Below are 72,089 nucleotides of genomic sequence, written 5' to 3'. Positions count from 1 at the left end.
CACCCTTCACCGGACACTCTTCCTGTAAATGGCCATAAGAAAAACACTGTCTACAAAATTTAAGTTGCCCTTGGTAAAAACAAAACCCCCTCTCTCCACCAATTGAAAAAACTGCAGGAACCGAACAGTTTTTCTTAAATCTCACAAAAAATCTCCTCTTGCCATTTAAAAAGCCATGTTTGTTTGTAAGCCTTCTATCAAAAAACACTTTTGTCACATATCATCCAGCTTCGGATTGTACATATGTACGATGATTGCCAGTTTCACCATTTGAAAAGATGGTATTACTCTTACGTGCTCCAAGAAGGCTGGGTTCTTCTCTTCCTTCATCTTCATGACATCCATGTAAATCCTCTGGCATAATTCCTCGGAACAAAGGGTTAGGTCGTAAATTCCCTGTTTAGGGAAATCCTGCAGCGCGAGCACATCTCTCACCTGTAGGTAAGGGAGCTTCCGTAGAATCTCCCCCACGATCTGATCCAATCCAATGCCTAAACGAAATCCTTCGTTCACCTCCAACCGAATGCTGTCCTCGAGTCCTCGAGACATCTTCTCCTCCTCCAAAATTGCGCAGGCTCACACACGAATGCTTGCCCACAGATCGCACTCGATCATACCCAGGGCCCCCCGCAAGGAGGACCCTGATATATTCCCTTCAGCCCAACCAAACACAGTACCTAGGTGATTTTATGAAATGCCTTTATTACAATCAGTCGTCATACATACATACTTTGGTACTGTGACGCAGCACAGCACTCAATAAATTACAAGTATTCGTCTTTGCGAGCATGGCATTGTTATATAAACACAGGCTAACCTACGCTGTACATCGCAATGCATGCTACACTATCATACCTATTCAATCACAATAAACCTTACAACAAAGCATTCAGACAGTGATGTGGGTGGGGGGGTGGGAAGGAGGGGGTAGGGAGAGGGAAATCACATGCCCGAAGCTTTATTGACATAAAAACACACGGAGGGAGAGGGGGGAAGGAGAGGGGTTCAGTCCTCCTCTTCTTCTTCGACGTCCTCGGAGATGTTGTAATCCCGCAGCAGGCTATGGATAAGTCTGCGGCAGTCGAGGACGGACATCTTCTCCCTCCTCAGTATGAGCCGGTTCCTAGCAAGCCATAGAGCGTCCTTAACACAGTTCATAAGGCGCCAGGCCTCCTGGATGGCTCCAACAGTATGAATCCCAGGAAATAGTCCGTACATCACCGAAGTGTATTGCAGGCTGTTCCTGGGTACAGAGTCTTTGAGTTCATGTTCCAGGGCGTCCAACAGGCCCTGAGCAAAGGGGCACTCCAAAACAGGTGGTAAGATGTTTCCTCCTTGAATGGGCACCTGGGGCAGTGCCGGGTTTTGCTCAGGTTGCGGGCGTGCATGAATGACCGAATTGGCAGTCCTCCCTGAATGGCCATCCATGACAAGTCTTTATGCCCGTTGCTTAACCTGTCTGACGACACATTAGTCCAAACTGTCTCTGCGGTGTCATCTGGATCCCTGGAATTGACTCCACCACGTCCTTTGCTCTGATGAGTTTGTGGATAGTTTTTGGCTTCCACAAGTCGGGTTTGAGGCCCTCCAGCTGGTGTTCCCTCACAAACCTGACGACGTCCCCGTAGAACCAGGGAGCGTGCCAGTTGTAAGGGATGGAGCTGTCCCACTTGTCCCAGCCCATTCCCCTCCAGAGAGGCAGGAGGAAGAAGCGAGACATAGCCTTGCCCGCAGAGCCGTTGGCAGTTCTCAGAGTCCGGCGAACGCTGTCACAGACAAAGGCGATCCGCAATAAGGTGGGCAGGTCCGGTATGCCCTTTCCGCCCTTGCGGGGCTCTTTGTACATGATGGCTCGCTTCACTCTGTCCATCTTAGATCCCCAGATGAAGCGAAACACTGTCCTGGTGATGGCCCTGGAAACGGTGGCAAGAGGGGGCCATGCCATGTGCGGTGTACTGTAGCACAGGCAAAACTTCATTACGCAGGACAAGTGCTTTCCTTCGATAGTGAGGAGTCTGAGGCTCCACAGTCCGATTCTTTGATTCACCTTGGCCAAGCGTTCTTCCCAAGACTTGAGGGCTGCGCCTTCCTTCCCGAACCAGACTCCGAGGATTTTGATGAAGTCTTATTTGATGTTGAATGGAAAGGGGGCAGAAGAAGCCAGTTGCCAGTCCCCGAAGAGCATGGCTTCTGACTTGCCACAGTTGACTGTGGCCCCTGAAGCTTGTCCGAACTCCTCGCAGGTCTGGACGAGTGCAGTCACCGAACGCCGGTCACGTCGTCCACATACAGCGAGCACTTGGCCTCGTAGTGTCCTGGTGCAGTAATCCCTCTGATCTCCCCATTCTGCCGGATAGCCTCCGCGAAGGATTCTATAACACAAACAAAAAGGAGAGGTGAAAGAGGGCAGCCTTGCCTGACCCCAGAGAGGACAGAGAAGGGGTCAGTCTCCCAACCGTTCACCAACACCGTGCTGTCAAGGTACATTAGGGTCAACAAAGGAACAGAACCTCCTGCCTAGACCTAGCCTGCGCAGCGCCTTGCCCATAAACTCATGAGTGACCCGGTCGAATGCCTTCTCCTGGTCCAGGCTGATCAGGGCAGCATGAACACGGCGGTCCTGGATGTAGTGCACCGTGTCTCTCACGAGAGCGAGACTGTCTATGATCCTGCGGCCCGGAATGCTGCAGGTCTGATCCGGGTGGATGATTCCGACGATGACGACCTTCAGCCGGTTGGCTAGCACCTTTGCGAAGATCTTGTAGTCCACGTTCAGGAGAGAGATGGGACGCCAGTTTTTTAGGTCACATCTCTCCCCCTACCGCTTATACAGGATCGTGATCATTCCTTCTCTCAAGGATGGGGGCACTGTATCCTCCACCGCCATCTCCTCATAGAGTTCCAACAGGTCCGGACAGATCAGGACCCCCAGCGCTACATAGAGCTCCGCTGGAAGGCCGTCACTGCCCGGGGTCCTGCCGGACCTAAAGGATCTAGTGGCAGAGAGCACCTCCCCCACCATCAGAGGATCATCCATGGCCTCCGCACCTGCCGGATCAAGATAGTGATACCTGACAGGAATTTATCGGTGGCCGTCTAGTCTGTGTTTTTCAGGGAGTAGAGGTCGCTGTAGAAGTCTGTGATGACTGCCATTACTTCCTCCTTCCCCGAACGCATATTGCCGTCTTTGTCTCGAAGTTCGCTCAGGGTCGTGTGGCCGGGGTGGAGTTTCCTGAAAAAGAATGAGTTACACTTCCCACCCTTCTCCAGGTTTTCCACTTTGGAACGGAAGATGATTTGCCTGGATTCCTCCTCAAAGTGCCTTTTCAGGCTCTTTTTGGCCTCCTCCAGCAACTCTCTAACCTTCCATCCTCATCGGTGAAGGTCTTGATGTAAGGGGAGCGTTGCAGTGCTCTGAATGCCCCCTACTTCTCACACGCCTGATGTTGTTGTTTGACCTGAAAGAAACAACGAAACTGGACTTTAACATACTCCCACCAGTCACTAGTCTGTTGAAACAAGCATTTGTCATTCCGCCAGCCCATGTAGAATTCTCTAAGTTCCGCAACCACGCCCTCGCGATTCAGCAGGGCGCAGTTCAGTTTCCAGGACCCACGGCCCAGGGGAAACCCGGTGCCTAGGGTACACTGGACCTGAATGGCCCTGTGATCGGAGAAGAAGCAAGAGTGCCCACACCGCCTGACTGCCCGAGAGGTGAACACAAAGTCGATCCGAGAACGGAGTGAGCCATTGGGTCGGCACCACGTATAATTAATGGATCCCACAACATCATGTAAGGACGCTTCGGTCACCATCACAATGAGCAGCTTGGAAGTGATGTCAAGCCTGCTTGAAGTGCTGGAGCTTCTTCCGTCCTCCTCGATCGGGCAGTTGAAATCCCCAGCCATCACTACGGTCCTGGTGGTATCAAGTCGCAGTCGGAGGGCCTGCAAGAGATCCAGTCGCTCACTCGTGTCAGGGGAGGCGTACACGTTGATGAGCCTAACCGGCTCTCCCGCCCAGGAGCCGTCTACAACAAAAAGTCTGCCGCAGACGAGCTCCTGGATGGAGTCAAGTGTGAACGCGTTTCCCCTGAGGAGGATGGCAACCCCGGCCGACTTACAGTCCCCACCACCGGACCAGTGGGAGGGGCCATGGGACCACTCCCTGGCCAGATGGTTGTATGACCTAGAGAGGGACATAGTACACTCCTGTAACATAAACACGTCAATAACCTGTGCAGTAAGAAAGGTTAGTACCGTCTGACGTCTGAACCTGTCCCTGATGCTCCTAACATTGATGGTAAAAAGGTTAAAATTTGCCATCATGTGAGAGAAAAAAAGAGGTTAGCGGAAACGATGCATCTTAGTTACCGCTCCGGTCGTCCGGCAGGCTTCTCTTTGTCTTGCCCGCTGTCTGTGAGTAACTTCTCCAACAGCCGGCACTGCTATGCGATCTCGTTGAGAGCTTCGGTTTTCTGGGGGGCTTCTTGCGGCTCGGTGGTTTCCCCGCTGGCCACTGTTACCTCCACATTCGTCTCGCCGAAGCTTTCTGTGGTGTGGAGGCTTTGTTGTTCGGCGGCCTCGTTGGTGGCTACTGGGTCTTCCACCTGCTGCTCCATTTCTTCTTTGTCAGACAGGGAGATTTCCACTGCCTCGACCATCTTTTTCTTGGAGTGATCAGCTGCTGGGCTGTCCCTCCCCTTTCTTTTCCCATTTCTTTGGGCGACACCTGGGGATTCAAGAGGGGGAAAGTCCTCCAAAGAGAGGGCTGAAGCAGCTGGAGGAAGGGTTAGTGCTGCTGCAGTGGTGGCCATGGGGCGGGTTGGACTGGGTGCGGTGGAAGGTACCACTGAGGTAATGGGCAGTTGGATTTGAGAATCCTCAGTTGTGGTGACGACGGGGCGGGAGAGGGGGGTGACGGGAGCATGGCCTAGGGCAGGTGTCTGCTTACCCTCCTTCCTGGGTAGTTTCGCCTTTTGGTTTGGTTGCCACCAGAGTCTGGGCTGGGGTGGACTTCCCGCTGGCCGGGGCTCTGGCTGCAACGGCTGCCCAGGTACGTTCCCTCATTGGGCAGTTCTTGTAGACGTGGGAGGCCAGACCGCACAGATTGCATACAGTCTTCTTGGGGCAGTCCTTGAAGTCGTGCCCTGCCACATGACAGATCCTGCAGGCAGTCCTCCTTGCAGTCCTTCATCTGGTGGCCCTTTCTTGCTGCATTTCCTACAGACCTGCGGCATATCAGGGTAAGTAGATGAGGGCCGAAGAGTTGCCCAGGAAAATGACTATGGCAGGATGCTCTACGCCATCCGGGTCTGAAGGGTCCTCATGTTAAGACGGACGATGAAGGACCACTTGCCAGTCCAGAATCCGTTTCCATCCAAGATGTGGGTGGGATCCCTCACCACGGTGCAGAACCGCTTCAGGAAGGTAACGATGTCCTTGCCTGGGACTGTGTGGATTCAGCATAGAGATGGTCACTCTCCTTTCTTCCCTCTGTACGGGGCAGCTGCCCATGAAGCGCCTGAAAGGGGATTCAGGTCTCGCTGCTTTCACCATCTCCCAGTACCTTTTGCAGATGGCCACGGAAGCAAAAGTGATCCAGAAAATCCCTGAGAAGAATGCATGGATGGATACCACTTCTGGCTTTGCAAACCCCTGTTCCTGGACCATCCTCTTGCCAAACACATCCTAGCTCATGTCCGGCACTCTCCCGTCCACTTTCTTCAACTTCAGGACGACCGTCTGCCTCATCCAGGGCTCCAGGGGAGGGGAGCCAGGGCCGGGTTTTTGGCCTTCCTGTTGTTTCGGAGGAACTGGCGCCGCCGAGTCAGTAGCCGATGAAGTGGAGGCTGAAGGGTCCTGGAGGGCTTCTTCCGTGGCCTTTCTTCCTTCTGTGGTCGGCTTCTTGGTCTTGTTCTTGGGAGGCTTGGAGATTGAGGTTGAGGCCATGGCTTCTTCCTTCTTCCTGCCTTCCTCTCCCTGGAAAGTCTTCGCAAAGCGTCCCTTTGCCGCAGGGGGCGGGGTTTTGCTGCTTCCTTACTACTGGGCGGAGCTTCTTCCGGGGAAGGTCTTCGTTGAGCTTGTTTTCCTCGGCGGGGTCCCCCGAGGCTGGAGTCTTCAGACCGTGATCTTCAATCCTCATCGTCGGGGTTCCTCGTCGAGTCTTCACAAAGTCTTCTCCTGGATAGCAGTTGGAGAAAATCTTCCGGTGGTCGTGTTCGGGCTGTCGAGATCCAAGTAGCACTGTATAACGTCGTACACCAAGACTATTAAGCCACAGGCCAAGAGGAGGTCAGGAGACCAGAGCACTCTTGTTCCCTGGGAAATAGCCCTACACCCAATAGCAGCAGTGAGCTGAAGCTGAATTAAATCAACGATGCTCAAAGGCAGAGTGCAGGGGGTACCCACAAGGACCTGGGCCGGCAAGAAAAGGCAGACTGATAAGAACAGATTTTTATATTTTTTTTCCATCAGACTAAGTATATTCCTCAAAACAACTGGCCATTTCACTGTCTCGTGATCAACCATTTTCGAGTTGACTTAGCATCATCTGGACATCTTTACTTAAAAAAGAATAAAATTAACATCAATTACAATATTAATATGAATATCCCCATTTTTTTAGTCGCCACCACTCTTCTGCTTTTTCTTCCCCCCATTTCTCTTGATCATATACCACAATCGAAACCTTATCGAAGGCTTTCTCTAAATCTATGGATTCTAAAACTAAAGAAAACTGTGCATTATTAGCATAGAAAAGCATATCTCTCAAAAGTAGTAGATTATCTGATATTTTCCTCCCAGGAACTGCGCAGGTCTGATGTACACCTATCATGTATTTAATTACTTGGCTTAGTCTTCTAGCTACTATTTTTGCTAATACCTTGTAATCGCTGTTAAGTAATGTGATAGGCCTCCAATTTTTGATCTCTCTTCTATCACCTTTTTTATGGATAAGAGTAACGACCCCTTGCTTCATGGTTTCTGATAACAAGTTAGAATTGTAAGCATATTGGATAACTTTCACCATTTGGTCCTTGATAAAAGGCCAGCAAACCGCATAGAACTCAACTGGGAATCCATCTGTACCAGGGGTTTTGTTCTTAGCCATAGTGTTAATAGTATTTTTTACCTCTTCCTCAGAAATTCCACTAGTTAGATACTTTAATTCTGTTTCAGGAATATTATTTTCCAGTACATTACAATATTCCTCTATTTCCTTATCAGATGCTGCATTGTCTTGACTAAAAAGGGATTCGTAATAATGACTAATTTCATCCAACATTTTTTCTCCAGTCACCTCATCATCTGCAGATAACACAGAATCAAAGTAACCTTTTGCTTTAAAGCACTTTTAAAAAAAGTATCTGGTTCATTGTTCATGTTCATCCAAATGTCACTATCTTTTTCCCACGTTCTAACAATCTTTCAATTCATTTTTTATTCTACCTAATTCTTCCTCCACTTCAAAACCAACACTCTTTAGTTTATACAAAGTCTCCATTCTATTTACCAGAACAGCTTCCTTGCCTTTTTCTTCCCTAGCCTTCCGTACACCAACACCCTTAAGATGTTCTGCCATTTTTTTTGTCCAGTCCCACCATTCCAATAAAGCAGAGAAAATTCCTTGTCTGTCCACACAACGATTAAACAAAGCTTCCAGCTCTTTAAGCACCTCATTATCCTCTAATAGACTAGTTTTCAGCTTCCACAAACCTTTCCCAAAAAGCAAGGATTCTTTTAAACAAATCTGCACCTTAATCATTTTGTGGTCAGAAACCCCAGACAACAAATGCTGACAGTTTTTAATCTTAACCCCTTCAGATAACAGCACTAGGTCTAATCTAGATTTCACTGTACCATTCTCTGAAATAAAGGAAAATCTATCAGATTTATCCACCATCAAACCAGCATCTTGGTAATGTAAGTCTTGAATTATTTGATTCAGAACCTTAGAAGTACTATCTAACTTACTCTCTGCCACACCATCTCTATCTGCAATAAATCTGATGCAATTGAAATCCCCTGCCACTATGGTAGGTATTCTCCCTGGCAAATGAAATTTAAAAAACTCAAAAAAATTAACACAATCTTTTTTTACGGCTGGTGCATATATATTACAAATCCGCAAACTCTGTCCTAGAAAATCTACATCTAAGATAATAAATCTACCTGGGACTACAATTTTGAAATCTGTAACGATAATGTTGTTATTTTTTATCAAGAAACCCACCCCAGTATTTTTATTTTCACAACAGGGAGACCAAAAAGAATCACCATATTCCCATTCAGTTTTCATAGGAGCACATTCCTGCAGACAGAATAAATCACAATTAATTTCCCCTAATTTATCAAAAATACCAGCTCTTCTCTCAGAACTTCCAATACTCCTCACATTCCAAGAAGTCATCATCAAAGTCATAGTGACTTATGAAAAAAACTTACAATCCATCATTAATTCTTAAGATATCACTTAAACTGACTTGTTCTCATAAAATTATCCACATCCTCATTCTCCAAATATCCTTTTACAGGCGAACCCTGAAAGACTGTGTCATACTCCTCAGGGAGACCAGACAAAGCATCAAACCTATTCTCATATTCAAATTTTAATTTCTTATGCACAGCTCCTCCTGACCACTCCCCTTCCTCCTCCCCTGCAGACTTAGAAATGCTTCTTTGCCCAGGTGTTATCCCATCCTCTGAATCAATACCACAGAAAGTAGATGGGCTAACCATATTCAAATCTCCCTAAGTCATTGCCCCTGAAATCTCCTGAATCATTATTTCTACCCCATCATCCACCTCTTACAGCTCATCATTATGAGGGGGATCTGTTCCAAGATCCATATGGACACCATCCTCACTATTTAGAGGAGTTTCCATCACCGCATCACCCCCCTTTTATCTACCAGAGGGAGAGGGGCTCCAGCATCACACCGATCTGCGGAGCTACCCTCCTCTGCATCAATCCGTAACATTTTGCGCGCTAATTCCTTTCTCCTCATACCTTCTTTCACCTTTACCTTTAGCACAAGATCTCGCCATGTGTCCTGCTCCGTCACACACTCGTTCCTTTATGCAATCAATGACTTGTGCCCTGCTTTCCCACAATTTTTACACACAACTCCTTTATCACAAAGGTCTTTTGTATGTCCATATTGGTTACAATTCCGGCAGTATGAGCTTTGCCCCTCAAAAAAACAGTAACCTCTTTCACCACCAATAGTAAAGTTAGCAGGAGGACAAATATAACCTTCTAAACCAGCAGAGTCCTTTTTGAAGACAACAAGAAATTTCCACTTGCCATTATGCATCCCCCACTTGTTTAGCATTTTATCTCCACCATCGACAGTCTCACAGAATCTATAGAGATATGCTTTAACTATGTCTATGTTGATTCTGGGGTTGTACATATGCACTATTAACTTTCTCCGAAATTGTTTGAAGCAAGGCTCCACGTCAACCTTCTGTAGAATGGGATCTCTACTTGCCAAGATTTTGCTTACTGCGATCAAACAATAAGCTTTAGAGTACAAAGTTAAGTCATATATCCCCTGGGAGGGAAAATCCTGCAAACATTCAACATCCTTTGCTTTCAATTGCAGTACCTTGAAAATTATGTCCTGCACAATCATCTTCAGGGATATCTCTTTCTTGTAATCAGGCTTCACCTGGAATCGGATAGTATCCTGTCCGCCGCGAAAAGATGCCATCTTGCCGCTTGTAAAGGGATCCCAACCCGGAAAAACATCCAGGGGCCCCTCCCGAAAGGAGGACCCTATGAAGACACCCTCTGACCAGACCAAGCAAGGTACTCCCCTAACTGATCTAGCCAAAAGGCCGAGAAGCGATAACCCGCTCGGCCTCGACAACGGGGCCGCTTATCCCAAATGTAGAGCACTTCTCAAGGCAACAGCCTATAGGCCCCAGCCACAGACACAGTCCGGGAGGCTTCCTTCTCTCAAAAACCAGGGAAAACATGCGTCCTACGCTCAGGAATCACCAGCATGCTCCTCTTCGTGTTCACCATCTGCATAGCTCCGCCCACCACTTTTGGTCACGCCTTTTCTTCGCACGCAATTCCTTCCTGGTAACAAAGCACGCCAAGCAGAAAAACTGATGAGGAGTGAATGGAGAAGTAAAAGTGAGTGAGAAAAAAAAAAAAAAAAAAGAAGTTGCATTGTTGATTGTGATTAGAGTTGAGCGAACACCTGGATGTTCGGGTTCGAGAAGTTTGGCCGAACTTCCCGGAAATGTTCGGGTTTGGGATCCGAACCCGACCCGAACTTCGTCCCGAACCCGAACCCCTTTGAAGTCTATGGGGACCCGAACTTTTCGGCACTGAAAAGGCTGTAAAACTGCCCAGGAAAGGGCTAGAGGGCTGCAAAAGGCAGCAAAATGTAGTTAAATCCCCTGCAAACAAATGTGAATAGGGAAATGAATAAAAATAAAATAAATTAAAAAATAACCAATATCAATTGGAGAGAGGTCCCATAGCAGAGAATCAGGCTTCATGTCATAGCAGAGAATCAGGCTTCACGTCACCCAACACCGGAACAGTCCATTGTCATATATTTAGGCCCCGGCACCCAGACAGAGGAGAGAGGTCCCATAGCAGAGATTCAGGCTTCATGTCAGCAGCGAATCAGTCTGCATGTCATAGCAGAGAATCAGGCTTCACGTCAGCCAACACTGGAACAGGCCACTGATGTAGGCAGTGACAGACATGACCTTCGTCAGGCCACCATCTCAACACCTAAGAATGGGACATATCCATGCCTTCAGTGCATACACTGCTCCAGTGCCATTAAAGGAGAACACTTCACTCATCCATATACAGGGGAAAAATTTCAAATAAATGGCTTTTTTACCTGTAACAGCAACTTCGTGGTCTATCTCTTGAAGTGCCCCTGTGGACTTGTGTATGTCGGTGAAACGTCCATGAGGATGAAAGATCGTTTCTGCAAACATAAATCCACTATTAGAACGAAAAATGCATTACTTCCCATCCCATATCATTTTGAGAAACACCGACATGCCATCTCCCAGCTGCGCTTCCAGATAATAGAGCACGTATCCCTCCCCAGGAGAGGAGGAGACCGGTGTAAAATGCTCAAAAAATGAGAAGCCTATTGGATTCACCGCCTGCAAACCCTAGAACCAAAAGGATTAAACCGTGATTATGATTTAAATCGTTTTTTGTAAGATACAGTGTGCAGTAACCCTTTCAACATGTTCCCTTTCTCTTTCTTCCACAGAGAACTTGATTCCTATCCCATGTCATTTAGTGCTTTAACAGGGCGTAAGTTTGACCACGCAATATTGTTGTATTGTTGCATGTAGTATTTTGCATCGGAACACTGTGGCACTGTAAAGTATGGTGCACTGAGAATTCATGATGCTCTATTTTTCTTCCTCTTTTCCTCTTTATTAGTTTGTTACAGTTGGTAACATTCAGCATTTAAGAATATGTTACTATATAACTCCTTACAGCAGCATGCAACACTACATAGCATGGTTCCTTGTTAACTAATGATAGCCACTTATTCGTCTATCTGTTAAGCCATTATCTCTGCATTGTTGTGTTCTTTGTTTACGACGCTGCCATGGTTACCTACGCCACTTCCGGCTCCATCGCGGGCTATTTAAATTTGTTTGTAACCTGTATCCATTATGTTTGACAAAGGCTATCAGTAGCCGAAACACGTCACTTACATGTATGTGACCATTAAATTCATTTGAAACTACTACTAGAGAGAGTGCTGGTCCTTCTCTATACAAGGAACAGGCCACTGTCAGATATTTTTAGGCCCCGGCACCCAGACAGAGGAGAGGTTCATTCAACTTTGGGTTGCCCCGCAATATAATGGTAAAATGAAAATAAAAATAGGATTGAATGAGGAATCGCCCTGGAGTACAATAATATATGGTTAAGGTGAGGTAGTTAATGTCTAATCTGCACAAGGGATGGACAGGTCCTGTGGGATCCATGCCTGGTTCATTTTTATGAACGTCAGCTTGTCCACTTTGGCTGTAGACAGGCAGCTGCGTTTGTCTGTAATGACGCCCCCTGCCGTGCTGAATACACGTTCAGACAAAACGCTGGCCGCCGGGCAGGCCAGCACCTCCAAGGCATAAAAGGCTAGCTCTGGCCACGTGGACAATTTGGAGACCCAGAAGTTGAATAGGGCCGAACCATCAGTCAGTACGTAGAGGGGTGTGCACACGAACTGTTCCACCATGTTAGTGAAATGTTGCCTCCTGCTAACACGTTCCGTATCAGGTGGTGGTGCAGTTAGCTGTGGCGTGTTGACAAAACTATTCCACATCTCTGCCATGCTAACCCTGCCCTCAGAGGAGCTGGCCGTGACACAGCTGCATTGGCGACCTCTTGCTCCTCCTCTGCCTTCGCCTTCCACTTGTTCCCCTGTGACATTTGGGAATGCTCTCAGTAGCTTGTACTCGCGCATCTTCCTATCACGCTCCAGTGCAGGAAGTAAAGTGGGCACATTGTCTTTGTACCGTGGATCCAGCAGGGTGGCAACCCAGTAGTCCGCACACGTTAAAACGTGGGCAACTCTGCTGTCGTTGCCAGGCACTGCAGCATGTAGTCGCTCATGTGTGCCAGGCTGCCCAGAGGTAAGGACAAGCTGTCCTCTGTGGGAGGTGTATCGTCATCGTCCGCGTTGGGCCCGAGCTGCGTTGGGTGCCACCCCGCTGTGACCATGCTTCATCCTCATCCTCCTCCACCTCCTCCTCATCCTTGTCCTCCTCGTCCTCCAGTAGTGGGCCCTGGCTGGCCACATTTGTACCTGGCCTCTGCTGTTGCAAAAAACCTCCCTCTGAGTCATTTCGAAGAGACCAGCCTGAAAGTGCTAAAAATGACCCCTCTTCCTCCTCCTCCTGGGCCACCTCCTCTTCCATCATCGCCCTAAGTGTTTTCTCAAGGAGACAAAGAAGTGGTATTGTAACGCTGATAACGGCGTCATCGCCACTGGCCATGTTGGTGGAGTACTCGAAACAGCGCAACAGGGCACACAGGTCTCGCATGGAGGCCCACTCATTGGTGGTGAAGTGGTGCTGTTCCGCAGTGCGACAGTCTGTCCAGCATGTGCAAGGTGGAGTTCCACCTGGTGGGTACGTCGCATATGAGGCGGTGAGCGGGAAGGCTGAAATTACGCTGTAGCGCAGACAGGCGAGCAGCGGCAGGATGTGAACGCCGGAAGCGCAAACAGACGGCCCGCACTTTATGCAGCAGCTCTGAAATGTCGGGGTAGTTGTGAATGAACTTCTGCACCACCAAATTCAGCACATGCACCAGGCAAGGGATGTGCGTCAAACCGGCTAGTCCCAGAGCTGCAACGAGATTTCGCCCATTATCGCACACCACCAGGCCGGGCTTGAGACTCACCGGCAGCAACCACTCGTTGGTCTGTTGTTCTATTTTATTATTATTTATTATTTAAGCGCCATTCATTCCATAGCGCTGTACATATGATAAGCGGTGCACATACATAACAGACAATTGTACTAATCATAAACAAGATGAGTTACAAACTGGTACAGAAGGAGAGAGGGCCCTGCCCGTGAGGGCTTACAATCTACATGGTATGGGAGAAGGACACAGTAGGTGCGGGTGAAGCTGGTCATGGCGGTATAGAGGCAGCATGGTCACGGGTTGTAGGCTTGTCTGAAGAGGTGGGTTTTCAGGTTTCTTTTGAAGGATTCCACTGTAGGTGAGAGTCTGATATGTTGGGGTAGCGAGTTCCAGAGTATGGGGGATGCACGGGAGAAATCCTGGAGTCGATTGTGGGAAGAGGCAATAAGAGGAGAGGAGAGAAGGAGGTCTTGTGAGGATCGGAGAGTGCGTGTGGGGATGTATCGGGAAAGTAGCTCAGAGATGTAGGGAGGGGACAGGTTATGGACGGCCTTGTATGCGTTTGTCAGTACTTTGAAGTGGATTCGTTGGGCAATGGGGAGCCAGTGAAGGGAGAGGCAGAGGAGTAATAAGGTGAGAGGTGGATTAGTCGGGCAGCAGAGTTGAGGAGGGGTGCGAGGGTGCTAGATGGAAGGCCACAGAGAAGAATGTTGCAGTAGTCTAGGCGGGAGATAATGAGGGCATGTACGAGCATTTTCGCAGATTCGAAGTTAAGGAAAGCACGGATGCGGGAGATGTTTTTGAGTTGGAGGCGGCAGGTGGTGGAAAGGGCTTGGATGTGCGGTCGGAAGGAAAGGGCAGAATCTAAGGTCACTCCAAGGCAGCGGGCTTTGTTGACTGGGGATAATGTGCAGCCATTGATCGTGATAGATAGGTCTGTTGGGGGGGTTGAACAAGATGGGGGAAAGATTATGAATTCTGTCTTATCCATGTTAAGTTTAAGAAAGCAAGAGGCGAAGAAGGATGATATAGAAGATAGACATTGTGGTATTCTTGATAGTAAGGTGGTGATGTCTGGATCAGAGAGGTAGATTTGAGTGTCATCAGCATAAGAGTGATACTGAAAGCCATAGGACTCTATGAGCTGTCCCAGGCCAAAAGTGTAGATTGAGAAGAGCAGGGGTCCTAGGACAGAGCCTTGCGGGACACCAACAGAGAGGGCATGAGACGAGGAGGTGGTGCCGGAGTGGGAGACGCTAAACGTCCGGTCTGTGAGGTATGATATGATCCAGGAGAGAGCCAGGTCAGTGATGCCAAGAGATGAGAGAGTTTGCAACAGAAGGGAGTGGTCAACCGTGTCGAAGGCAGAGGACAGGTCAAGGAGAAGGAGGACAGAGTATTGTTTCTTGGTTTTGGCTGTCAGTAGGTCATTGGTGACTTTGGTAAGGGCAGTCTCGGTCGAGTGGTGGGTTCGGAAGCCGGATTGTAGGCGGTCAAAGAGGAAGCAGGAGGAGAGGTGGGAGGACAGTTCTGAATGGACATGTTGTTCAAGTAGCTTTGAGGCATACAGAAGAAATGATATGGGGCGATAACTGGACAAGGAAGATGGGTCAAGTGAAGGCTTTTTGAGGATGGGTGTAATGGTAGCATGTTTAAAAGCAGAGGGGAAGACACCAGAGTTTAGTGATAGATTGAAGAGATGGGTTAGGGCTGGGATAAACACTGCGGTGAGGTTAGGGATGAGGTGGGATGGGATCGGGTCAAGTGCACAGGTGGTGAGATGTGATCTGGAGAGTAGAGTGGAGAGTTTTTCTTCTGTAATGGTGGAGAAGCGGGTTTTGGGGGGAGAGGACCGAGCAGTTGTGTAGAGGGTCTGTGGGGACTGTGTAGTAAAGCTTTCTCTGATGTGGACTTTCTTTTGTTTGAAATATTTGGCAAAGTCCTCAGCTGAGAAGAGAGGAGAGGGTGGGGGCGCTGGGGGACGGAGAAGGGAGTTAAAAGTGCTAAAAAGTTGTTTAGGGCTGTGTGACAGGGAAGATATGAGAGATGAGAAGTAGGCCTGTTTTGCATCAGCGAGTGAGGATTTGAATATGAGAAGGGATTGCTTGTATGCAGTGAAATTATCTATAGAAGGGGATTTTTTCCATCGTCGCTCAGCAGCCCTGGAAGCTTGTCTGAGTTTCTTGGTCAGGTTGGTGTGCCAGGGTTGTCTGTTGATTTTCCGGATTTTGTTATGTGTGAGGGGGGCAACAGTGTCCAGAGCTGTACTTATTGTGGTGTTGTATAGGGAGGTAGCAGCTTCTGGGTCTTGGAGGCAGCAGATGGTAGAGAGTGGGAGAAGAGAGTCAGAAAGCAAGTGAAAGTCGAGATGTTTAAGGTTGCTGCGGGGGTGTGCTGGTGTGTGGATCGGGGGGGCTACAGAAGAGACCAGTGAAGAGAAGGTGAGTAGGTTGTGGTCGGATAGGGGGAGAGGCGAGTTAGAAAGGTTAGATAGGGAGCAAAAGCGGGTAAAGATCAAATCCAGAGAGTGACCATCTCTGTGGGTGGGAGCTGAAGACCACTGTGATAGGCCGAAGGAGGAAGAGAGTGACAGGAGTTTAGAGGTGGCCGAGTAGCAGGTGTCAATAGGGATGTTGAAGTCACCCATGATGATAGTGGGGATGTCGGCAGAAAGAAAGTGTAGTAGCCAGGTGTTGAAGTGGTCAAGAAAGATGGTGGCTGGGCCTGGAGGGCGGTAAATGACAGCTACTTGAAGGTTGGAGGGAGAGTAGATGCGAACAGAGTGTACTTCAAATGAGGTGAGCGTAATGGAGGGTGGCAGTGGAGTTGGGCTGTAGGAGCAGGTGTCTGATAGGAGAATACCAACTCCTCCACCATGTTTGCAGCCGGGGCGGGGGGTGTGAGTTAATTGCAATCCACTATAAGAGAGTGCAGCAGGGGAGGAGGTGTCTGAGGGTGTCAGCCATGTTTCTGTGAGACCCAGAAAGGAAAGGTTTTGAGAGATAAACAGTTCGTGAATGTACGACAGTTTGTTACGGACAGAGCGCGCGTTCCATAATGCTCCTGCAAGAGGAGCTAAAGGGGCAGGGGTCAGAGGAATGGTAATTAGGTTTAAGGGGTTGCAGGAATTTGAAGAAAGAGATTTGTAGTGGGACATGGAGGTGATGGTGGGGATTTGCTGAGGGGGTCCTGGATTTGGAGAGATATCACCAGCAGTAAGGAGAAGCAGAGAAAGTGTTAATAGGTGAGAATAAGAGAGGGCATGAGGTGTCTGTGTGTGTTTTGGAAGGAAGTGTTTTATGTTTGCAAACAGGTTTGTGCAAGCTATCAGATGAGAAGGTAAGATGGAAGAAGAGATGAATAGTTCCTTGCTAGGTGAATGGATGTGGGGGTATTTCAGGAGGTTGTGGAAAAGTAGGAGGACTAAGAGGAAAAATTTAAACATTGTTCGCATTGACTATGTCTAATTACCGGTGGTCCCCTCTGGTCCAATTCTGGTATAATTCAGTCTGTGCACTTAAGAGTTGCACTTTAGAGATGTTGCATGTGCCACAACTCCTGTGCGGTGTGGGGCCTGTCCCCCAAACATATGAGTTTCAGAATGGCCTGCTGACGTTTACCCCGGGCTGTGCTGAAGTTGGTGGTGAAGGTGTGTGGCTGACTGGATGAGCAGGTGGAAGAAGAGGAGGAGGAGGCAAAGAATGTTGCCCTGCGATCCTTGGCGGTGGAAGGACGTGCGCCAAACAGCTCTCCGACTGGGGCCCAGCCGCCACTACATTTACCCAGTGTGCAGTTAGGGAGATATAGCGTCTCTGGCCGTGCTTACTGGTCCACGTATCTGTGGTTAGGTGGACATTGCCACAGATGGCGTTGCGCAGTGCACACTTGATTTTATCGGATACTTGGTTGTGCAGGCAAGTTCGGCTCTCTTGGAGAAGTAGTGGCAGCTGGAACAACATACTGTGGGACAGCAAGCGACATGAGCTGTTTGAAGCTGTCTGTGTCCACCAGCCTGAATGACAGCATTTCATAGGCCAGTAGTTTAGAAATGCTGGCATTCAGGGCCAGGGATCGAGGGTGGCTAGGTGGGAATTTACGCTTTGTGTTTGTGAGATGGAGAGCTGAACGCTGGCGTGTGACATGGTTGAGATGCTTGGTGACAGAGGTGGTGGTGTTGGTGGTACATCTGTCACTCAGGAGGAATAATCTTAAAACAAAACATTTAATGTCTAAATTTCTAAAATCCTTGATACAATGTGCGAAAAAGAAAATTAAATATAGTGAGATGAACACGGTGCAGGGCCCTCAATGGCTATGGCCCATGGTCATCTCAGTATATTGATAAATTAAATTAAAGTGCACGGCGGCACTTAGAGGGTAAACCAGTGTGTCCTACCGGTACCCAGGATAGGTTGTCAGTTGCTTCAACACACGATGATCCAGTAAACGTTCTTCCTGTATAGATGGTCGGATGAACCAATAGGGAGATAGCAACCGGCTGACAGTTTACCACATGTGTGTAGGGTCCCTAAGGAAATCCTATGGCTGTCTAGCCAATACCCTAGAAACTAGAAATGTGATAGCAACCTGACCACAGGGCACTCGTCCTTGAAAGGACGACCCTGTCCGGAACCTTTCCCTGATTCTATAAACTATATGTCCCTAATTTATGCATGAGCATAGTCCCTACACGCATGTTTCACTGCCAGGACATTAGGCAGTTCATCAGGAGAGATGATAATAGTGAAACAGGTCAATCGCAGATAGAGTGGAAAAAACCTGATGACCAGAGATGACACAGTCAGTCAAAGTGGTCAGTAGGTGCACGAGGATAATCGGCTCCTATGTGGGCTACCCCATAGATGGAGGGGTTTAGGAGTAATGCAGTAAACCGATGTGTGTAGCTGCATATGGGACGCCAACTAACCTGGCGTTCGTTCCTAGTTTAAATAGCCCAGTTCCCGCTGCTGATGACGTCAGTGAAACACGTCAGGTGGCGCAGCGCTCGCCCGCACGTAAGCGTCGCGCATGCGCACAACACAGAATTGAAACGAGGCTTGGTGCGCAGAAAAAGTGCCTGATACGAAACGCACTTCTGCGCATGCGCGAACTCGCATCAGATGTCGCGAGATCGCGGAAGCTAATGCCAACAACAAGAGAAGTTGGAGGCGACTCAAGTATTTGATGCTTCACAGTCTGCATATGGTGTACCTACAATCGGACAATTATAGGTACAGCTAGGCATATTAAGCCACAGTCGGCTCTGATTTTTAGATATTTGGGGCTATTCTTCCCATATGGGGTCGGAACAGCTGACGGATAGTGAAAAAAACACAGCGACAAATTAGAGAAGATGGTCACAGGAGATAAGATATTATCTCATGTAGGCTCTTGGTCAATATAAGTAAATGACCTATAACCCATTTATAGCACAAACCTTAAACGTAACTTTGAGATTAGAAATTTCATCTCATGCAGAACTGTTGGGGTGATATATAAAATCACTTGTGTTTGCCACATGGAGTATATTGGGAAAACAAAGCGCGAGTTGCGTAGACGCATTGGTGAGCATCTCCTAGATATCGATAAGCGTTGCGATACCCCAGTGGCACGACACGTCTGTGAATTACACCAAGGCAATCCCAAGGTCATTAAGGCTATGGGCATAGAGACTGTCAGCCCCCCCAAAAGAGGCGGCAATTGGGATAGGATCCTCCTACAGCGTGAGACAAGGTGGATATTTCTCTTAAAAACTGTCACACCTAACGGTCTCAATGAACAGTTGAATTACAGCTGTTTTTTGTAGACTGACAGCTTTTGAGGATCTATACCACCGTTACCACCGCCTCTTTGACAATAGCCCTAATGTATTAGTGATTACCCATATATTCCTGCCGTTTTCCGTTATCTTAAAAACACCTGACACAGATACTTTCTAACACATATGTGTGGTCTGAATACCCATTTGATAATAACTAATGGCACCATAATGTTGCAACATCAGGTTATAGGTCATTTACTTATATTGACCAAGAGCCTACATGAGATAATATCTTATCTCCTGTGACCATCTTCTCTAATTTGTCGCTGTGTTTTTTTCACTATCCGTCAGCTGTTCCGACCCCATATGGGAAGAATAGCCCCAAATATCTAAAAATCAGAGCCGACTGTGGCTTAATATGCCTAGCTGTACCTATAATTGTCCGATTGTAGGTACACCATATGCAGACTGTGAAGCATCAAATACTTGAGTCGCCTCCAACTTCTCTTGTTGTTGGCATTAGCTTCCGCGATCTCGCGACATCTGATGCGAGTTCGCGCATGCGCAGAAGTGCGTTTCGTATCAGGCACTTTTTCTGCGCACCAAGCCTCGTTTCAATTCTGTGTTGTGCGCATGCGCGACGCTTACGTGCGGGCGAGCGCTGCGCCACCTGACGTGTTTCACTGACGTCATCAGCAGCGGGAACTGGGCTATTTAAACTAGGAACGAACGCCAGGTTAGTTGGCGTCCCATATGCAGCTACACACATCGGTTTACTGCATTACTCCTAAACCCCTCCATCTATGGGGTAGCCCACATAGGAGCCGATTATCCTCGTGCACCTACTGACCACTTTGACTGACTGTGTCATCTCTGGTCATCAGGTTTTTTCCACTCTATCTGCGATTGACCTGTTTCACTATTATATCATCTCTCCTGATGAACTGCCTAATGTCCTGGCAGTGAAACATGCGTGTAGGGACTATGCTCATGCATAAATTAGGGACATATAGTTTATAGAATCAGGGAAAGGTTCCGGACAGGGTCGTCCTTTCAAGGACGAGTGCCCTGTGGTCAGGTTGCTATCACATTTCTAGTTTCTAGGGTATTGGCTAGACAGCCATAGGATTTCCTTAGGGACCCTACACACATGTGGTAAACTGTCAGCCGGTTGCTATCTCCCTATTGGTTCATCCGACCATCTATACAGGAAGAACGTTTACTGGATCATCGTGTGTTGAAGCAACTGACAACCTATCCTGGGTACCGGTAGGACACACTGGTTTACCCTCTAAGTGCCGCCGTGCACTTTAATTTAATTTATCAATATACTGAGATGACCATGGGCCATAGCCATTGAGGGCCCTGCACCGTGTTCATCTCACTATATTTAATTTTCTTTTTCGCACATTGTATCAAGGATTTTAGAAATTTAGACATTAAATGTTATGTTTTAAGATTATTCCTCCTGAGTGACAATTGTATTCTGGATAATCAAGAAGGCAGATACAGCTTGATCTGACCTCCTCAAGTACTTATGAATGTTGGTGGTACATCCCCTGTTTGCTGGGCGGCAGGTGCCAACGTTCCTCCAGAGGCGGAGGAAGAGGCCGAGGCGGCAGCAGCAGAAAAGGTAGCAGGGGGAGCCTGAGTGAGTTCCTTGTTTTTAAGGTGTTTACTCCACTGCAGTTCATGCTTTTCATGCAGGTGCCTGGTCATGCAGGTTGTGATAAGGTTCAGAACGTTAATGCCTCACTTTTGGCTCTGGCACAGCGTGCAAACCACTCGGGTCTTGTCGTCAGCACACTGTTTTAAGAAGTGCCATGCCAGGGAACTCCTTGAAGCTGCCTTTGGGGTGCTCGGTCCCAGATGGCGGCGATCAGTAGCAGGCGGAGTCTCTTGGCGGCGGGTGTTCTGCTTTTGCCCACTGCTCCCTCTTTTGCTACGCTGTTGGCTCGGTCTCACCACTGCCTCTTCCTCCGAACTGTGAAAGTCAGTGGCACGACCTTCATTCCATGTGGGGTCTAGGACCTCATCGTCCCCTGCATCGTCTTCCACCCAGTCTTCCTCCCTGACCTCCTGTTCAGTCTGCACACTGCAGAAAGACGCAGCAGTTGGCACCTGTGTTTCGTCATCATCAGAGACATGCTGAGGTGGTATTCCCATGTCCTCATCATCAGGAAACATAAGTGGTTGTGCGTCAGTGCATTCTATGTCTTCCACCGCTGGGGAAGGGCTAGGTGGATGCCCTTGGGAAACCCTGCCAGCGGAGTCTTCAAACAGCATAAGAGACTGCTGCATAACTTGAGGCTCAGACAGTTTCCCTGATATGCATGGGGGTGATGTGACAGACTGATGGGCTTGGTTTTCAGGCGCCATCTGTACGCTTTCTGCAGAAGACTGGGTGGGAGATAATGTGAACGTGCTGGATCCACTGTCGGCCACCCAATTGACTAATGCCTGTACCTGCTCAGGCCCTACCATCCTTAGAACGGCATTGGGCCCCACCAAATATCGCTGTAAATTCTGGCGGCTACTGGGACCTGAGGTAGTTGGTACACTAGGACGTGTGGCTGTGGCAGGACGGCCACGTCCTCTCCCAGCACCAGAGGGTCCACTAACACCACCACGCCCAAGTCCGCGTCCGCGTCCCTTACTAGATGTTTTCCTCATTGTTACCGTTCACCACAATAAGAAAAAAATTATTTGGCCCAATGTATTGAATTCAAATTCAGGCCTTTTTTTTTACAGACACCTATCTGGCTATCTATTTAGGTACCATATTACACTAATACAGGCACAGCAGTAACAACAGATTTAGCTGAATATAAATTGTAGGCGTAGTATTTAGGCGCTGGATGACAGGTATACGTTTACGGACAGAATTAGACTTGGAAATGCACGGTAGCATGTGAAGTTATTGAGAATGACCCTATCCGCACCTTCAATCTAATATACCCTTTTATGGATAGATTTAAAGTAGGCCTGATACAGCAGAAACCACTGATTTAGGGAATTGCTAAGTTGTGAATTGTATTTCAACCCAGAACAAAAACTGTGCTTTGGCGGACACTAAATGAATTGACCAGCCTCAGCAATAAACACAGATTTAGCTGAATATAAATTTGAGGCCTATTATTTAGGCGCTGGGTGACAGATATACGTTTGCGGACAGAATTAAACTTGGAAATGCACGGTAGCGTGTGAAGTTATTGAGGATGACCCTATCCGCACCTATAATCTAATATACCCTTTTATGGATAGATTTAAAGTAGGCCTGATACAGCAGAAACCACTGATTTAGGGAATTGCTTAGTTGGGAATTGTATTTCAACCCAGAACAAAAATATATCCTTTGCCAGACAGTAGACAGTATTACAATTGGCTGGCCACAGCTGAAACACCAGATTTAGGGTACTGCTATTTTGGCAATTGTATTTCACCCCTCAATAAAATAGCAAGCCCAGTCAAGCCCCTGATGTAGGATATAGCAAAAAAATAACCACACTATTGATGGTTAAATGGACTTGGTGGCAGCTTGTGCTGGCGCACCACAAGACACAAAATGGCCGCCGATCACCCCAGAAAAAAGTGATTGAAAATCGCTCTGGGCAGCCTAAAAACCGTGAGCAATTAAATAGCAGCAGTTCAATGATCCACAGCTGTAGATCGATCACTGAATTAAGTGTTTTTGAGGAGTTAATCACTGCCTAATCTCACCCTAACAGTCGCAGCTGTAACCTCTCCCTACACTGATCAGAGCAGAGTGACGTGCGGCGCTACGTGACTCCAGCTTAAATAGAGGCTGGGTCACATGCTGCACTGGCCAATCACAGCCATGCCAATAGTAGGCATGGCTGTAACTGCCTCTTGGGGCAAGTAGTATGACTCTTGTTGATTGGCTGCTTTGCAGCCTTTCAAAAAGCGCCATGAAAGCGATGAACACTGAACCCGAACCCAGACTTTTACGAAAATGTTCGGGTTCGGGTCCGTTTCACGGACACCCCAAAATTCGGTACGAACCCTGAACTATACAGTTCGGGTTCGCTCATCCCTAATTGTGATGTCACGGCCCCATTGTTGAGTGTTCCATCAGGGCCCTTGTGATGTCATCCACTGACCTGACCTTACTTGACCTCTGACCTGACAAGCCTCTTGTGACACGTGCAGTGTTCCGTCCATTGGCCAGACAAGGTAGGTCCAGCTGTTGCTGATACATAGGAAGTGCTGGAGTACTTTTTAGCCTCCATGCCTGATATTCCTCCATACTATCGATTTTTTTCTTTTAAGGCCTTTTCTAGCCAAGGATGCACTTGATAATTAGATTTGAAAATCTCTGTTTCTTTTGCATAATTTGCTATGACGATATTTCGTACCTTAACTCTCTCTTCTGCAGTATATTCTGTATCCAGAACTTTCCTTTCCTTTTCCAATTCTGCAGATTTCATTATTTTTTCTAATGTTATTTCCTCCTCCATCTTATTTTCATGTTCAGAGGCTGATATATCTAACCCCATTTCCTCTAGTACTTTTTTATTTTCTTCTTGGCTGGTTCCCTCTCGACTGGATCCTTCTTGACTGGTTTCTTCTTCCTTCTTCCTTCTTTTCTTTTTCTTTCTCTTTCCCTTCTGTTTTATACTCTTTTTTTCTTCTTCTGACAGTTGCGGGCAAAATGTCCACTTTCTTTGTAGAGGAAACACAACCTGGGAGTTTTGCACTCTCCAGGCCTATGATCTTCTTTTCCACATAATACACATAACTCTTTTTTGCAAGCTTCTTTTCTATGTCCGTGCATCTTACATCTTGTGCAGAAACTCATCATTCCATTATAGAATAAATCCCCAGTCACTCGTCCAATTTTAAATCTTGCATCTGGAAAAATGAACTTTCCTGTTCCTTTTTCTACTTCTTTTAAGGAAACATTAAACCTCCACTTGGAAGTCCAATAACCGTATTGGTTGTAGATCTTCCCCAAAGAGACTACTTGATCACAAGAGTTATTTAAAAAAACAATAATCTTGTCTTCCTCGATATATGGGGAGTACATATTTACAACAATAATTTTTACGTTACTCTGGAAGTGAGTCTTTACTCCTCCCATCTCCATAGGAAACTTGAATACAGCTCATCACTATGTAGAACGACGTTGTGACACCCTCTTTTTGGATAATCCATCATAGCAAGCACATCGTCTTTCCCAATTTTCGGGATTTCTCCCAATAGAATTTTTAATTTTTATTTTCTTAAGCCCGAAAAGCGTGCTTTCTACACCCGTGCAACAAAATCGTGCAGCGTGCCACACAAAAATCGTGCTCAGGTCGCGGTCTATCGCAGGCCCTCTCCGAAGAGAAGAGCCCCCCACAAACCATTCCCAATCCCTCCGGGGCCGTTAAGCTCCTGCAAGGGACAGAGACAAGTGGCAACCCTCAGCCGAAGCCGAGGGTATGCCCATCTATGCTCCCGGCTTTCGCCTAGGCTGCCACCCAGGGCGTCAGCCAGGAGCTCTACAAAGGTCTGGACTCTCCCCGGAGGGAGAGCCCAAGGGGTTTGGCAGGGGGGTGAGGAACCAATATGGCCACACACACACACCCAGACCTCAAGGAGGGGGTACCCGTAAGGGCGCCACAACCCTGAAAATCCTGAACAAACAAACGTGTAAAAGTGCACACAGTGAGCATAAATATAAATAAGTGAATGAGTGCCATTAAGGCCCGGACATTCGGACGGAAATATTAAAATTTCTCTCTTGTCAGGGCCGAAGCCGAGCCAAGAAGAGTGTTGTGCTAAAATGTGAGAAAGGGAAGTGCGTGCAAATGTGCCATCACTCAAAGGGATCCCACCCTCTGTGAGTTCCGGCACCCCAGGGTCACTACTCCTGGGGCACTATTGCGCTTCGGGCTTCCAAACAACTCAGCCCTCTGGCTTCGATCCAGCAGAGCCCTTAGTCACCTAGCAAGGGTACCTTAAAACCCAAGCCGTACACGCTAGGGATGCTGTGTGGTTCACTGCTCTCCTCCATACCGTACTGCAAGCCCTCAGGTATGCCCTGTACGGATAGAGTTTACAATCCAGGAGCCAGGCTCGACCGGACTGATAAGAACAGATTTTTTTTATGTTTTTTTAGAAAACTTAAGCAATACAATAAATCAAACAATCATATTCCACAGATGAATATTCCACATACTACAAGCTTTCTTAATACCAAACTTTTTCTTATCAAGCAAATAGTACATATAAATTTCACTTAAGAACAACTTAACACAATTTTTCCCATCTATACAATCTTTTTTGAAAACAAGGATATTTCTCACTTTTCTTTCCAAAGCACACTTTTGGCACAATTAATTAGAATCCATAATATTCTTTCTTTTTCTTTTGCAAGGCTATTATTCTTACCATACAAAACAACTTCATGGTCTAAAAAATTTAACCCTGTAACAAACTTTAATAAAGAACCAATATCTCTCCAAAATGATCTTGCATAAGCACAGTTCCAGAATAAGTGCAGAATTACCTCATCGCTACCACACCCTGCTCTTGGGCAAACAGATACTTGACTCATACCTCTCCTATACTGAAAGTCTCTGACAGGAAGGAATTTGTGTACTATCATCCAAGATAGGTCCTTGTGTTCATTTAATAGATATGTTTTATTCACCATCTTCCATATTTGCAAACATCGAGTAGAAGTAAAGTTTGATATACTGCACACTTGGTCTTTTTTCCCTAAAAAACCCGATAGCTTTCGCAGATCTTTTAACACTGCAATACCTATATTGTTAAGCTTATACATTTTTCCAAAGTTACATATTGTTTAGGTGGCACTAGTATTACAGGCGTAGTAAGAGGGATACGTAACCACCCTCTTCTTCGAAACACATGCCCTGCAGCATATCTAAGAAAAAAAGACCACTTATTATTTAAAGAAATACCCTTAATACACATACTAAAAAAATCTAAGGTAAAGACATTTTTTAATATTCGGAACTTGCTTTCCTCCATTTCCTGCTGCTTTATACAAGTATTCCCTTTTCAACTTTTCAGCTTTAGATCCCCATATGAACTCATAAAATTTCCTTTGAATTTGTTTACAAATTAAATCCTTAGGAGGAAAAACTGCGCTCAAGTATAACAAAATTGGAATTAACACAGACTTAATAATTAGCACCTTACCTTCTAGAGTAAGTTTCCTCATGGACCAAAAGTTTATCTTTTTTTGCACTTTTTCTTTGACTATCTCCCAACTCTCATTACCTTCATTTACTTTATCAAAAATAGGTTAGGTTAGGAACTCTGATCTCTTTCCCCTCACCAATACAGAAACATTCACACTTAAGTAAGTTTAACTTAAAGGCTGAGCCTTCACAAAATAATTCTTTGATTCTAACAGCTCTCTCCAGGGATCTTGAATCTTCACAAAAAATCGTGACATCGTCCATATAGCCACAGGTTTTAAATCTAATACTACTACCTGGCACTGGAACACCTCTAACCACCTTATCCCTGCGCAGAGATGCAAGTAATGGCTCAATTGAACATATAAACAATATAGGCGACAAGGGGCAACCCTGCTTAACCCCTGACCTCAAGACAACTTCCTCTGATAGTGCTCCATTAACTAATATCCTACTAACAGAACCTTTGTACAGTAAAATAATCTTTTGAATGAGCGACTCTGGCAATCCCAACTCTTTAAACACCATCCACAGGTATGTATGTGACACTCGATCATATGCTTTCTGAAAGTCGAGAGAAAGTATAGCTAAATTTTGACCCCTATCTTGGTGATACCATATAATATCTCTAATGACATTTAGTAGTTCATTCACGCTTCGACCAGGCACGCTGCATACTTGATCCATCTAAATTATTTTATGCAAAACAGGCTTTAGACGATTTACTATTATTTTTGCTATAGTTTTATAGTCTATATTCAGCAGCGTGATCGGCCTCCAATTCTCAAATTTTTTTAGATCACCTTTTTTTGGGATTAGAGACACTATCCCACTTCTCCAAGATACCGGTAACAAGTCACAACTAAAGGCTTCTTTAAATATTGCAAATAAGTCTTCTTTAAGAATATCATAGAACACTCTATAAAACTCTATTGGGAGCCCATCTGAACCAGCCGATTTATAGCCAGAAAAACTGTCTAAAGCCACTTTAACCTCATTTGGCTCTAGTTCTTTACAAAGCACCTCCTGATCCCTCCTATCTAACTTATTTTCCAAGACACTCAACACATCACCTGTAAAGGAAGTATCAATTAGTTTATCAATGAAAAGCACCTGATAGAATCTCCTTGCTTCATTAAGCATACCTTCATTGGTTTTTTTCACCTTCCAGTTTATACACCGGTGTTTTCCTCTCTACCACCTTTTTAAAAAAGAACCGCGTACATTTTTCACCTTTTTCCATGTGCTCTATTTTAGAGTTATAAATAATTTCTTTACCCTTCTCATCAATAGTCTCCTGTATTTTGTTTTTTAGTTCAGCTATTAAGTCATCCATGTCAATAACGGCTTCCCTGAGTTTAAGATAGGCCTGAAGCTTAATGTTTAAATCTTTGAACCATTTTTGTTTCTTTCTAGCTTTTTGGACTCCAATTTTAATAAATAATTTTTTAACCTCAACCATGCAACATTCCCACCATTCTAATATTGAAAGGAAATCTTCTTTTCTACCTTGCAGTTTTTTGAACAAAACAACAAAATCCCTCTTAACCTTGTCATCCTCTAAGAGGGAGGTATTCAACTTCCAAAACCCCTTTGCTTTGCACAACCCAGGCAAATTTATACTCACAATTAACATTTTATGATCTGAAAATATGTTTGACTCAAGTTTTACATTTTCATACTGTATACTATTCAAAACAAAAACAAAGTCTATCCTTGATTTGTATAGTGCATTCTCCCAGGTATACCCCGGATCATTGCTGTGGATACCTTTCCATACATCTTTCATACTAAAGTCCACAACCAAATCACTTAATTGTTTCTCTGTCTTTTCCTTTCTTGCAGTGGTGCTCCCAAATCTTGCTTCTTCAGGTAATACACAGTTAAAGTCCCCCGCCATGATCAATGACGAAGATCCAGGTAAATAATACTGTATTTTATTGAACAAGTCCTCTCTTTCGCCCTTGTCAGAAGATGCATATATATTTAGGAGTCTAAACTCAATATTATTTAACTTAACTCTTATCAACAAGGCTCTGCCTGGAACAATTTCAACAAAAGACATAATATCATAATCATGAGTTTTAAACAATACTCCAATACCTGATGATCTGTTCTCATTACCTCCTGACCAGACAGAGGGTCCGCAAGTCCAATCAGATCTGAGGAACGAATAATCTGGATCAAAGTCAATCGCACATTCCTGCAGAATAAAATCTCAACACAGACATTGGATAGGTACGCAAATAAAGCAGCCCTTCTTTCTGGACCCTTTAGGCTCCTCACATTCAACGAGGAGATAAATATCTTCAGGGTCATCCTTCGCTATCAGGCACGGATGTCATACCTTTACCAGATGAATCCCACCGAATATTCCTCGGATCTGACGGAGGTATCTGCGAATCACTTTCATCCGCACTCGCCCTTGAAAAGCCCCTCATAGCTTTAACTCTCAGAGGAGACTCCTCATCTTGTTTCCTTTCATGCTGTTCTTCTAATTCCATGGCATCTTCACCTCTTTTACCCAACCCAGGGACCCCCCATTTCAGCTTCAGGTTCCCCAGGCCGGACAGGAGGTTTTGCTTTATCTGGAACCTTTTCATCAGGAACAGCCGTAGACTCCGCAGGCTCTTTATTAACTGCAGCAGTTGTAGTTTTATCAGATGATTTAGAAACAGACTTTCTTCTTTCAGGAGCACTGGCATCAGCACCCCTTGTAGTTGACGGCCCAGCAGTTTCCATGTCCTCAACCACAGGTCTTTTTGTGGACACTATATTAGCCCAAGAACGCTTAGGGCACGCCTTGAAAAAATGTCCCGGATCATTGCACATGTTGCAAATAATGGCCTCTTTGCAGTCAGCTGCCACATGACCTTGCTGATTACATTTTCGACAAACTGGACTCTCCTTGCAATTCTCTTGTGTGTGTCCATAAGTTTGACACTTTCTGCAGTAGTATGTCATTCCTGGATAGACCAAAATAGCCACGATTCCGTCCAATATGAAAGACTGCAGGAGGGCGACACAAACCCCCAACACACGATAAATCTTCCATGAAGGAAACAAGGAATCTGTATTTACCAGTCCAGAGTCCCAAATGATTATATACTTTATGAGCCTGCTTTACAGTCTTGCAGTATTTCTCCAAGAACATTGCGATATCAAATTCACTTACATGAGGATCATACATGGAGACTACCACCGGAACGTCCTCAGCGGAGTACAAAAACACAAAACTCAGTCCTTGTAAATCTTCCTTATCCCCATGCAGACATACTGTTTCTACTATTTGGTCGCAGGCACCAGAACCTGTTATGGTAAAGTAAAAAAGTCCAGGCCGAGGGTCTTTCAGACATAGAATATCCTCACGATCAATCCTCAGAGCTCCAAGCAGGACTTTCTTGACAAAGAACTCCAGATCCACATCCTTCTTCTTCTCTTCCACGACTTCAATACGAAAAGTGTTCTTCACACGGGTCTCTCCCGGTTCAGCGAACCGTAGGGATGCTTTCGACACTGCCATCTCGATCGCCTTCCTTCCTAGACTCTCAGCTACGTCCGGGCATGCCTTGATCGTAGCCAAAAGGCCGAGAAGCGATAACCAGAAAAGGGTTCACCCTATAGGCCGATGGTCCCCAATGCAGAACACTTGTGAAGGCGATAGGCTACAGGCCCCAGCTGCAGAGACAGTCCGGAAGGCTTCTTTCTCTCACAAACCAGGGAAAACGTGCGTCCTACGCTCTGGAATCACCAGCATGCTCCACTTCGTGTTTTTCGTATCTGCATAGCTCCGCCCACCACTTTTGGTCACGCCTTTTCTTTGCACGCAATTCCTGGTGCCAAAGCACGCCAAGCAGAAAAACTGATGAGGAGTGAATGGAGAAGTAGTGAAGGAAGAAAGGAAAAAAAAAAAGGGGCATTGTTGATTGTGATGTCAGGACCCTTGTGATGTCATCCACTGACCTGACCTTACTTGACCTCTGACCTGACAAGCCTCTTGTGACACGTGCAGTGTTCCGTCCATTGGCCAGATAAGGTAGGTCCAGCTATTGCTGATACATAGGAAGTGCTGGACTACATTTTAGCCTCCAAGTTATCCAGTTCAAAAGATTCACAAGAGGTAGACACAGGCAAACAAACTTTACTTATCTACTAACTAAAGCACTAGAAAAGCAAATTGGTTACAACCTGCCAACTTGCTACAAAAGGGTCAATTCCCAGGAACAACTCAGCAGCCCGCCCAGGTGTGCACAACAGGCCCAAATCAAACCCAAGGTGAGTGGTACTGCAATACCAGGTCAATGCGTGGAGTGGACAGAGCAAGCTCTTTTTCCATCTCCCTGTTCGAAAAATCCATTTAATATATGGTCCCCAGATAGGGGATGTATCAGATATTAAACTGATAAGAACAGATTTATTTTTTTCCTCAGTAAATAGACATCAATTGGTCAAATCAGTTCACTTCCCAGTGACTCAGACCTAATGATGTCTATAAAACATCACAGGAACCTAACAATCACAAAAAAACCAAGAAAATAAAAATAGTCAAGATTTACTCACGTACACTTTCCAGGAGGATACCTTCCATATTTTCTCAGCTTCAAGTTCTCCAATCCTTGAAGAAGAAAATCGTAAAAATCCTGGATAAAAATACTTCAGAACATTCCTTTGGAGATAAAATCACATTTTTAAAAACCACAAGGTTCCTAGTGTCCCACAAAACTTCTTTTAAAACTGAGAACAATAACCAACAGATTTGTGAGCTTGATAACATTTTAAAATCTTGACCAATAAAAACCTTTTCATAACTAAAATTCCTCCAACCCGTAAGTGCAATAAAAAACTCCTTTAAAATATAAAAAACTTCTTTAACGTAAAAACAGTCCCAAATCACATAATTAATATCTTCGATGCCTCCACAACCTTTCCTAGGGCATCTCTCTGTTACTCTCAATCCTCTAGAATTCTAAAAGGATCTGGTTGGGAGGCACCCATGAAAACAGAGCCATGCAACATCCTTTTGTTTATATGAAAGACCTAAAACGTTAAAAAATTTCCATACTTTTGCTGCCTGTGTGGTATTACAGAATGGAACATCACATTGTATTTCATTTTTTCTACCAGCTTTAATAATCTCACTTTTCTCAGTCTTACTTAGTGTGCTTAAACCGTATTGATCATAAAAAGTCCTGAGTACCACATAAAACTTTGGAATCACAAACACCCTTGGTTTACTCAGTTCTTTTTCACACCAGCTCCACTTTATCAATATCCATCCTGCTAGATACCTACACATAGCAGCACTTTAACATTTTAAAAATCAATAAAAAATAATGCATCCGAATAAAAAATTCTATATTAGGAAAGTCATACCCACCAAGCTCAGTCCTACTCATCACCATCGTCCTTCTTACCTTCTCCATCTTAGGTCCCCAAAAAAACACAAACAGTCTTCTCGTCATCCTTCTGAGCCACAGCTTCCCCGGTGGTAAAATAATTGATGTATATAAAAGGAGAGGTAAAATTACAGATTTAATTATTAAAATTTTTCCTTTTAGAGATAAACGCCTAAGCTTCCAAAGATTCTACTTCTTCTCCACCTTCTTTTCTAATGCTGCATGGCTCTTAAAACTTTTGTTATCTTTTTCAAAAACTATGCCCAATATTTGTGCATCCTCTTTTTTTGGTATTCCATTAACTTTGACATCCATCTGTTTCCCGTAATTTACAAATTGACATTTACTCCAATTAATACTCATGCCTGCCATGCTGCAAAAAATCCTTATGTGCAAATTAATTCTGTTCAGGTCCGCTTGGCTTTGGCATGCAAACACAGCATCGTCCATATACCCGAAGGCTTTAACCTTTTTCCCTGAACCTCCGGGTATAAAAAAAACATTAATACACTTGTCTTTTTGGATAGATTTTAAAAGCGGTTCCGTTGCACAAATAAAAAGAATTGGGGAGAGAGGGCATCCCTGTCTTACTCCAGACTTTACATCTATTGCTGTACATATCTTCCCATTTACTAAAATATGATTAAAAACATCCTGGTAGATACCTTTAATCACATTTAAAATTTTCAAAGGGACCCCCATCTTCTCCAATATGCTAAATAAAAGCTTATGTGATACCTTATCATACGCTTTTTCGAAAGCTGTGGTTTCAAAAAATAAGGGAATATCGTTAAAACCACCATAATAAATAATATCTCGTATTAAAATCAAATTATCAGAAATTCTCCTACCTGGAACAGCACAGACCTGGTATTCACCCACCATATAGGAAATAACATCTCTGAGTCTACTAGCAATAATTTTGGCTATAATTTTATAATCACTGTTTAGTAATGTTATAGGACGCCAATTTTTTATATCTTTCTCATCTCCTTTCTTATGAATCAGAGTAACGATGCCTTTTTTCTTTGAAGAGGAAATAAAACCATTATTAAAAACAAACTGTATCACCCGACTCTTCTTTCCCTATAATATCCCAATAAAAACAATAAAATTCTGCCGGGAGTCTTTCCTTTCGCCATCCTCTCCACAGCAATTCTGACCTCCTCCTCATTAACATCTTCAATCAATAAAGCTTTTTTCTCCCTTGGGATATCATCAGATAAAGCATCACAGTAATCTTTAATTTCAACATCTGTAGCCTGGCTCATGTTATTAAAAAGTGCCTCATAAAAACCACAAATATTTTTGATCATTGCTTCACCAACCACTTCACCGTCAGGAGTTAAAACAGACTTAAAAACACCTTTAGCTTTAAAACTCTTTTTAAAAAAATACCTAGAACATTTCTCATCCTCTTCCAAATGCTGTACTTTTGCTTTATACACAATATTTTTACCTTTCTCCACCAATTCTTTTTTCCTCTCCTCTTTTATTTCCTTAATCTCATTATCCACCTCCAAACCAAAATTCCTCAGCTTATACAGTGCTTCAAGTCTAGAAATTAACAATTCTTCTTTCCTCTTTCTTTCTTGCGCCCTATTAACACAAATATGTTTAAAAAACAAAGCAAACCTCACCTTGGCCCAATCCCACCAATCCAATACACAGAAAAAACACTTCTGCTGCCTAACACAATATAAAAACATTTCTCTAAAAGCATCTTTCACTTCAACTTCTTGCAGCAAGCTGGTGTTGAGTTTCCAATAACCTCTACCAAAAGACACAGAACCCCCTCAACACATATCTCAGCAGTCACAATTGAATGGTCTGAGAAGCTGGTCATCATGTGGTCACATCTGGTCACTTCCATCCCTTCAGAGACCAAGATATAGTCAATTCTTGACTTGGACCGCCCACTATCTGCAACATATTTAAATCTTGCCTCTCCATCAACCATCAGTCCAGCATCCCTGAAATGCAAGTCTTTCACCATTTCATTTAGCAATGCAGAAGTCACATCAATCTTCACTTCTCTTATACAATTAAGATCGCCTAAAATAATAGTTAAATCTCTGCCAGGCATAAAAAGTTTAAGAGCTTTTAAAAAAGACACACGTTCCTGTTTATCAGCTGGCGCATAAACACTAAAAACTCTAAAACGCTGTCCTAAAAACTCCAAACTTAAAAGAATACACCGCCCAGGCACCACAACTTTAAATTCTAAAACATTAATACTATTATTTTTAATTAAAATTCCAACACCTTCATTCTTGTTGTCTGTACATGGCGACCAAAAGGATTGACCAAAAGTCCATTCAGATTGATGAGGTACAGATCTAATCATACACTGCTGTAAACAAAATATATCTGCTGTAACATTCACCAATGAGTCAAACACGGCTGCCCTCCTAGTGCTAGAACCAATACCTTGCACATTGAGAGTAGCAACCACCAAGCTCATTAGTAAAACATAAAAATTACACACAGCCATGATACTACTTGAAGGAAGCCTGACTCAATGCTCTTCTTTCCAACAGGCTTCCTATATCAGGCGATCCTGGTTCAGAATCCCTGCTCCCCTGAAAGAAACCAGAAACAACAGGGTCATTCTGATTTCCAGACCAACTCCCATCCTCTCCTCTTTTGCAACGCTTTGAGTCAGAAGTAGAGTACCCTTCCTCCACTTCCAACTCGTCCTCACTCTCCACTCTCTGCCCAGGAGTTAAAAAAGCATCCGACTCATTCTCCACCTGGCATTCCATCTCCTCCCCTTCACCAACTACATGATCCGGGCACTCCTCACACTCATTTGCCTCACTGCTAGAGATTACTTCTCCCAGCACAGTCTTAATAGCAGCTACGGCCTCCTGGGATCTCGCCTCCTTTCTTTTTTTAGTTTTATGCCCCACCCCTTTTTTTGAATTTCTCTCCAAAACAGCTTTTCCCTCCAAACTTCCACCAGCTACCTCCTCCATTTTCTCCTCTGGAATCACAACATGCTCCCCACTTCCACTTCACCATCCATGCTTACAGTATTTTGCACAATTACACTTGTACCACCTTTAACTTTATCAGCATAAGAAACACCATTCCTGTTCTGCCCACCTCTACCCCTTTTATCCTCCACAATATCAGCCTGGGATTGCCTGGTACTAAAATACATATATTTTTTTGCCAGATGATCACCACTTCCACACACATCACAAAATGTATTTTCCTTACACTCTTTCACATAATGACCAGATTTACCACAGTTTCTACAAATTTCTCCCTTCTAAGGACACTCCTCTTGCAAATGCCCATAGGTAAAACAGTTTCTACAATATTTCAATTGCCCTTAATAATAGCAAAAACCCCTCTCTCCACCAATAGAAAAAACAGCAGGAACCGCACAATTTTTTTCAAACCTTAAAAAAATCTTCTCTTTCCGTTCAGGTATCCATGCTTATTGGTTAGTCTTCTATCAAAAGTCACTTCATCAGAATATCTCGCCAAAAAAAACACGCACAGTATTATCATCCACCTTAGGGTTGTACATGTGCACTATAATAGCTTGTTTTACCATTTGAAATGATGGCACGATCTTCACATGTTCAAGAAAAGCTGGTCTTTTCTTCTCCTTCATCCTAACTACATCCATATAGATCCGCTGACATAATCCCTCGGAAGAGACGGTAAGATCATAAATACCTTGTTTTGCAAAATCCTGCAGAGCCAACACATCCGTTACCTTTAAATAAGGGAGTTTCTTCAAAACTTTCCCCCACAATCAGGTCCAGTCCGATCGTCAGCCGAAATCCTTCTTCCACCTCCAATCTCACGGTGTCCTCGACTCCTCAAGACATTTTGAATTATGTAGGCTCACTGAAGCGCTCAACCACGATCGCACTCGAACGATATCCCAGGGCCCCCGGCAAGGAGGACCCGAATACTCCTTCCAACCACGACCAAGCCGAGAAAACCCAACTTGATCGTAGCCAAAAGGCCGAGAAGCGATAACCAGAAAAGGGTTCGCCCTACAGGCCGATGGTCCCCAATGCAGAACACTTGTGAAGGCGATAGGCTACAGGCACCAGCTGCAGAGACAATCCGGGAGGCTTCTTTCTCTCACAAACCAGGGAAAACGTGCGTCCTACGCTCTGGAATCACCAGCATGCTCCACTTCGTGTTTTTCGTATCTGCATAGCTCCACCCACCACTTTTGGGCACGCCTTTTCTTCGCACGCAATTCCTGGTGCCAAAGCACGCCAAACAGAAAAACTGATGAGGAGTGAATGGAGAAGTAGAAAAAAAAAAAAAGGGGGCATTGTTGATTGTGATGTCACGGCCCCATTGTTGAGTGTTCCATCAGGGCCCTTGTGATGTCATCCACTGACCTGACAAGCCTCTTGTGACACGTGCAGTGTTCCGTCTATTGGCCAGACAAAGTAGGTCCAGCTATTGCTGATACATAGGAAGTGCTGGACTACATTTTAGCCTCCAAGTTATCCAGTTCAAAAGATTCACAAGAGGGAAACACAGGCAAACAAACTTTACTTATTTACTAACTAAAGCACTAGAAAAGCAAATTGGTTACATCCTGCCATCTTGCTGCAAAAGGGTCAATTCCCAGGAACAACTCAGCAGCCCGCCCAGGTGTGCACAACAGGCCCAAATCAAACCCAAGGTGAGTGGAGTGGAGGTCCAAACACTTCATTCAGGTGATATCCAAACACTTCATTTAGGTGATAAGCAAATTAACCCAACAATTAAGCCATCAGTCTTAATTGGATTTGGGGTGTGAGGAGAGGTGACTGGCTGGCTGGGTTGCTTGGTGCTGGAACAAACCCACACACAGCTGATGCAATTAGGTGATTGACAGGCTAGATGCAGCAGGTATGCAGAAAGCAGCACAGCCCTCACAGAGGAGAAGCTGAAGTGCAGACTCCTGAGGCAGGACACAGCAACTTTCCACTTGCTTGCTGGAAGGATGCTTACAATCCATCTCTCAATTTCATTCAGTTTTTTTTATACTGGATGAGAAAGGGTGCATCGGTCCTGGAGGTACTGCAATACCAGGTCAATGTGTGGAGTGGACAGAGCAAGCTCTTTTTCCATCTCCCTGTTCGAAAAATCCATTTAATATATGGTCCCCAGATAGGGGACGTATCAGATATTAAACTAATGCTTTTCTGCAGGGGCATAAACACAAAAAATCCTACTTCTAATCCCCAAAAAGTCTATTGTTAAACAAACTAAACGACCAGGAACTATAATCTCAAAGGCCTGAACTAAAATGTTATTATTTTTAATTAGGATCCCTACTCCCTCATTTTTATTCCCACTACTTCCTTAATGTCCAATCACTTTTGTCTGGAGCAATCTTTATCGCACATTCTTGCAGACAAATTATGTCGGCGTTAACTTACCTGACCTTAAGGTAGTCAAAAATCCCCATTCTTCTATATTCAGCACCAAAGCTTCTTACATTCAGAGAGGCAATCACCAGACTCATGATGAGTATTATAAAGGTTTTACCAGCCATAGTAATTTCAGTGTTGGAATTCTAATCCTCCTACTTTTCTATACAACTCTGCACTTACATCAGGCGACTCCGGCCCGGAAACCCTGCAGATCATCAAAGGGCCAGGAGAGACCGGATCCTCAATGACTTCGGACCAGTCATCCCCTGTCTTCAACCTCTTACTAGAGTTTGGGACCTCAGTCCCATCCATCTCTATTGACTTATTACCTCCATCATCATCATCTCTTTCTTTTTGAAATGGAGTTATTCCGTCATCACTACTCTCCCCTTGATACTCCATTTCTTCTCCTTCACCCACCACAGGGTTTTGACAATCCGGCCCCAGCACAGGCTCTGCGATGAAGTGGTCTCCAAACACTGTCTCATACACTGAGGGAGAGGCTCTAGCAGGTTCCACAACTACTCCCTGCTTTCTGTTGCCACTCCCCTTTGCAGATGAGGTTCCAGCCCCCTTATCACTTCTCTTCCCCTGTGCTCTCTGGGACTTGGCTTTGCCTCCTACTACGGACCACTCCTCCCCTGCTGTGCTGTTCCCCTCCCCCTCATCAGTCACACTCACTGCAGCAGTGTTTTGTCTCAAAGTATTACCACCAACCCCACTCCCTCTTGCCACCTCAGCATAAGTTGTTTGTTTGTCAAACCACATAGGACATTTTTTTGCAAGGTGCTTACTATCACCACGCAAGTCACAAACCCTTATTTCCTGGCAATCAATTATTTTGTGACCAGTTTTACCACAGTTTCTGCAAACCTCCCCTTTCACAGGGCAATCATCCTGCACATGGCCAAACACATTGCATTTTCTACAGAACTTCATTTGCCCATCAGAAACAGAAACCCCTCTCTCCTCCAATTGAAAATACAGCTGGGATACATTTAAAGCCCTCTTTAGCACTCCCAGAAATTTTAAATTTAACTAAGTATTTTCTCTTTCCATTCAAAAAGCCATGCTTGTTCCTCAGCCGGCCCATAAATTGAACATCTTCACAATAGTTATTTAGAAAGGCTGTAACAGTACCATCAGATACCTTGGGATTGTACATATGTACGATTACAACCTTGGATCCCTGCTGGAATAATGGCTCCAAAACAATCTTCTCCACTACTGCAGATCTCTTCTCCTCTTTAAGCTGAGTCAGTTCCACATACATCCGCTGGCAGACACTCGAAAAAACAAACATGATATCATAAATGCCTTGCTGTGGAAAAACTTGTAGAGCCAATATCTCATCTACCTTCAAACTTGTCAACTTCAGCACATCCAAGACGATCTGGTCAACTCCAATCTTCTTCCGGTCCTCCTCATGCTGGACATAAAGCCGGATACTGTCCTCGACACCTCGAGACGCTATTATGATTCAGATTTCGCAGGCAAATACACCCACAGTCACTCCCGAAACACCCAGGGTCCCCCGCAAGGAGGACCCTGACTATTCCTCTCAGCAAAGAACCAAACCGAACAAATCTGATCTTTGCCAAAAGGCCTAGAAGCGATAACCAGAAAAGGGTTCGCCCTACAGGCCGATGGTCCCCAATGCAGAACACTTGTGAAGGCGATAGGCTACAGGCCCCAGCTGCAGAGACAGTCCGGGAGGCTTCTTTCTCTCACAAACCAGGGAAAACGTGCGTCCTACGCTCTGGAATCACCAGCATGCTGCATAGCTCCGCCCACCACTTTTGGTCACGCCTTTTCTACGCACACAATTCCTGGTGCCAGCACGCCAAGCAGAAAAACTGATAAGGAGTAAATGGAGAAGTAGTGAAAGAAAAATAAAAAAAGGGGTATGCATTGTTGATTGTGATGTCACGGCCCCATTGTTGAGTGTTCCGTCAGGGCCCTTGTGATGTCATCCACTGACCTGACCTTACTTGACCTCTGACCTGACAAGCCTCTTGTGACACGTGCAGTGTTCCGTCCATTGGCCAGACAAGGTAGGTCTATAGGTCCAGCTGTTGCTGATACATAGGAAGTGCTGGACTACATTTTAGCCTCAATAATAATAATATAGGCTGGCTCACAGTATTTTTGCATTAATTTATTAATTTATTATACTAAATCAATATAAACTGACTTGGTGTCAGTATCAGCATACATACATAAACAAATGTGTATATAGGTATATAAGTGCGGAGCTCACGCACAAACCTAAATAACCGGAGTACTCCTAGGAATGAGACCTAATGGCTGGAGTTAGGCTGCAAGGGGTAATCTATTGAACCGCTCAAATGTCCATGTTTGTAATTACCAATTTGCCGAATAGTTGGAACCAAAGGTTCAAGATTGTCCTTGTTGTAGTTTCCCAAAAGGGGGACTCTGTTTTTAAATGTCGTCTGACAAATAGTGACCACACTTTCTCCCATCTGCGGGGCTCCACTTACTTGTTCCTTGCGGAGCAGACCATCAGACCCGCTCGCTCAGCGTCCCTCGTGTCCAGCCAGGTAGTCGATCGCTGGTTTATGACACAGATGCCTGGGCCGTCAGGCCTGACGGAAGCTGGTATAGCTGAGCCGAGCCGGTAGTTGCCTGAACCTGTCAGGCCGGGGAGAGTGAACACAACAGGATTTACCTTGTGTTTGTGGCAGTGTCAGATATAGCAACACAGTTGCAGTCCACTTAGTAGATTCTTGGTGAACAAAATCTTTGTAGCGGTATATAGTTGAAGAAAATTGAAGATTATGCTAGCGCTAGTGTACTTATAATCTTAATTTTAGTAATGACAGGAGGCGAGTATTTTGCATTAAACTCTCTTTACTTACTCCACATAACAGTAAAGAAACAGTTAAAACAGTAACCAATCAAAATGCAATAGGAGGTAATATATTCTGAGCCGTGAGACTCCTCCTCCTCTTTCGCATGCGACATCAGAAAAAACTGGACAAACTAAAGTCAATGTCTCTTAAACCACGAACCACCGAACGAACTCCTTGTCCTGTAACTGTAAGGCATGAAGAAAATCCGGAATGAACTGTAACCGGAATCAAAAGACCTTCTGTCCGCATTCAGATCTCCGTGAGACGAAGTCCGATCGACACGAAGAAACTCCCTGAAGTTGGACCGGAAACCTTCAAGCATTTATACTGAAAAACAATGTGAAATGGGTTAGGAACCGAAACTGAACCTGCATGCAGGCATGACCCACATAAAATGACAGTAAATGACATCACTTAAAAGGATCTTGGCTGCTAAAACGCAAAAGGGAATGAAACCATATACTTACCCACGAGCACTTACCAAGGGTGGGAAAGAGGTGGGAAAATACTCGCCTCCTGTCATTACTAAAATTAAGATTATAAGTACACTAGCGCTAGCATAATCTTCAATTTTACCACATGACAGGAGGCTTCATATTTTGCATTTTTTAACGCTGATTCACAAGACACATAGCCGCCCCCGTGCTTGGACGAAAGTAGAATGTCCTGAAGGTAGACTCCCTCGACCAGTCCGCCGAATGTAGGATGTCTGTCAGAGAAGCGCCTGCCGAGAAGGCCGAGGAAGCAGCCGCCCCACGAACTGAATGTGCCCCAAAACAGGGGTCCACGCCCGCCAGAGACAGAAGCCACCGTATCCACCTGGCGAGTGTAGTAGTTGAGACGGGAACGTGAGGCCGAACGTAGGACACCAAAAGCTGTCCCGAGGCAGAAGCTCGAAGCGCGGAAGTGACCTCTACGTACCGAGTAAGGGTAGAAACGACACAAAGTTGCGGTTCTGAGGCAAAGAAGGGATAAAAGACCGACGTAGAGTTGGACTTGGTACGTCTAGACACCCGAAAGGTAACTCCCTCCGGAGAGACCGAAAAGGCGTCGACGTCGAAAGCCCGTACGTCCGAAACTCGACGAAAGGAAACGAGGCAAAGTAACAAAGTCAACTTGGCCGACAGCTGTCTTAGAGAGAGGGAGGTATTAGTCGGCCAATCTCTCAGAAACTGAAGAACCAAGGCCACATCCCAGAGACGAGAATATCTGGGGCCCGGAGGTCTCTGCAACCTTATACCCCTAAGTAAACGGCAAACAAGTGGATCCCTACCGATTGGGATACCAAGAGAGGGAACGTGCGCCGCCGAAATAGCGGAGCGCACCACGTTGAGAGAACGATAGGAGCGGCCCAAAGAGAACAAATGTGACAGAAAATTCAATATGGCGGTCACAGGTGCCGTAAATGGATCGAAGTCCCGTTCACAGCACCAAGAGGACCAGGAATCCCAAGCTGATAAGTAACATCTTCTAGTTCCAGGAGCCCAGGAGTCCCATATGAGGTCTCTAGCTGCCTGCGATAAATCGCTGGTCTGCCAGGCTCCCCGGAAAGAGCCCAAGCCACCAGAAGGAGACGGCCCTCGAGTACCAGGGAATGCGGATTCCCTTTCGGGTCCGTGAGGAGCATCGGGAAAGACGGTAGAAGCAACGGATCGATGTAGGAGAGCTCCAGAAGGTCCGGGAACCACGGTTGACTCCGCCAAAGCGGAGCGACGAGCAGGAGAGAAATGCGTTGATTCCTCAGGAATTGAATTGTCCGTGCGATCATGCTGAAAGGGGGAAAGGCGTACGCTCCCTTGGCTGGCCACTGTTGGAGAAACGCGTCCACCGCTAAACTCTCCGGATCCGGTAGCCAGCTGAAGTAGGCCGGAGTCTGCCTGTTGTTGCGGGAAGCGAATAGGTCCAGTCGGAAGGGGCCCCTCCTGACCGAGAGTCGTTGAAAGACCTGAGGATCCAATCTCCAGTCGCTGCTGTCCCTCCAGTGACGTGAGAACCAGTCTGCCGTCAGATTCGTCTCCCCCGGAAGGTATTCCGCCTTGAGTGAAATGTTGCGGGGAAGGCAGAAGTCGAAGATCTCCTTCGTCACCTCCGACAGTAGACGGGAACGGGCTCCGCCCAGGCGGTTGATATAGCGGACCGCCGAGATGTTGTCCATCCGCAAGAGAATACAGCAATGTGACTTGTCCTTCGCCAGACTGCGGATAGCGAACGACCCCGCCAACAGTTCCAGGCAGTTGATGTGGAGAAGGACTCTCTTGAGCGGTCCAGGCGCCTCCTGTTGATCTGCCTCCGCCCGTCGCGCCCCAGCCCCAAAGGCTGGCGTCCGACTCCAAAACGACGTCGGGAGAGCTCCCGAAGATGGCTCGGCCGTTCCAAGCCTCCATGCTGTCTAGCCACCATCTGAATTCCTCCCTGACCTCTTCCGTTATCGGGATCGATTGATCGTAGGAAGGATTCCGATGGAGAAAGTAGGTCTTCAGACGTTGCATCGCCCTGTAGTGGAGCGGTCCCGGGAAAATGGCCTGAATGGAAGCGGATAGTAGACCTACGATCCGAGCCAGAGTACGGAGTGGAATGGAGAAGCAGCGGATGACTCTGCGCAATTCCTTCTTGATAGCCGCGATCTTCGTCGCTGGTAAGCGTAGTGTGCTGGACCTGGAGTCTATCTCGAATCCCAGAAACTGGACAGTCTGAGTCGGGGACAACTCCGACTTCAAGAAGTTCACCACGAACCCTAGGGAGGTCAGGAAGTCGACGGTAAAACGTGTGTGCCGAGTCAGTCCGGACCTGTCGTCGCAAAACAGAAGCAGGTCGTCCAGGTATATAATGCACCGAATCCCTTGAGCACGAAGATGTGCGACCACAGGCTTCAGCAACTTGGTGAAACACCACGGGGCTGAACTGAGGCCGAAAGGGAGGCACGTGAACTGCCACGGTCCGACCTTGCCACAGGAATCTGAGGAAACGTCGGCAGGTCAAGTGGACCGGTACCGACAAGTACGCTGTCTTTGAGGTCCAGTCTCGTGAACCAATCTCCGTCTCGAAGGAGGTCCCTCAGAAGGTGTATGCCCTCCATCTTGAAGTGCCTGTATCGCACGTAGGAGTTGAGCTTTTTTAAGTTTAAGACTGGTCTGAAATCCCCGGTCTTTTTCTTCACCAAGAAAAGATTGCTGAAAAAGCCTCCCTGATCGTGTGCGGGCTCCACCGCACCCTTGGAGTGGAGGTCTAGTAGCTCGTTTGCTATCAACCTGTAGTCCTCTGCGGAGCAGAGAAAAGGATGTGGCAGGATCGACTGGTCTGGACGTCCCACGAAGTCTATGACGTAACCCTGCACCGTCTGGAGTATCCAGGCGTCCGACGATATAGCCGCCCAGTTCTGAAAACAAAGGGAAATACGACCTGCTGAATGAGTGAGAAGAGGTACCTGCAACAGGTGACGACTTACCGGTGGAGTTGAAGCGAGCCCTGCCCCGGGCACGTGATCCACGACCTCTGTCGGCTCCTCTGGTGAAGGAGAAAGGCTGTCTATAGCCTGTTTCTGGGTAGAACGGTTGAGGCCTTTGAGAACTGGGGCCCGAAGGCCAGAATCGGCTGGCTGCTCGGCCTCTGTGGCGGCCAGCCCTTCCAAAAACACCCCTTTGGGAGTTGGCTCGGAAGACCCGCTTCATGGAGGTCTGTGCTTTGTTAAGCGAGGTAAAGACATTCACATGTCTATTGAGCTCCTTCAGAAAAGTCTCACCAAATAGCTTGCCCTGTGCCAGAGGTCCTAGTTCTTTGGTGCCCAATTCCACCAATTTTCCGTCAAGACGGAGTAATGCTGCTTTCCTCCTCTCAGAAGAGAGGGCTACGTTGGCGTTGCCTACAAAGCAGAAGCACCGTTGAGCCCATTCTCTAATGTCGTGAGCCCATTCACGAACCATATTAGCGTCAAACTCCTCTGATCGCGCTAGGGCATCATCCGCCAAATACAAAATGCGGGAAAGTGGACCAATGGAGTCCAACAGCTTATCCTGCACGCCGTGGAATGCCTTCTCAACCCCTTTGCGAGGGTCCCGACCACCCCTAGACATAAAGGTGGTCATGATCTGGTCGAACTCCGGAGTTTGCGCCACGAAGTCGGGTAACAGAGGGCGAGGGCATTCGGATCGTAAACGGTTGCGAACCGTTTTGTCCATAGGTTTGCGTAGCCATAGGTGCATAAACTTTGCGAGGTGATCCGGAGGCGTCCAGTCCCCAGAACGTGGATGACGGATGTTTCTCGGATCGAAGAGACGTTGGCCGGAGGGGTCCAGGATGGTTTCCTCATCCTCCAGCGGTGGCGCCGAGTCGTCGGGTAGCTGGGCGGTGTCGAGAAAGGTGCCCTTTTGGTCACCGGAAAACGCGCCCTCATCTGAGCCCCAGGCGTCCTCCGGAACGTCGGAGTCCGCGGCCTGCCACGAGTCCAGAATATTCATGGACGGAGAAAGCTTATCCTCCTCGTCCGAGGAGTATTGATGTTCAGGCGAGGGAGCGAGAGGAGACGGTTTGTCGCGCTTGGCGGGGGCCTTGCCCCTGTCCGGATTAGCAGAGCCCTTCTCTCCTTTCCAATGGCGTTTTTGTGGCCGAGAGTCGGCACGAACCTGTGACTCCGAAGCCTCGGAATCGTAGTCCTGTTGCGGTACCTCAGCGAGGTTCATCTGGCCCATCAGCCGCCGTCATAATTCTGGAGAAAGCCTTCTCCATCGAGGCAGCAACTGCCTCATTAATCATGGCCTGAAGCTGTGCAGCGTTCTGGTCCATTGTCCAACAACACCCTGGCACAGGGTAGTATAAAGTATATAGAGATGGTACCAGCAGTACCTATAACCCCAGCAGGGTAAATTGGGATTTTTACACTGGGCAGCACCCAGGAATAGAGGATGTATGTCTGACACCTCTGTAGCAGCAGCAATTTCGGGGCGACACCCCAAAGCCCAGGGAATGAACCCTGCAGTGGTGAGGCCTGAACAAACGGCCACAGATTTGAGAGCCCTGCCTGGTCGTCCGACAGGCTTATGCAATCCGAGCTGTGAAGGAGGAGAGACACAGTGAGGGCTCTGACACGGAGCACAATAGCAAATAGTAAGAGGAAATGGTTGTAATGGACTTACCGCAAAAACCGAGCACTGAGGACATGGAGTCTCTATCCAAAATGGCGGCCACAGTTCTCGTGAGAAGGGAGTATAATTCCCGCCGTTGCCGCGAGCGAAAATGCGCGGCGAAAATTTTCGCCGAAAAATGCGCGGCAAAAATTTTCGCCGAAAATGCGCAGCAAAAAAATCGCGCCGCGATATTCGCAGATGTGGAGAACGTTACCCCTCACCATAATCCTTTTGGGGGGGGGTGCTAGTAAATAAATAAATTGGCTAGTAAAGCTTATCCTCCACGTCCGAGTGAGAAGGCCAGACAGGGACGGGAGACCAACTGAGGAGAAAAATTTTTGCTTGAGCCACAAACCCCCCAAAATGTAGTAGTAGACATTAAATATTACCACAAGGATAGATAGAAAAACATTCAAATGGAAATACGTAACCCCAAAAGCCTTATAACTGGGAGAGCAGAAACTCTGACCTGTCTGTCTGATGGAGCAGTAAAGAAAGAGGAGGAGGAGTCTCACGGCTCAGAATATATTACCTCCTATTGCATTTTGATTGGTTACTGTTTTAACTGTTTCTTTACTGCTATGTGGAGTAAGTAAAGAGAGTTTAATGCAAAATACGAAGCCTCCTGTCATGTGGTAAAATTCTCTTGCGTTTTTGGAAAAAGCCGCACCAATAGCCTGGTCTCAATACACACTAGACGCGTTTCGGAAATGAATTCCTTCCTCAGTAGATAGTTGTATAATGCTAAATACAGACACGAGTTGTTGCTTTATATACCCTATTTGGGTTTATTATAAAATATGGATCGGATTGCGGACTGGGCTTCCTGCACAGTCGCACTCTTCACCTTTAATTATATAATCAATTGCTGACTTCAAACGTATCACAATGTATGTCTTACTTAATACATTATATTTATACATATGTGGATTACATGTTACAAATAAAATAAAACAATTAAACTATTAAAATGTAACATATGCTGGAATGACTGGATTTTAACATAAAAAGGTTTGATAGAAAATGTGGGTCGGATTTTAGACTGGGCCAATAACACAGTCTCAACCTTTACCCTGTAATACATATATAGTCAGTGTACTCCAGTATATTGCTGCATACGTTTTGCAATATTACACTATAAAAACAAACATTTAGAATAAATGCTCACATTATAAATACAATAAAAATAGATAAAATTATAAATAAAATACAATAAAAATTACATGCTGGGATGTGGCGTTGGGGGGAGAAGGGGAGGGATGCAGGAGGGGTCAATGCGCTGGAAAACAGCCCGGCATTGTCTCCCCGTGTAAACCAACCCTTCTCACCTATAGGAACCCAAAAATTTCAATCTCCGAGTTGAGACCCTGAGGCATCAGGGACCCAAACTCGAATATTTTCTTGGACTCCTGTCTTGACATTTTAGCCACAAAATCGCCTCCTCTCCAGTCTTGTTTGACCGACTGGATAGCCATATAGCTCATATTACTTGGATCACCTGCATGGTACAATTTAAAATGTTTGGATAAAGGATGCGTTTCAGATTGTTTCTTGATATTATTAATATGTTCAGATATTCTGGTCTTGAATACCCTTTTTGTGCGGCCGATGTACTGCTTTGGGCATGGGCACTGGACAATGTAGATCACTGCCCTACTATTGCATGACAGGATTTCTTTGATGTCCCATTTAAAATTGTTGGACATTTTAGCCTCCAAGTCATCCAGTTCAAAAGATCCACAAGAGGGAGACACAGGCAAACAAACTTTACTTATTTACTAACTAAAGCCACTAGAAAAGCAAATTGGTTACATCCAGCCAACTTGCTACTGAAGGGTCAATTCCCAGGAACAGCTCAGCAGACTGCCCAGGTGTGCACAACAGGCCCAAATCAATCCCAAGGTGCGTGGAGTGGAGGTCCAAACACTTCATTCAGGTGATAAGCCAATTAACCCAACAATTAAGCCATCAGTCTTAATTGGATTTGGGGTGTGAGGAGAGGTGACTGAATGGCTGGCTGGGTTGCTTGGTGCTGGAACAAACCCACACACAGCTGATGCAATTAGGAGATTGACAGGCTAGATGCAGCAGCAGCAGGTATGCAGAAAGCAGCACAGCACAGCCGTGACAGAGGAGAAGCTGAAGTGCAGACTCCTGAGGCAGGACACAGTAACTTTCCACTTGCTTGCTGGAAGGATGCTTGCAATCCATCTCTCAATTTCATTCTGTTGTTTTTAGACTGGATTAGAAAGGGTGCACCGGTCCTGGAGGTACTGCAATACCAGGTCAATGCGTGGAGTGGACAGAGCAAGCACTTTTTCCATCTCCCTGTTCGAAAAATCCATATAATATATGGTCCCCAGATAGGGGACGTATCAGATATTAAACTGATAAGAACAGATTTATTTATTTTCCTCAGTAAACAGACATTATTGTACTAATCAGTCCACTCTAGAACGTGGCTCAAACCATATAATGTCAGATCTACATCATAGGAACCCTACTAAAAATAAAACAAAAACTACATAAAGGTCAAGATCTACTCACAAAATTGTTCCATTGGGATACCTTCCATATTTCTTCTGCTTTGTCTTCTCCAATCCTTTTTCTATCCAGTAAGAACATCACAAAAACTCTGGATAAAAATACTTTCACACCTTCTTTTGGAGATAAAAACACTTTTTTTAAAAACTATTAAATTCCTGATATCCCATAAAACTTCTTTAAAAAAAGTAAACACCAACCAACTGATATGCGAGTTAGATAAAACCCTAAATTCTTGACCAATAAATACCTTCTCGTAACTAAAACTTTTCCATCCTGTCAGTGCAATAAAAAAAAACTCTTTAAAATATTAAAAACTTCTTTAGCATAAGAACAGCCCCAGAATAAATGGTTAAGATCTTCTATGCCTCCACAAGCTTCTCTGGGACATTTGTCAGGCACCTTCACACCCCTCGAGTTCATAAAAGACCTTGTTGGGAGGCATCCATGAAAACAAAGCCAAACGACATCTTTCTGCTTGTTGGAAAGGCCTAAAATATTAAAAAGTTTCCATATTTTTGCTGCCTGTGTGGTACTGCAGAATGGAACATCATAGTGGATTTCTTCTTTTCTCCCAGCTGTAACAATTTTGCTTTTTTCAGTTTTACTTAGGAGACTTAGTCCATGTTGATCATAAAAGGACCTGAGCAACACATAAAATGTTGGTATAACAAGCGCCATTGGTCTACCCAGTTCACTTTCACACCATCTCCATTTTATGAAAATCCATCCTGCCAAATACCTACCCATAGCAGCAGTTCTATTATTGCACTTTAAAATCTTAAAAACCACTAAAAAATAATGCATTCAAATAAAAAAATCCACATTGGGAAAATCATATTCACCAAGCTCTGTCTTTGTCATCACAGCAGTCCTTTTAACTTTCTCCATTTTGGATCCCCAGAAAAACACAAAGAGCCTTCTTGTCACCCTCCTTATCCACAATTTCTCAGGCGGCAAAATAATTGAGGTATATAAAATTTGAGGTAAAATCACAGCTTTTATAATTAAAATGCTCCCTTTTAAAGATAGCTGCCTTAATTTCCAGAAACACAATTTTTTTTCCACTTTTGCTTCTAGGATTGCATGGCTCTTTGTACCTTTATTATCTTTTTCCAATATTACCCCTAAAATCTCTGCTTCCTCTTTTTTGGGGATCCCAGTCACATTAACATCCATTTGTTTCCCAAAGTTCACCAACTGACACTTACCCCAATTCACACTCACCCCGCAATGCTACAAAAAATCTTAAGGTGCAAGTTCACTCTATTCAAGTACGCTTGGGATTGGCATGCGAAGACCACGTCATCCATATATCCAAATGATTTGATTCTTTTTCCAGAACCTCCAGGCAAGAAAATCCAATCCACACATTTGTCCTTCTGAATGGATTTTAAAAGTGGCTCCACAGAGCAGATGAAAAGAATTGGGGAGAGAGGGCATCCCTGTCTGACTCCAGACTTGACTTCCACAGCAGAACTAACATTCCCATTTATTAAAATGTGACTAAAAACATCTTTGTACATACCTTCAATCAAATTTAAAATTTTCATAGTTTTCTTCTTCAGTGTACAAAACAAATATCTATGTGGGACTTTATCAAAGGCTTTCTCAAAATCTGTTGTTTCAATAAATAAAGGGGTATTATTAAAACCAGCATAATAAATAATATCTCTTAATAAAATCAAGTTATCGGAGATCCTCCTACAGGGGACTGCACAAACCTGGTACTCTCCTACCATAAAACCAATCACCTCACTAAGCCTTTTTGCAAGAATTTTAGTGATAATTTTATAGTCACAATTAAGTAGAGTTATTGGACGCCAGTTCTTAAGCTCATTCTCATTACCTTTTTTATGCATTAATGTAACAATCCCTTTCCTCATCGAGGGAGAAAAAATCCCATTATTAAAAACATACTGAACAACCTCACACACCTTTTCCCCTAAAATATCCCAATAAATTGAATAAAACTCAGCAGGGAGGCCATCACTTCCAGGGGTCTTCCCTTTTGCCATCCTCTGCACTGCATTCCTGACCTCCTCCTCACTGATATCCCTGTCAGAAAATCCTTCTCCTCTTTGAAATATTGTCGGATAAGACACTACAGTACTCTTGCATCTCCTTATCAGAAGCCTGACTCTCATTCTTAAAAAGTGTCTTATAAAAACCACAGATATTTTGAATCATCTCATCACCATACACTTCACCTTTAGGAGTTAAAACAGACTTAAAAACACCCTTAGGCTTAAAACTCTTTTTAAAAAAATATCTGGAGCATTTCTCATTCTCTTCAAGGTGTTGAACTTTAGATTTGTACACTATGTTTTTCGCTTTTTCCTTCAACTCCTTCTTTCTCTCCTCTTTTATTTCACTAATCTCCCTATCCACCTCCCAACCACAATTTCTCAACTTATAAAGCGCTTCAAGCCTGGAAATCAAAATTTCTTCCTTCTTTCTCTTTTCCTGTGCTCTTTTAATGCAGACCTGCTTAAAAAAGAGAGCAAACCTACTCTTGGCCCAGTCCCACCAATCTAAAATGCTGGTAAAACCCCTCTGTTGCCTGACACAAAATAAAAACATTTCTCTAAAAGCATCCTTAACCTCCACTTCTTGTAACAGACTTACATTCAGTTTCCAGTAACCTCTACCAAACTTTACAGAATCTTTAACACATATCTCAGCATAAACCACTTTATGATCTGATAGACTGGTCATCATATGGTCACATCCATCCCTTCAGAAGTCAGAATATAATCTATCCTTGACTTGGATCGCCCACTGTCCGCCACATAAGTATATCTCTCATATGCCTTGACCATCAGTCCAGCATCCCTGAAATGCAGATCCTGTACCATCTCATTAAGTAAATTAGAGGTCACGTCTGTTTTAACCTCAGAGGCACTCTGTCTATCCTGTATACTTATTATACAGTTAAAATCACCTAAAATAATAGTCACATCTCTGCCAGGCATAAAAAGTTTAAGAGCTTTTAAAAAAGACAAACGTTCACGTTTATCCGCAGGTGCATAAACGCTAAAAACTCTAAAACGCTGCCCTAAAAACTCCAAACTTAAAAGAATACAATGCCCTGGCACCACAATTTTATATTCCAACACATTAATACTATTATTTTTCAATAAAATCCCAACTTCATTTTTATTAACAGTACAAGATGACCAGTAAGAATTACCAAAAGTCCATTCTGACTCATGGGGTGCAGATCTTATAGCACACTCCTGCAGGCAAATTATATCTGCTTCCAAACTTGCCAAATAGCTGCTCACCTAGTGCTGGATCCAATCCCACGCACATTTAGGGTGGCAACTACCAGACTCATGAGTAAAAAAATATATGTACTTCCAGCCATTTTACTGATTTAAAGAAGCCTGGCTCAAACTACTACTACTCAAACTACTACTTTCCATCAATAAATTAAACTCGGGTGATCCTTGATCAGGATCCCTGCCTCCCTGACTGAATCCAGGATAAACGGGGTCATCCTGGTTCCCAGACCAAGCTCCATCTTCACCTTTTTTATATCTTTTTGTTTCAGCAGAAAACTGTTCCTCAATTTCTATGTCCTCCTCACTATTAACTCTCTGTCCAGGGGTTAAAGGAGCATCAGAATTACACTCACCCACTTGACACTCCATATCTTCCCCCTCTCCAATCACATGATCTGGGCACTCTTCACTCTCCTCACTGCTAGAGATCTCTCCAAGCATATCAACTTCCTCCTGGGGCCGTCTCTTCTTCTTCTTCTTTTTCCCAACCTTTGGCTCCGCCCCTTTTTTGAATTTCCCTCCAAAACTTATTTTCCCTCCAAATTTCCCTGAACACTATCCTCCATTTTCTCCTCCATACCACTTCCACCATTCTCATCAAACAGTCTCATTTTCCACATTTTGGACACACTTGTTCCCCCTTTTACTCTATCTGCATAAGTACCACCTCTTTTATCCTGGCCACCTCTTTTATCCTTTGGAATATCAGCATGCGATTGTCTAGTACTAAACAGATTACATTTCCTAGCCAAATGGTCTCCACTCCCACAAACATCACAATACTTCTTCTCAACACAATCTTTCACATTATGATCTGTTTTTCCACAGTTCCTACAGATTTGCCCCTTCACAGGACATTCCTCCTGTAAATGCCCATAGGTAAAGCAATGCCTACAGTACTTCAACTGACCCTGGTAAAAACAGAAACCCCTCTCTCCACCAATGGAAAAAAACGCAGGAACCGATATATCTTTTTTAAATCTTACAAAAAATCTTCTTTTTCTATTTAAATGACCATGCTTGTTTGTAAGCCTCCTATTAAAATTAACTTCATCGCAGTATCTTCTCAGAAAAGCACTTACAGTCATGTCATCCACTTTGGGGTTATACATATGAACAATTATTGCTTGTTTTACCATTAGGAAAGATGGTGTAATCCTCACGTGTTCCAGGAAACCTGGTTTCTTCTCCTCCTCCATCTTAAAAAGATCCATAGAAATCCTTTGGCATAAACCCTCAGAACAAACAGTCAAATCGTAAATTCCCTGCTTAGGGAAATCTTGCAGTGCAAGTACATCCGTTACCTGTAAGTAAGAGATCTTCTTCAGCAACTCTCCTAAAATCCGGTCCAATCCGATATTCGTTCTAAATCCATCTTCAACCTCCAGTCGAATCGTGTCCTCAAGTCCTCGAGACATTTTGAAATATAGCGCAGGTTCACAGCAACGTTCACCTACAGATCACACTCGCCAATACCTCAGGGCCCCCCGCAAGGAGGACCCCGAATATCCACCCTCTGACCACAACCAAGCAAGGCACCTTTCGATACTATACTTGATCGTAGCCAAAAGGCTGAGAAGTGATAACCAGAAAAGGGTTCACCCTACAAGCCGATGGTCCCCAATGCAGAACACTTGTGAAGGTGATAGGCTACAGGCCCCAGCTGCAGAGACAGTCCGGGAGGCTTCTTTCTCTCACAAACCAGGGAAAACGTGCGTCCTACTCTCTGGAATCACCAGCGTGCTCCTCTTCGTGTTTTTCCTATCTGCATAGCTCCGCCCACCACTTTTGGTCACGCCTTTTCTTCGCACGCAATTCCTGGTGCCAAAGCACGCCAAGCAGAAAAACTGATAAGGAGTGAATGGAGAAGTAGTGGAAGAAAAAAAAAATAATGCATTGTTGATTGTGATGTCACGGCCCCATTGTGTTCCATCAGGGCCCTTGTGATGTCATCCTTCCATCGTTAAAGACCTCCAAGCCCAAAAATGTATTTTTTTCTTGTTTTCTCACAAACTATCTCCCAACTTTGTTTCCCATATAAATCCTTATCAAAAATAATACCTAACACTTCAATCCCCCCTTCCCTCACCGGCCAACCACTTTAATTCAATCTCCCTCCACGCCCCAAAAACTTTACATACACTCTTATCTACATTCAACTTAAATCCACTGGCCATACAAAAACATTCAATCAGTAACTTTGCCCTTCTTAATCCCGCCTGCGACTTACATACCATTGTCACATCAACCATGTAACCAATCACTCTTATATCTCTCCCTCCACTACCAGGAACTTCCACCACTCTCATAACTTTATCTTTCCTAATAACCCCCAACAAAGGCTCTATCACACAAATAAACAAAATTGGGGACAGAGGACAACCCTGTCTCACCCCTGACTCAATCCTAATACTTTTACTCAACCAACCATTCACCTACACCTTACTAACAACACACTCATACAGTATCCCTATCCAACCTACCATCCGTTCTGGCACACCCATTCTCCTCAAAACATTAAACATAAAATCATGCTGCACCCTGTCATATGCCTTCTCAAAATCCACAGCCACTACCGCAATTGATTGCTTCCTTTCATCACAGTCATACAATACATCCCGCAACCCCATTAAACTCTCACTAATCTGGCGTCCTGGAACCGCACACACCTGTTCTTCCCCTACCATATTCTCAATCACTCTCCTTAACCGATTTGCAATGACTTTGGCTATAATTTTATAACATATCACAATTGAGAAGCGCCACTGGCCTCCAATTTTTTAAGTCCTTTTTATTCCCTTTCTTAAACAATAACACTACTATACTCTCGCTCATACTTTCAGACAGTCTTCCTCTATCTAACACCCATTTGCACACATCAAATACATGCTCTCCAATCAAATCCCAGAAAGTACAATAAAATTCAACAGGCAAGCCATCACTCCCAGCCACTTTCCCTTTCTTCATACTTTTCACCACATTCACCACTTCCTCTATTTTAATCTCTTCACTCAACCACTCCCTATCCTCTCTATCCAAATGTTTCTCAATATTATCCAATCACCTTCCAAATCATACGCTCTATCTTTTTTTGAAAATACATCTACATAAAACTTCCACACCTCATTAATCACATTATCCTTACCTCTCACTTCTGTCCCATCCTTATCTAATACACTCTCCATTCTCACTTTACTTCCATACACTTTTTTAAAGAAAAATTTTGTACACTTCTCATCCTTTTCTTTCACAACCAATCTTGTCTGAGCTATTATTTTCCTCCCACGCTCCTGAAGCTTCTGTCTTACAGTCTCTTTAGTCTTCTGAATCTCCCTTTTCACATCCATTCCACCTCTTTGCAATTCTTCCAAATACTGCAGCCTAACCTGCCATCTTTCATACTCTTCACGTTGACTCCTCACTTTCTGACAACTTTTCTTAATGAAGATTTTTTTTGTCTCAGCTTTTACCCATTCCCACCATTCAACCACACTCTCAAACTCCTCCTTTTTATTCATCCATTTCCTAAACCAACCGCAATAGCTTTCACGCACAGACGCATCTTCTAACAAAGAAACATTTAATTTCCACACACCCCTCCCATAATCATACTCCCCATTTATACTCACTCTACATTCAACCAAGGCATGATCCGTATACGGCAATCTTGTTACGGTACATTTTTCAATCTCCATGTACCTGGAACAAAAACAAAAATCAATTCTTGAACATATATTACCTTTGTCACTAAAATAAGTATAACCTTTAGATTCATCCCCTTTCTCTTTAAAGGCATCACTAAGCCCAAATAAAGAAACTAATTCCTTCAGTTGTTTCCCACTTTTGTCCATTTTGGACCCACTACCTAACCTATCCCCATCAGAAATAATTGAATTAAAGTCCCCAACTAAAAACACATTCTCCCTCCCACCTAAAAAAAAGTATAATCTCTATTAATTCCTCCCTCTCCTTTCTATCTGGAGGAGCATACACATTAATTACCTTGAAATGTTCTTTTGAATGGAGAACTAACTGAAATTGCTCTACCTTGAGCTATATGAGTAACATTATGTATAACAAAATCATTCCCTTTAAACAAAATCCCTACCCCCCAATTTTTTTTACCACCAATCGACCACACGCTTGGTCCATAAGACCAGGAAGCACTCTGAGGTTCATCTTCCAGATTACAATCCTGTAAGCATAAGATATCACATGCATAGGTAACCAAAGATGCAAAAATCGCTGCCCTTTTATTCGCAGATCTTATCGACCTAACATTGATTGTCCCGATTTTTAGCAGCATGAGTCTTCCTGGAAAAAGAAAAGGTTAAATGACAGAAAAAAACATCAGGACTTTCTTTCTTTACCTTTCTTAGGGAGTCTCCCTCTAGCTATAGTTCCTGTGGCAGAGGGACCTGGGCCCTGCACCCCTTTCATGTCTCCCCATTCCTCCATACTTTTCTTTACCTCCGCCACACTTCTTTGAAACCCCAAAGTCCTTGCTACTTTTCCACATGGTCTTACCCCCCCTTGTTCCTGGAGAGAAGTATCCGAATCCAACTCAGAGGTGTCATCTCCTCCAGAACTTTCGAACTCCCCAATTTGTTGACTTAAGGGGACCTCCACAGTCTCTGCAGGCTTTCTTTTCAGCGAAGCTTTCTCTACCTCCGTCTCAGGTCCATCAGCAGACTCCTCCACCACAGGGTCATCAATAGGATCCGGGTCCACAGCCGGGTCCTCTCCTTCTGCTCTCAGGGGGTCTGGAGCCAGACCAGGGTCCGGGACATCCTCCTTCACCCCCGCCTCTACATCCGAGGGAACCTCAAGACAAGACTGAAAGATCACAGCAGGTTCTCCACTCACCACACTTGCCCAGGATCTCTTGCCAGGAGTCGGGTTCACTTTAGGACAATTCTTTGCCAGATGTTCAGAGGAGTTGCAGAAGTGGGAATTTCTCACCTCATCACACTCTGCAGTCCTGTGGCCTGTCTGAAAACAGTTCCTGCAAACCACTCCAGAGGTACAGCTCTCTTTTAAATGTCCAAAAGAAAAGCAATTTTGACAAAACTCTGGTTGTCCAGGGTAAAATAAATGTCCCCTGTTTGACCCAATGGAAAACATCTGCGAGGGGTGCATCATCGCACCTACCCCTGCTTCGTCATAACGGAACTCCACCCAGTACCTCCTGAGCCCGTTAAAGGTTCCCAATACATTTTTCCTTTTCTCACCCGGAGACACATATTTACAGTACCTTTGCAGAAATAGGACGATTTCCTCCTCCTTAATGAAGGGATTGTACATTTGGAAGGTCACCGGGGTCCTTCGCTTCTGCTCTCTTTCCTGGGTCACCACAAAATTAACGTCCTTCAGCTCCGGACAATCAATGAGCTACAGACTCCTGGCATAGCAAGTGCGAAAAGAATCCTGAGAAACAAAGGAAACATCGTACAAATCCCTTGACTGGAAAAGCCTGCATGCAAAAAATCTCCTCCCGGGACATCTTCAAGGTTTCTTCAATAATCTTCGCCTGGATCCTCACAACCAAAAATGACGACCTCTGGTCCTCCGAAACATACAGCCGCAATGTATTTGGCGCTGTCGACGGCACCTCCACCATGCTCCGCAACTATAGCCTTCTCTTAGGGAATCGGTCCAGAAACCCTATAGCAGCAACCTCCCAACCCTAGAAGGGAAGAGAGGAAGGCCGAGTGCTGGGTTTCCCTAGTAGTCTGAGGGTTAGTCCAACTACCCTTAAGCAGCATGGATGCAACCACTAAAGGAAGTCACACAAGGCCGAGTAGCCGGGGCCAGCTCAGATGCCTCTGGCTAAGACCACACTTGATCTTAGCCAAAAGGCAGAGAAGCGATAACCAGAAAAGGGTTCGCCCTACAGGCTGATGGTCCCCAATGCAGAACACTTGTGAAGGCGATAGGCTACAGGCCCCAGCTGCAGAGACAATCCGGAAAGCTTCTTTCTCTCACAAACCAGGAAAAACGTGCGTCCTACGCTCTGGAATCACCAGCGTGCTCCTCTTCGTGTTTTTCCTATCTGCATAGCTCCGCCCACCACTTTTGGTCACGCCTTTTCTTTGCACGCAATTCCTGGTGCCAAAGCACGCCAAGCAGAAAAACTGATAAGGAGTGAATGGAGAAGTAGTGGAAGAAAAAAAAAAAAAAGTTGCATTGTTGATTGTGATGTCACGGCCCCATTGTTGAGTGTTCCATCAGGGCCCTTGTGATTTCATCCACTGACCTGACAAGCCTCTTGTGACACGTGCAGTGTTCCGTCCATTGGCCAGACAAGGTAGGTCCAGCTGTTGCTGATACATAGGAAGTGCTGGACTACATTTTAGCCTCCAAGTCATCCAGTTCAAAAGATCCACAAGAGGGAGACACAGGCAAACAAACTTTACTTATTTACAAATTAAAGCACTAGAAAAGCAAATTGGTTACATCCAGCCAACTTGCTACAAAGGGGTCAATTCCCAGGAACAACTCAGCAGCCCACACAGGTGTGCACAACAGGCCCAAATCAAACCCAAGGTGTGTGGAGTGGAGGTCCAAACACTTCATTCAGGTGATATCCAAACACTTCATTCAGGTGATAAGCTAATTAACCCAATAATTAAGCCATCAGTCTTAATTGGATTTTGGGTGTGAGGAGAGGTGACTGGCTGGCTGGGTTGCTTGGTGCTGGAACAAACCCAAACACAGCTAATGCAATTAGGAGATTGACAGGCTAGATGCAGGTATGCAGAAAGCAGCACAGCACAGAGGAGAAGCTGAAGTGCAGACTCCTGAGGCAGGACATAGCAACTTTACACTTGCTTGCTGGAAGGATTCTTGCAATCCATCTCTCAATTTTTTTTTATACTGGATTAGAAAGGGTGCACCTGTCCTGGAGGTACTGCAATACCAGGTCAATGCATGGAGTGGACAGAGCAAGCTCTTTTTCCATCTCCCTGTTCGAAAAATCCATTTAATATATGGTCCCCAGATAGGGGACGTATCAGATATTAAACTGATAAGAACAGATTTTTTTTTTAAATTCTTTTATTATAAATAAAGTTCAATATACAAGTCTTACATAACAAATGTTCAAAGTAATGAAACTCAAATACATTCTACACAAAAGTCATATAGGAACTCAATACAATATATCCTCTGAAAAAAACTGAAACTATCTTTATTTATCATAAGATATAACATAAACATTCCCTTTTATTGACAGACCCTTTTCTTTATTCTCCATAAAGGGACCAACTAGCTGAAAAAAGGAAAGACACAAATTAGTTCTGTTTTCAAATCCAATCTTTCAACTTTTTATGTTTCCAGATGCCTTCCGCATCTTCAAAACCACACAATCCAAACATCATCATATTTAAAGTTAACATTTTTATCCCTGTTAGGCCATCAACCATTTTACGCATACCACTCCACACAGACCTGGCATAGCCACACTCCCACAACACATGCACATAATCCTCTGTCCTCCCACATTTTTCTCTAGGACATACCTCACTTGTCACCAACCCTCTTCTTCTCTGAAATTCTCGGGAAGGCAAACATCTCTGCACTCTCATCCAAGCCAAATCTTTCTGTTTATTCGTCAAGCTTTTATCATGCACCTTTTTCCACGCTACTTTACATTCATTCCCAGTAAGACCGCCAATATCCTCCATAATCTCTCTAGAATCAATTTTATCCATCACATTCACACTTCCCAAATTATTTCTCCTAATACACCGCTCTATCCTTACATAAAACCACGGACTAGTAAAACACACAGGCACTCTTAAATCTCTCACCTCTAATTTACACTTTCGCAACACACTCCCTGCCAAATATCTCATCATACATCCATACACACTATCTTTCTTACTGACTTTCATACAAAAACTAACATATTTCACAGCCAAAAACACCTCAATATTCATCGAAACTTTACCACCATTCATCTTCTTTTTCAACACTTTCTCACGTTTCAACTTTTCCATTCGCGAGTTCCACAGGAACACAAAAACTTCCCTCACGATCCTCGCCAGACACCTGTCAGGAGGTGGAAAAACAAAGTTCACATATAACAAAATAGGTAAAATAACAGACTTAATAGTCAAAATACGACCCTCTATTGATAAAGTCCTTAAAGACCAAAACCCAACACCCTTTCCCAGGACTCTTTCCCATATAAATCCTTGTCAAACACAATTCCCAAAATCTCAATACCACCCATTCGAATAGGCCACTCACACCCCTCATGACCAGCTCAAGCACCAAAAAACTTACATCCGCTCTTATCCAAATTCAGTTTAAAACCACTCATCATACAAAAACATTCAATCAACAACTTCGATCTTCTCACTGCAGCCATAGATTTACACACAACCGTAACATCATCCATATATCCAATCACACGCAAATCCCGACCACCACTTCCCGGAATCTCAACACCACGCATCAACTTATCACGCCGAAACATACCCAACAAAGGCTCAATCATGCAAATAAACAAAATGGGGGATAAGGGACACCCTTGGCGTACCCCCGACTTAATCCTGACATCCTTACTCAAAAAAACATTCACTTGTACCTTGCTCACAATATCACTATATAAACACTTAATCCAACCGATCATCCGAACAGGCACACCATCCTTTCTAACACCCGAAACATAAATTGATGCACCACCCGGTCAAACGCTTTCTCGAAATCTACCGCAACCACAGCCACACCCTGCTTCCGATCCTCGCAATCCCATAACACATCTTTCAAACCCAACAAACATTCAGAAATCTGGCACCACACACATCTGTTCTTCACCTACCATACAGTCAACCACACTTTTTAACCTATTTGCAATCACCTTTGCAATAATTTTGTAATCAACATTCAAAAGCGCAATCAGTCTCCAATTTTTCAAACATTTCCGATCGCCTTTCTTAAACAATAATACTCTCACGCATACTTCTCAACAACACCCCATTCTCTAACACTTCCTTACATACTTCCCATACATCATTGCCTATTAAATCCCCAAAAGTACGAAAAAATTCTGCAGGCAGACCATCACTCCCAGCAACCTTTCCTGTCTTCATCCCATTCACCGCGTCTTCTACTTTACTCATTCTTATATCTTTTCCCAAGAAGTCTCTATCTATCTCATCCAACCTTTTATCCACATAACCCAAACACTCCTGCTCCAAAGAGACCTCCCTCTCTTTCTCAGCAAACAAATGCGAATATAACTTCCATACTTCATTCAATACCCCATCTTTCTCGCACACTTCCACCCCATCACTTCCAATTACCTTCACCATTTCTGTCTTTTTATGAAAAGCGGACTTAAAAAAGAACTTCGTACATTTCTCATCCTTATCCTTCACATTCACTCTAGCTTGCGCAATTATACTTTTCCCTTTTACTTCCAAACATTTACTCACATATTCACACGCTTCATCAATCTGACGCCCAACATCCATAGCTTCACGCCTTAACACCAATAGGTATTCTAACCTCTTCTGCCATCTTGCATACTCTCTCCTTTCCCTCCTAGCATTCTCCCGTCCCTTCCGAATGAAAAAACATTTAGTCTCCATTTTCACCCATTCCCACCATTCACTCACACTTACAAACTCACAAACTCCCCTTTTTTCACCACCCATCTACCATACTGCGATCTATACTGAGCCAAGACCCTCTCATCATCCAACAAAGACACATTCAACTTCCATACTCCTTTACCGTATTCATACATACCACCACTCGTCACCAGGCACTCAATCCAAGCATGGTCCGAAAAAGGCATCTTCCTCCTCTTAAACCTTTGGACCTGAAAAGATTTAGAAACAAAAATAAAATCAATACGGGAACAAATATTTGCTGCACTACTAAAATAAGTAAAACCAAAAGACCCATCATTACTTTCCTTACACCCATCTTTTAAACCAAAGAGAGAAACTATTTCCTTCAATAATTTCCCTGACGCATCTAAACTAACCCCAGCTCCCCTAACACTAGTTCTATCATCAGATGAAATAATACAGTTAAAGTTCCCCACCAGGAAGGTATCCTCTCGCCCACCTATAAAGAAAAACAATTTATTAAACAAATCAATTCTCTTCTTCCTCACCGTAGGAGCATAGACATTTATCAACTTATATTCACTATCCCCATAGGAAAATTGAACTAAAACAGCCCTCCCGGGGGCAATATGTGTAACATTCTTAATAACAAAGTTAGATCCCTTAAATAGGACCCCCACCCCACCGTTTCTCTCCAGTGAGACAGACCACACTTTAGGACCATAAGGCCATGTGGCCCCAGTAGGCTCTTGTTCAAACAATTCTTTGGATATCATATCAAGAATGGATGCTCTCCTCTCAGGAGTCCGAATGCTACGGACATTTAGGGAGCCTACAGTCAACGGCATCTAAGGGTATAAAATGATGTTAAGAAACAACAAAGCAAAGACACAAAAACATTACTTATTCCTATTTTTTTGGGACCTTCCCCTCCCCCTACGACTTGGAATGCCCAACCCCTGCAATATAGTGTCCTCAGCAGAATTTTTGGAACTCCTCACCAACTTAGGTACTTGAAAAGCATCATCTTCAGGATAATCTGTACCTCCAGGAGAAATTTAAGATACAGACTTAATGGCAGCAGACGTACTTTCTCCACCTGAACCACCAGGACTCAGGACCTCCTCAATGATGGCACTAAGAGGAGGACTAGTGGTTTCAGGTGGTTTCCTCTTCAAAGAAGCTTTGCCCAAGTCCATCTCCTCTGAGGGAGTCTCCTGGACCACAGTAGGTGACCAGGGCTCCTCCCCTTCGGCAACCAGAGGATCGGGGGCCGCTGCAAATTCCATCACAGCCGCACCAACAATGTCCTCAACAGATGCAATATCTTCCAGTGGAGGGGTCATATCTCCTGGATCCACCACAGGAATGACGACAGAAGGGCCGGGGGGTCCAGGGGGTCGACAGCAACATCCACCCTGGCAACGGCCGCATAGGAACGAGGCTCTCTTGCTGGCTCCCTCGCTGACTCTCTCTCCACACTGTCGAGCAAGATGGTCACCAGCACCGCAGAAGTGACACTTCCGGTTCTGATCACAGTCCACAGTCCTGTGTCCAGGACTGAAACAATCACGGCATACCTGGCCCACTGTGCAATCCTCTTTTGTATGTCCGAAAGAGAAACAGTCTCGGCAGAAAGATGGCTGTCCCGGATAGAACAGGAATCCACGGCTGTTGCCAATAGCAAAGTTCTGAGGAGGGTGGCATAGCCCCTGGATTCCATCAGGGTCCCTCCGGAGCTCCACCCAAAACCTCTTTAGGCCGTTAAATGTTCCAAAGATATTTTTGCGCCATTCAGCACCAGAAACATACGTGGCATATCTCCTCATCACGAGTGAAGGGGTTGTACATTTGGACAGTAATTTGTATCCGGTCCTTCGTCTCGTGGGCAACAAAACGGACAACGTCAACATCAGGATGGCGAAGACATTGTTGAGCCCGGGTATAACAGGTCCTCATCTCATCAAGGCACCGGAAAGTGGCGTCGAAGAAACCAAGCTTCGGAAAGTACTGCAGGCAAAATATGCTCTCCCTTGGCATGTTCAAAATTTCCTCCAGGATCGTCTTCTGAACGTGTAGAATTCCCCACTGGAACCTCTTCTCCTCTGGGATATACAGCCGAACTGTAAAAGGGGCATTTGGGGCGCCCATACCGCAAACCGCAATGCGCTCTCCACACTTCCCTAAGGAAGGTCGCTTCCCGTTGCTTGGGGACTAAGCCAACTGCCCAATAGCAGCAGGGGGATGAAGTCCGGGCTATAAACCCGAACGATCCCCCCAGGCCGAACAGCCGGGTACCCCAAGCACCCTAGACCAGACCAAGCGAGCAGATTGAAACGTCTTTATTACAATCATCTCTGATTATTCGTTATACATACATACATTCGTTATACATACATACGTTAGTACTGTGTCGCAGCACAGGCCACAAATCAGTACATAATAAATTACACGTATTCGTCTTTGCGAGCATGGCATTGTTATGTAAAGCACAGGTTACCCTACACTATACATCGCAATGAATGCTACACTAGCATACCTATTCAATCACAAAACCTCCCAACAAAAGCATTTAGACAGTGATGAGGGAAGAGGAAGTGGGAAGGAGGAGGTAGGGAGGGGGAATCACATGCCCAAAGCTTTATTGAGAGGACAAATACACACGGGGGGGAGAGGGGGGGAAGGAGAGGGGTTTAGTCCTCTTCTTCTTCGTCAACGTCCGAGATGTTGTAGTCCCGCAACAGACTATGGATAAGTCTGCGGCAGTCCAGGACGGACTTGTTCTCCCTCCTGAGGATGAGCCGGTTCCTAGCAAACCAAATAGCGTCCTTAAAACAGTTCATAAGGCGCTAGGCCTCCTGGATGGCTCCAACAGTATGAATCCCGGGAAATAGTCCATACAGCACCGAAGTGCATTGCAGGCTGTTCCTGGGCACAGAGTCTTTGAGTTCATGTTCCAGGGCGTCCAACAGGCGCTGTGCAAAGGGGCACTCCCAAAACAGGTGATAAGATGTTTCCTCCACGAAAGGGCACCTGGGGCAGTACCCGGTTTTGCACAGATTGCGGGCATGCATGAATGACCGGATGGGCAGTCCGCCCTGAATGGCCATCCATGACAAGTCCTTATGCCCGTTAGTCAACCTGTTTGACGACACATTAGTCCAAACTGTCTCTACGGTGTCGTCCTGGATCCCTGGAATTGACTCCACCACGTCCTTTGCTCTGATGAGCTTGTGGATAGTTTTTGGCTTCCACAAGTCGGGTTTGAGGCCCTCCAGTTGGTGTTCCCTCACAAACCTGACGACGTCCCCGTAGAACCAGGGAGCGTGCCAGTTGTAAGGGATGGAGCTGTCCCACTTGTCCCAGCCCATGCCCCTCCAGAGAGGCAGGAGGAAAAAACGGGACATAGCCTTGCCCGCAGAGCTGTTAGCAGTTCTCAGAGTCCGACAAACGCTGTCACAAACAAAGGCGATCCGCAGTAAAGTGGGCAGGTCCGGAATGCCCTTTCTGCCCTTGCGGGGCTCTTTGTACATGATGGCTCGTTTCACTCTGTCCATCTTAGATCCCCAGATGAAGCGAAACACTGTCCTGGTGATGGCCCTGGAAACGGTGGCAAGAGGGGGCCATGCCTGTGCGGTGTATTGGAGCACAGGCAAAACTTCATTTCTCAGGACGAGTGCTTTGCCCTCAATCATGAGGTGTCTAATGCTCCACAGTCCGATTCTTTGGTTGACTTTGGCCAAGCGTTCTTCCCAAGACTTGAGGGCTGCGCCTTTCTTCCCGAACCAGACTCCCAGAATTTTGATGAAGCCCGATTTGATGGTAAATGGGAAGGGGGCAGAAGAGGCCAGTTGCCAGTCCCTGAAGACCAAGCGAGCAGAGGTACACTTGATCTTAGCCAAAAGGCCGAGAAGCAATAACCAGAAAAGGGTTCGCCCTACAGGCCGATGGTTCCCAATGCAGAACACTTGTGAAGGCGATAGGCTACAGGCCCCAGCTGCAGAGACAGTCTGGGAGGCTTCTTTCTCTCACAAACCAGGGAAAACGTGCGTCCTACGCTCTGGAATCACCAGCATGCTCCTCTTTATGTTTTTCCTATCTGCATAGCTCCGCCCACCACTTTTGGCCACGCCTTTTCTTCGCACTCAATTCCTGGTGCCAAAGCACGCCAAGCAGAAAAATTGATAAGGAGTGAATGGAGAAGTAGTGGAAGAAAAAAAAAACTTGCATTGTTGAGTGTTCCGTCAGGGCCCTTGTGATGTTATCCACTGACATGACCTTACTTGACCTCTGACCTGACAAGTAGAGTTGAGCGAACACCTGGATGTTCGGGTTCGAGAAGTTCGGCCGAACATCCCGGAAATGTTCGGGTTCGGGATCCGAACCCGATCCGAACTTCGTCCCGAACCCGAACCCCATTGAAGTCAATGGGGACCCAAACTTTTCGGCACTAAAACGGCTGTAAAACAGCCCAGGAAAGGGCTAGAGGGCTGCAAAAGGCAGCAACATGTAGGTAAATCCCCTGCAAACAAATGTGGATAGGGAAATTAATTAAAATAAAAATTAAATAAATAAAAATTAACCAAAATCAATTGGAGAGAGGTTCCATAGCAGAGAATCTGGCTTCCCGTCACCCACCACTGGAACAGTCCATTCTCAGATATTTAGGCCCCGGCACCCAGGCAGAGGAGAGAGGTCCCGTAACAGACAATCTGGCTTCATGTCAGCAGAGAATCAGTCTTCATGTCATAGCAGAGAATCAGGCTTCACGTCACCCACCACTGTAAGAGTCCATTTTCATAAATTTAGGCCCAGCACCCAGGCAGAGGAGAGAGGTCCCGTAACAGAGGATCTGGCTTCATGTCAGCAGAGAATCAGTCTGCATGTCATAGCAGAGAATCAGGCTTCACGTCAGCCACCACTGCAACAGTCCATTGTCATAAATTTAGGCCCAGCACCCAGGCAGAGGAGAGAGGTCCCGTAACAGAGGATCTGGCTTCATGTCAGCAGAGAATCAGTCTGCATGTCATAGCAGAGAATCAGGCTTCACGTCAGCCACCACTGCAACAGTCCATTGTCATAAATTTAGGCCCAGCACCCAGGCAGAGGAGAGAGGTCCCGTAACAGACGATCTGGCTTCATGTCAGCAGAGAATCAGTCTGCATGTCATAGCAGAGAATGAGGCTTCACGTCACCCACCACTGCAACAGTCCATTGGCATATATTTAGGCCTAGCACACAGGCAGAGCAGAGAGGTCCCGTAACAGACAATCTGGCTTCATGTCAGCAGAGAATCAGTCTGCATGTCATAGCAGAGAATCAGGCTTCACGTCAGCCACCACTGCAACAGTCCATTGTCATAAATTTAGGCCCAGCACCCAGGCAGAGGAGAGAGGTCCCGTAACAGACAATCTGGCTTCATGTCAGCAGAGAATTAGTCTGCATGTCATAGCAGAGAATCAGGCTTCATGTCAGCCACCACTGCAACAGTCCATTGGCAAATATTTAGGCCTAGCACACAGGCAGAGGAGAGGTTCATTCAACTTTGGGTAGCCTCGCAATATAATGGTAAAATGAAAATAAAAATAGGATTGAATGAGGAAGTGCCCTGGAGTCCAATAATATATGGTTATGGGGAGGTAGTTAATGTCTAATCTGGACAAGGGACGGACAGGTCCTGTGGGATCCATGCCTGGTTCATTTTTATGAACGTCAGCTTGTCCACATTGGCTGTAGACAGGCGGCTGCGTTTGTCTGTAATGACGCCCCCTGCCGTGCTGAATACACGTTCAGACAAAACGCTGGCTGCCGGGCAGGCCAGCACCTCCAAGGCATAAAAGGCTAGCTCTGACCACGTGGACAATTTAGAGACCCAGAAGTTGAATGGGGCCGAACCATCAGTCAGTACGTGGAGGGGTGTGCACACGTACTGTTCCACCATGTTAGTGAAATGTTGCCTCCTGCTAACACGTTGCGTATCAGGTGGTGGTGCAGTTAGCTGTGGCGTGTTGACAAAAGTTTTCCACATCTCTGCCATGCTAACCCTGCCCTCAGAGGAGCTGGCCGTGACACAGCTGCCTTGGCGACCTCTTGCTCCTCCTCTGCCTTGGCCTTGGGCTTCCACTTGTTCCCCTGTGACATTTGGGAATGCTCTCAGTAGCGCGTCTACCAACGTGCGCTTGTACTCGCGCATCTTCCTATCACGCTCCAGTGCAGGAAGTAAGGTGGGCACATTGTCTTTGTAGCGTGGATCCAGCAGGGTGGCAACCCAGTAGTCCGCACAGGTTAAAATGTGGGCAACTCTGCTGTCGTTGCGCAGGCACTGCAGCATGTAGTCGCTCATGTGTGCCAGGCTGCCCAGGGGTAAGGACAAGCTGTCCTCTGTGGGAGGCGTATCGTCATCGTCCTGCCTTTCCCCCCAGCCACGCACCAGTGATGGACCCGAGCTGCGTTGGGTGCCACCCCGCTGTGACCATGCTTCATCCTCATCCTCCTCCACCTCCTCCTCATCCTCGTCCTCCTCGTCCTCCAGTAGTGGGCCCTGGCTGGCCACATTTGTACCTGGCCTCTGCTGTTGCCAAAAACCTCCCTCTGAGTCACTTCGAAGAGACTGGCCTGAAAGTGCTAAAAATGACCCCTCTTCCTCCTCCTCCTCCTCCACCTCCTCTTCCATCATCGCCCTAAGTGTTTTCTCAAGGAGACATAGAAGTGGTATTGTAACGCTGATAACGGTGTCATCGCCACTGGCCATGTTGGTGGAGTACTCGAAACAGCGCAACAGGGCACACAGGTCTCGCATGGAGGCCCAGTCATTGGTGGTGAAGTGGTGCTGTTCTGTAGTGCGACTGACCCGTGCGTGCTGCAGCTGAAACTCCACTATGGCCTGCTGCTGCTCGCACAGTCTGTCCAGCATGTGCAAGGTGGAGTTCCACCTGGTGGGCACGTCGCATATGAGGCGGTGAGCGGGAAGGCCGAAGTTACGCTGTAGCGCAGACAGGCGAGCAGCAGCAGGATGTGAACGCCGGAAGCGCGAACAGACGGCCCGCACTTTATGCAGCAGCTCTGACATGTCGGGGTAGTTGTGAATGAACTTCTGCACCACCAAATTCAGCACATGCGCCAAGCAAGGGATGTGCGTCAAATTGGCTAGTCCCAGAGCTGCAACGAGATTTCGCCCATTATCACACACCACCAGGCCGGGCTTGAGGCTCACCGGCAGCAACCACTCGTCGGTCTGTTGTTCAATACCCCGCCACAACTCCTGTGCGGTGTGGGGCCTGTCCCCCAAACATATGAGTTTCAGAATGGCCTGCTGACGTTTACCCCGGGCTGTGCTGAAGTTGGTGGTGAAGGTGTGTGGCTGACTGGATGAGCAGGTGGAAGAAGAGGAGGAGGAAGCCGAGAAGGAGGAGGTGGCAACAGGAGGCAAAGAATGTTGCCCTGCGATCCTTGGCGGCGGAAGGACGTGCGCCAAACAGCTCTCCGCCTGGGGCCCAGCTGCCACTACATTTACCCAGTGTGCAGTTAGGGAGATATAGCGTCCCTGGCCGTGCTTACTGGTCCACGTATCTGTGGTTAGGTGGACCTTGCTACAGATGGCGTTGCGCAGTGCACACTTGATTTTATCGGATACTTGGTTGTGCAGGGAAGGCACGGCTCTCTTGGAGAAGTAGTGCCGGCTGGGAACAACATACTGTGGGACAGCAAGCGACATGAGCTGTTTGAAGCTGTCTGTGTCCACCAGCCTAAATGACAGCATTTCATAGGCCAGTAGTTTAGAAATGCTGGCATTCAGGGCCAGGGATCGAGGGTGGCTAGGTGGGAATTTACGCTTTCTATCAAATGTTTGTGAGATGAAGAGCTGAACGCTGGCGTGTGACATGGTTGAGACGCTTGGTGACGGAGGTGGTGGTGGTGGTGTTGGTGGTACATCCCCTGTTTGCTGGGCGGCAGGTGCCAACGTTCCTCCAGAGGCGGAGGAAGAGGCCGAGGCGGCAGCAGCAGAATAGGCCGAGGCGGCAGCAGCAGAAGAGGTAGCAGGGGGAGCCTGAGTGACTTCCTTGGTTTTAAGGTGTTTACTCCACTGCAGTTCATGCTTTGCATGCAGGTGCCTGGTCATGCAGGTTGTGCTCAGGTTCAGAACGTTAATGCCTCGCTTCAGGCTCTGATGGCACAGCGTGCAAACCACTCGGGTCTTGTCGTCAGCACATTGTTTGAAGAAGTGCCATGCCAGGGAACTCCTTGAAGCTGCCTTTGGGGTGCTCGGTCCCAGATGGCGGCGGTCAGTAGCAGGCGGAGTCTCTTGGCGGCGGGTGTTCTGCTTTTGCCCACTGCTCCCTCTTTTGCTACGCTGTTGGCTGGGTCTCACCACTGCCTCTTCCTCCGAACTGTGAAAGTCAGTGGCACGACCTTCATTCCATGTGGGGTCTACGACCTCATCGTCCCCTGCATCGTCTTCCACCCAGTCTTGATCCCTGACCTCCTGTTCAGTCTGCACACTGCAGAAAGACGCAGCAGTTGGCACCTGTGTTTCGTCATCATCAGAGACATGCTGAGGTGGTATTCCCATGTCCTCATCATCAGGAAACATAAGTGGTTGTGCGTCAGTGCATTCTATGTCTTTCACCGCTGGGGAAGGGCTAGGTGGATGCCCTTGGGAAACCCTGCCAGCGGAGTCTTCAAACAGCATAAGAGACTGCTGCATAACTTGAGGCTGAGACAGTTTCCCTGGTATGCATGGGGGTGATGTGACAGACTGATGGGGTTGGTTTTCAGGCGCCATCTGTGCGCTTTCTGCAGAAGACTGGGTGGGAGATAATGTGAACGTGCTGGATCCACTGTCGGCCACCCAATTGACTAATGCCTGTACCTGCTCAGGCCTTACCATCCTTAGAACGGCATTGGGCCCCACCATATATCGCTGTAAATTCTGGCGGCTACTGGGACCTGAGGTAGTTGGTACACTAGGACGTGTGGATGTGGCAGAACGGCCACGTCCTCTCCCAGCACCAGAGGGTCCACTAACACCACCACGACCATGTCCACGTCCGCGTCCCTTACTAGATGTTTTTCTCATTGTTATGGTTCACCACAACAACAAATATATTATTTGGCCCAATGTATTGTATTCAAATTCAGCGGGATATAAATTTGAGGCCTAGTATTTAGGCGCTGGGTGACCGGTATGGATTTAGTGACAGAATTAGACTTGGAAATGCACAGAAGCGTGTGTGTGTGAAGTTATTCTGAATGACCCAATGTGCACCTTGAATATTATATACCCTTTTAGGGATAGATTTCAAATAGCTCTGATATAGCAGAAACCACTAAATTATGAAATTGTTAAATTGGGAATTGTATTTAAACCCAGAACAAAAAATGTGCTTTGACGGACACTAAATAACTTTCCCAGCCACAACAGGACAGCGTTAACGAGAGATTTAGCAGGATATAAATTTGAGGCCTAGTATTTAGGCGCTGGGTGACAGGTATGGGTTTAGTGACAGAATTAGACTTGGAAATACACAGTAGCGGGTGTGTGTGAAGTTATTCTGAATGACCCAATGTGCACCTTGAATATTATATACCCTTTTAGGGATAGATTTCAAATAGCTCTGATATAGCAGAAACCACTAAATTATGAAATTGTTAAATTGGGAATTGTATTTAAACCCAGAACAAAAAATGTGCTTTGACGGACACTAAATAACTTTCCCAGCCACAACAGGACAGCGTTAACGAGAGATTTAGCAGGATATAAATTTGAGGCCTAGTATTTAGGCGCTGGGTGACAGGTATGGGTTTAGTGACAGAATTAGACTTGGAAATACACAGTAGCGGGTGTGTGTGAAGTTATTCTGAATGACCCAATGTGCACCTTGAATATTATATACCCTTTTAGGGATAGATTTCAAATAGCTCTGATATAGCAGAAACCACTAAATTATGAAATTGTTAAATTGGGAATTGTATTTAAACCCAGAACAAAAAATGTGCTTTGACGGACACTAAATAACTTTCCCAGCCACAACAGGACAGCGTTAACGAGAGATTTAGCAGGATATAAATTTGAGGCCTAGTATTTAGGCGCTGGGTGACAGGTATGGGTTTAGTGACAGAATTAGACTTGGAAATACACAGTAGCGGGTGTGTGTGAAGTTATTCTGAATGACCCAATGTGCACCTTGAATATTATATACCCTTTTAGGGATAGATTTCAAATAGCTCTGATATAGCAGAAACCACTAAATTATGAAATTGTTAAATTGGGAATTGTATTTAAACCCAGAACAAAAAATGTGCTTTGACGGACACTAAATAACTTTCCCAGCCACAACAGGACAGCGTTAACGAGAGATTTAGCAGGATATAAATTTGAGGCCTAGTATTTAGGCGCTGGGTGACAGGTATGGGTTTAGTGACAGAATTAGACTTAGAAATACACAGTAGCGGGTGTGTGTGAAGTTATTCTGAATGACCCAATGTGCACCTTGAATATTATATACCCTTTTAGGGATAGATTTCAAATAGCTCTGATATAGCAGAAACCACTAAATTATGAAATTGCTAAATTGGGAATTGTACTTCAACCCAGAACAAAAAATGTGCTTTGACGGACACTAAATAACTTTCCCAGCCACAACAGGACAGCGTTAACGAGAGATTTAGCAGGATATAAATTTGAGGCCTAGTATTTAGGCGCTGGGTGACAGGTATGGGTTTAGTGACAGAATTAGACTTAGAAATACACAGTAGCGGGTGTGTGTGAAGTTATTCTGAATGACCCAATGTGCACCTTGAATATTATATACCCTTTTAGGGATAGATTTCAAATAGCTCTGATATAGCAGGAACCACTAAATTATGAAATTGCTAAATTGGGAATTGTACTTCAACCCAGAACAAAAAATGTGCTTTGACGGACACTAAATAACTTTCCCAGCCACAACAGGACAGCGGTAACGAGAGATTTAGCGGGATATAAATTTGAGGCCTAGTATTTAGGCGCTGGGTGACCGGTATGGATTTAGTGACAGAATTAGACTGGGATATGGCCAAAAAATAACCACACTATTGCTGGTTAAATGCACTTGGTGACGGGCGCAGCTTGCCCCTGATTTAGTATATGGCCAAAAAATGAACAGACTATTGCTGGTTAAATGCACTTGGTGTCACAGCTTGACGCACCACACTACTGAGGGTTAAATGCACTTGGTGACGGGCGCAGCTTGCCCCTGATGTAGTATATGGCCAAAAAATGAACAGACTATTGCTGGTTAAATGCACTTGGTGTGACAGCTTCACCCTGATGTAGGCTTTAGCCAAAAAACAACCACACCATTGAGGGTTAAATGCACTTGGTGACAGGCGCAGCTTGCCCCTGATTTAGTATATGGCCAAAAAAATGAACAGACTATTGCTGGTTAAATGCACTTGGTGTGACAGCTTCACCCTGATGTAGGCTTTAGCCAAAAAACAACCACACCATTGAGGGTTAAATGCACTTGGTCGCAGCTTGGATGCACTTGGTCGCAGCACCGCACAAGACACAAAATGGCCGC

The 72,089-nt window shown here is 45.5% G+C and overlaps 3 non-coding genes and 1 pseudogene across 3 annotated transcripts; all 4 read right to left on the bottom strand.

The window, feature by feature from the left end:
- Nucleotides 1–30,573: 30,573 nt before the first annotated feature.
- Nucleotides 30,574–30,760, bottom strand: LOC122942827. The gene has a single exon (XR_006390735.1). It is a non-coding gene; the product is annotated as a U2 spliceosomal RNA (small nuclear RNA).
- Nucleotides 30,761–36,739: 5,979 nt separating this feature from the next.
- Nucleotides 36,740–36,914, bottom strand: LOC122942832 (annotated as a pseudogene).
- Nucleotides 36,915–47,361: 10,447 nt separating this feature from the next.
- Nucleotides 47,362–47,543, bottom strand: LOC122942681. The gene has a single exon (XR_006390640.1). It is a non-coding gene; the product is annotated as a U2 spliceosomal RNA (small nuclear RNA).
- Nucleotides 47,544–57,829: 10,286 nt separating this feature from the next.
- LOC122942713 lies at nucleotides 57,830–58,017 on the bottom strand. The gene has a single exon (XR_006390660.1). It is a non-coding gene; the product is annotated as a U2 spliceosomal RNA (small nuclear RNA).
- Nucleotides 58,018–72,089: the final 14,072 nt, after the last annotated feature.

This window comes from Bufo gargarizans, chromosome 6 (genome assembly GCF_014858855.1).
Source record: "Bufo gargarizans isolate SCDJY-AF-19 chromosome 6, ASM1485885v1, whole genome shotgun sequence".
NCBI lineage: Eukaryota > Metazoa > Chordata > Amphibia > Anura > Bufonidae > Bufo > Bufo gargarizans.
This window is presented reverse-complemented; position numbering and strand designations above follow the sequence as displayed.